This window comes from Bactrocera neohumeralis, chromosome 2, assembly GCF_024586455.1.
Source record: "Bactrocera neohumeralis isolate Rockhampton chromosome 2, APGP_CSIRO_Bneo_wtdbg2-racon-allhic-juicebox.fasta_v2, whole genome shotgun sequence".
NCBI classification, from domain to species: Eukaryota; Metazoa; Arthropoda; class Insecta; order Diptera; family Tephritidae; genus Bactrocera; species Bactrocera neohumeralis.
In genome coordinates this window covers 33,062,656-33,123,603 of record NC_065919.1, presented here as the reverse complement: position 1 = coordinate 33,123,603, position 60,948 = coordinate 33,062,656, and the positions used below count along the sequence as shown (strand labels likewise).

General features: G+C 35.2%; 2 protein-coding genes across 2 annotated transcripts; both read left to right on the top strand.

Annotated features, from left to right (window-relative positions):
• The first annotated feature begins 3,780 nt into the window (after positions 1-3,780).
• On the top strand, positions 3,781-18,201 carry LOC126763417 (intraflagellar transport protein 88 homolog). The gene is made up of 8 exons (XM_050480915.1): positions 3,781-3,998; positions 4,327-4,526; positions 4,745-4,982; positions 5,060-5,831; positions 5,918-6,117; positions 7,539-8,463; positions 9,058-9,180; positions 17,923-18,201. The coding sequence occupies exons 1-8, from the start codon at positions 3,900-3,902 to the stop codon at positions 18,042-18,044; spliced, it is 2,679 nt and encodes an 892-aa protein (XP_050336872.1). The 5' UTR covers positions 3,781-3,899; the 3' UTR covers positions 18,045-18,201.
• A 7,504-nt stretch (positions 18,202-25,705) lies between these two features.
• On the top strand, positions 25,706-34,914 carry LOC126763683 (uncharacterized). Its single transcript, XM_050481420.1, has 3 exons — positions 25,706-26,087; positions 26,148-27,976; positions 32,240-34,914. The coding sequence occupies exons 2-3, from the start codon at positions 27,169-27,171 to the stop codon at positions 33,436-33,438; spliced, it is 2,007 nt and encodes a 668-aa protein (XP_050337377.1). The 5' UTR covers positions 25,706-26,087; positions 26,148-27,168; the 3' UTR covers positions 33,439-34,914.
• The last annotated feature ends 26,034 nt before the right edge of the window (positions 34,915-60,948 follow it).

Below are 60,948 nucleotides of genomic sequence, written 5' to 3'. Positions count from 1 at the left end.
TTGTCATCTTGTTGCTATACTTTCTACCAGCTCTCGCTGGAGTAGATATTGGCCAGCTCAATAAATTTGTAGCTGGGTCTAGGCGCTTTATAGATATACGAAGGTCTTTTTGATCCGTACTTTGGAGTTGTGGGCATCACAACAGACAAGTGTTTCTAACCGTGGGATTATGTACTGTGATACAGTCTCAAGTCTCTAAATTTGAGATTTTAAGTTAGAGACAATTTTTGAGACTTGAGATGATTTTGCTATTCTGTAAGTGATAGTCACAAAATCTATTACATTTCATTATCCATTATTTTTACACTTATGCCCGGTTTCACAGTCCATACTTAGGTTGTGCCTAAATAAAATCTTAGCTAAGTATTGTTGCAAACTGAGTGGTCGTTTGCGTTTCACAGTCAATGCTCAATTTCTATAAAATTTTAATATGATATATGGCAACGTTATGGGCAACATATGTTTTACAAATGACATTCATAAAAATATGTTTGAAATATTTAAATTATAACAGACAATACATAAATTTGCGAGGAAAATTATATCAAAAATTGATGAAAACAACAAAAGAACCACAAATTTCATCACTAGCGAGTCGGAGCACCTATGGGAACTGAAGGAAAAGTATAAGCTGTTATTGAGTGCAAACGAACGGACACTTGCCCTACGCTACGAAAGATGTCGCTGAAAATTCAAAGCAAATTCAAAACAAAAATCAGCTGTTATTTAAGCACTGCTTAAGTCTCCCCTTTTCAGTACTTAAGCATTACATAAGTATGAACTGTAAAACAATATTTTCCTGTTTTATCTTAAGTACAACATAAGTATGGACTGTGAAACCGGGCATTAAAAATATGTCGATAACAAATATTAAATTTTCAATAACATAGTCAAAAAACATAATAATATTTACGAAATTTATGTAAAATTTATTTATTTTTAACCTTTGTGTTTGAGTTGCTTACAAAATATAAAAAACGACAATCGATTAATATCTATTATGATCTCTATTCAGTATATTCAAAATGGCAGACAAGGGTTCTTTTTAGTTTTGTGACCTGCTAATCATCAGGTCTTAAATTTGAGGCAACATTTTGAGACTAAAGCTAGAGACTGTTTAGTGAATAGTAACTAGTCACAAATTGAGATTTTACCTCAAAATTCCTCAAATAGAGACTAGAGACTGGTTGCAGAATCCCGCTATAACAGTGTAATTGGATTTTTTGTGGTCTCACGCATATCAGCCTATCTAATCTACACCCGATCGGCGCTCATCGGTATAACCTTTCCTTTGACATTAAAGTTCACAAAATTTTTATACTCTCGCAACAAAGTTGCTAAGGAGAGTATTATTGTTTTGTTCACATAACGGTTGTTTGTAAGTCCTAAAACTAAAAGAGTCAGATATAGGGTTATATATACCAAAGTGATCAGGGTGACGAGTAGAGTTGAAATCCGTCTGTCCGTCCGTCCGTCCGTGCAAGCTGTAACTTGAGTAAAAATTGAGATATCATGATGAAACTTGGTACACGTATTTCTTGGCACCATAAGAAGGTTAAGTTCGAAGATGGGCAAAATCGGCCCACTGCCACGCCCACAAAATGGCGGAAACCGAAAACCTATAAAGTGTCATAACTATGCCATAAATAAAGATATTAAAGTGAAATTTGGCACAAAGGATCACATTAGGGAGGGGCATATTTGGACGTAATTTGTTTGGAAAAGTGGGCGTGACCCCGCCCCCTACTAAGTTTTTTGTACATATCTCGGAAACTACTATAGCTATGTCAACCAACCTCTATAGAGAAGTTTCCTTCAGGCATTTCCATATACAGTTCAAAAATGGAATAAATCGGATAATAACCACGCCCACCTCCCATACAAAGGTTATGTTGAAAATCACGAAAAGTGCGTTAACCGACTAACAAAAAACATCAGAAACACCAAATTTTACGGAAGAAATGGCAGAAGGAAGCTGCACACGGGCTTTTTTTAAAAATTGAAAATGGGCCTGGCGCCGCCCACTTATGGACCAAAAACCATATCTCAGGAACTACTCAACCGATTTCAATGAAATTCGGTACATAATATTTTCTTAACACCCTGATGATATGTACGAAATATGGGTGAAATCGGTTCACAACCACGCCTTCTTCCAATATAACGCTATTTTGAATTCCATCTGATGCCTTCTCTGTATAATACATATGTATATACATTAGGAAATGAAAATACAATTCAATGCTCAAAGTACACAAATTGATCTAATCTAATTAATTTTACAGCAAAATAAAACAAAAAGTAAATTATTATCACTTTATCATGCGAGAGTATGAAATGTTCGGTGACACCCGAACTTAGTCCTTCCTTACTTGTTGAATGATACTTTTTATTTTGAATTTGTGAGGGATAGTAAAAATTATGAAATGAAAATTGAATAACAAAATTTATCAAAAACAGAGATTTAAAAATAGTAGTAAAATACCTTCAGTTGACTAAACTCTATATTAAACAAGTAAGAAAGGGCTATGTTCGGGGGCAACCGAACATTTACAATATACTCTTGCAACTTGCAAGATCTAAAGCCAGGGAAATACCTTAAGATGTAAAACGTCAACCAGAGGATCGGAATGTAAGGAATTTTTTATATACATACTTATACTCTATACTTGTATAACACATACTCTGACCTACAAATTCGGCATAAGATTTGTTAGAAAAAGTACCTCTCCGGCTCTCATAAAGCCTTCTCATACCATCTTGAAAGTAAAATTTAACGTCTCTGCGGTAATTAGTTATGGATTTATTGCACTTTTAGTAATTTTGAATAGTACCGTTACATGGGAAGTGAGCGGGGTTATCCTCCGATTTCATCCATTTTCACACTGTCGGTAGAAGTTCTTATAAGATTTGTACTCAGGTTGTTGTAGCTTTAGTGTTTTTGGAGATATGTACATTAAATATATTGGAGGACGTGGCCACGCTCACTTTTAAAAATTGTTACTCATAGGTGCCCTTTGCTATTGGGATGCCCTGTGCCAAATTACAATTTTAAATATTAATTTAGTGTTTAGTTATGGCATTTTATATGTTTTCGGTTAACGTCGATTTGTGGGCGTGGCAGTGGTCCCCTTACGCCCATTTACGGACGGACAGACAGACAGTCAACCGGATTTCAACTTTTCTAGTCATCCTGATCATTTATATATGTATATATAACCCTATATCTACATATCTCGATTAGTTTTAGGTCATACGTACAACCGTTAGGTGAACAAAAATATTATAGTTTTCAGTAACATGTTACAAGAGTATAAAAACAGTTTAGGCAATCTTCTGAAATGATTACACATAAATTTCACTTATCAATATTAATAAAATTGCAGCTGTTGCTTGGTACTACTGATGACATGGCAACGTTACGGCTATGTTAAGGGTTCGCCAATCATAGCTTAACTACACTCGTGGCCATGCAAACCTTACCACTCAAAACCTTTAAGTATTGTGCATATTTGACTACATTTTATAGCGGTAAAAACAATAAAATTGGCCCGTTTTTTACAAGTATAAGCAAAGTAAAAATAATTTGAGTTTTACTTATTAAACGAAATAAATTGAAAACTTTAATTATAATTAGATAATATAATTTAGTTTACTTATGCTTACTAAAAACATGAAAAAAGAGTCCGAAAAAAAATTAAGAAAGTATAGTAGTAAGGTTTGCGTGGACGCGAGTGTATGAGTTGTGGCAGTAGTTGCTATGGTATTTTGTTGGTAATGTAAACATTTAAGTAAATTTAATCAAATATAAATACGGCGCTTGTATAAAAGGTTTAAACATATAACCCAGTTTTATAATTTACATTTCCAAACACCATTAATTTGAGTAGTCATCAGGTATGAGTGTTTCGGTAGAGAGTGCGTCCAGTCAACGTTCTAATGCACAAGCTTCAACGCTTACCTCAGCCGCGCGGCCTCCTACGTCGCTGCTCTTCTCAGTAAGTAATATGAGAACTTTATCGGTGATATCTGAAAGTCTTATTTTATTATAACATTGCATTTCTAAATTGCATCGTCTATATCCAGTTTTTGAATGTTCTCCGAACATACTACTATTTATATCATGTTACTGCTATTGTAATTTAAAATTATATTTATTATTGTTTGTAAATGCTAATAATTTTCGACACTTTTCGAAAAGAAGTACTCTAAATTATACTTATACATACTATCAATGATATATTCCCTTTGCCGCTTTATGATAAACAAATTTTTGTAAATAATCTTATATTAAATAATATTTTATTCATATACAAATGTATATAGCGTGGAAATTTAGTTAGTAGCCGGATGAGCAATGACAGATCGACGACAGCACGTCCGTCTACAGCTGTACGGGGAGTTGGTTATGGTGCAAACTCAGCTGGTTCCACAGGACAACGATTCGACGAACTATTTTTAGAAAAGGCCAAGCAGCAAACGCTGTCCTCTACAAATGCAACTGTAGACACTAAAAAGGAAGTCAAGTTAGTATGCCAAATAGTAAGGACTCATTTAAGCGTATAATTCAATAAATTATATAAATTTATAGTATACACAGATCTTCTTTATCGTTTAAATATATTAAATAAATAAATACTTGTATTTAAATTATAAATACAATTTTGAAATTACATGAACATGAATATTAAGAAGAATATTAATAAAGTATATACATTTTTTCATGCATACAATATGTTTTTAGTCCACAGGTTAAGTTTAAGCACCTAGAATCAAAGATCACAAAATTGCTCGAAGCTTCAATTGTGTCATCAACAAAAAATGCATTGGTTAATAACGGCACATCTACAGCCGAATTAAAATCAACATTATCAGAAGCGCTAAATAAGGCCAAAGAAGCTTTTTCACTGGATCGTACTTTGCATCAATTTCGAGCACAATATGGAGAAAATATTTTCCACAATTTCGACCTTACTTATGCGGTAAGACATTTTAACCCATTTCTCACAAACATTTTTGTTAAACTGATAAGAGCGATTAATGCATATTTGTGTAATAGGTTTTCTTTAACCTGGCCGAACAGTATGAACGCAATGACATGCACATTGAGGCTCTTAACACCTACAGTATCATGACAAAGAATAAAATGTTTCCACACGTGAATCAGCTGAAGTTAAATATGGGAAATATATACTATAAAATGGGAATATATCCAAAGGCAATTAAAATGTACCGGATGGCTCTCGACTCAGTGCCGAATAACTTAAAACAACTTCGACTTAAAATAACTCAGAATATTGGTATCCTATTTGTACGCATGGGGCAATACATTGATGCGGCGTCCAGCTTTGAATTCATAATGACTGAACGCGCTGATATTCGCAGTGGTATACACTCTATTCTATGCTATTATGCCATGGGAGATGTTGAAAAGATTAAGAGTACATTTCGTAACTTATGCGACATTCAACCGATTGAAAGCGAAAATGATCTGGAAATAGAGAACAACATTGTCAAAATTCAACAACATGCCACTGTCGCTTTGGGTGCAGATGCTGATGAGCAGGAGAGTAATTCATCTCCTTTCCAGCAAGACGTCATTCCCTCTATTGAGAAAGTTATGAATGAAACAGCAAGTGCGAATATGGAGCTTGATGTTAATGACAAAACTAAAAAAAATTCTGATGCGATCAGAAAGCGTTATGTTACTAAAGCTCTCAAGTGTGACGAGCTGGCTGGTTACGTCAAACAGCGACGCAATAATGACAAACGGGGCATTACCATGATTGTAGATTTAATATCACCGATTATCGAGGAGACTTATAACGATGGCAAGTGCCGTTATTTAATCAATTTATATAGTTTCTACCTCTTGACCCAAGGTTTTTACTTTATTTTATTTTTTTTTTATTATTAGGCTATAACTGGTGCATTGAAGTTATAAAAACCTCAAGTTTGTCTTGGCTTGCGAACGAACTGGAATTAAATAAAGCCTTGGTTTACTTGCGCCAAAACGAAGTCAGTCAGGCAATTGAAACCTTGCAAATGCATGACAAAAACTCGGAAGAATCAATGACTGCCAGTGCACTGATAAACCTTTCCTTTATTTATATCAATGTAAGACCTTTATTGATTTTTATAATTTACTTGGCTTGCAGGGAAAAATATTTTGTATATTGGACAATAAGCGTGCCACACACATGGCCAATGGCACCATATGAGAGATTTTAGTCGCGCCTACTTCCTGAGTCGGTGTCACTCCCATAATACAAGGTGGTCAGCACAACTCCGTCCAATATCGATATTTTCACAAATATTGGATAGTCGAAAAAGTCCTTTCGTATCTTTTGGATAGATGTCATAACGGGTTTTTCAATAGTTACGCTACAAAAGTAGACAAATAGGGACAGCAAACCACGCCATATTTTTTCCCGCTCTTTCAACATTTCTCTTTAGTAAGATTTGCCATTTCATCATGGAAAGATATACGATTCAACAACGAGTCTAAATTATTAAAATTTACTACCGGAATTCGGAGTCAGTGGCCTCAATTTTAAGAGCGGGAATCAATGAAATTATTTATTCCTACGAAAGTACATTCGTAAGTACTCCATGAGTATTCATTGCATCCCGAAAAAGTTACGGTTTGGTGATAACCGAATATTTTTGACCTGAATTGGATGATATGGAGTTGGACAATATGTGGCTCGAACAGGACGGCGCCACAAGTCACACAGCAAATGTCACAATCGATTTATTGAAAACCAAGTTTGGTGTTATCTCACGAAAAGGCCCAGTCAATTGGCCGCTTCGGTCGTGCGATTTGACCCCGTTAGACTATTTCCTGTGGAACTACGTCAAGTCTTTGGTCTATGCCAACAAGCCAGCGACGATTGATGACCTTCGTACGAATATCGAACGTGAAAATGCAACAATATCTGCCGATTTACCCTTGCAAAATTTCATTGATATCCCAAACCGTTTTTGTTTTATTTAAAAAAACTTTTGTAGAGCTTGTAGAGTTGGAAAGGTGAGATTTTAAGCTTTATTTAACCAAAAAAAATTTAATTCGGGAAAGTTGAAAAAAATTTAGAGCTGTTCAAAATGAGTGAAAATAATGAAGAAATTCGCTATATTTTGAAATTTTTGTATAAGAATTCCACGCAAGCCACCAATGAAATTTGTGAAGTTTACGGAAACGATGCTGTATCAGTTCGCTTCCGTTCTAAATATTTCGATTTACACTGATGGAAAATGGCAAAAAGTAGTCGACCACAATGGTCCATATTTGTTTATTTATTTATTATTATAAATGTAAAAAAAAAATAAATTGAAGTTTGATTAGAAATACGAAAAGACTTTTTCGACCGACTACCCAATACAATATTGTACATATTCACAAATAGCTAATACATATGTACATACATTGTCTAAACAATTCAAGTAGTTACGACTTTTTTCATAATTTTTTATAATTAACTAATACTTAAAGTATCATCATTCTAAATTTACGCCATTTTCTTTAACGTATATTATAGCTGAGCAATTTTGATATGGCAGCTCATTGCATAAACCAACTAAATGAATTTGGAGTTTTACAAAATAATGCCATGGCACTTGTTAATGCCAGCATTATCGATTATGAGCGTAGGGATTATGATGCAGCACGAAAAAAGATAGAACGCGCTCTCCAAATCCAGCCGGACAACTTTGAAGCTAACTATAATCTTGGTTTGATTGGATTGCAAGAGAATAATTTGGAACTAGCTGAGGAACAATTTGAAAATTTGAAAAGCGTTATGATGGTACCACATTCAGTCCAACATAGCCATGTTTATTTTCAGTTGGCCAAATTGCAAGAGAAATTGCATACTAATTCATTGCCAAGCACCAGTTTTCGCCATATTACAACACAAGCGGCCTTACAGTCCTACCTACAGGTGTTGGGCATCTCCGCAGCTGATACCGATTCACGGCTATTCGACAAAGTAGGATCAATTTACGAACAAGTACAAGATCACCAGGAAGCTAATCAATACTACAACGAAGCATATCGCATTAACCCAAGTGATATAAATACCGCCAGCTCCATTGGTTCCTACTATATCAAATTGCAGGCTATAGAAAAAGCCATATATTACTATGAGCGCGCAGTACTGGCGAATCCTAACGATCCGAATCTAATGCTACGGGTAGCCAGCTGTTTTCGTAATTCATACTTGCCTTCTAAACAATATTTGGGTATCTTTCAAAAGATCTATAACCGTTTTCCGGACAATCTGACATGTGTCCGCGCATTGGTACAAGTCACAAAATCACTTGGCTTAACGGATTTAAATGAAAAATACTCCCTTGAATATGCACGTTTACATAAAGTAAGGACGGAGCGCCAAAACGACCAGCGCTACCAACAGCAAAGACTTTCCTCAGCAACATCCAGCAGGGGAAATAGTCGATTTAGAGGTAATCTGCTTTTAACATATACATATGTACATCCTTTTTTAATAAATTATTAAGGTTTTAAAAAATAAAATACTTCTTGTATTCGAATGACTGTAAATTTTTTCTCAGTATTTTTGTTTTATGAAGTAAATTTTAATCAACCCTCATTAAATAAAACCTTAGCAACTGAACTAAATTATTTACCATGAAATTAGGCAACAGTTATTGAATTCGAAATTATATTTTTAATTCCTGAGAAATACTATATATTTGTTACTATAGGCAAAAACTAAGTATTTTTCTTTAAATCCCAACTAAACAGAAAACCATTAGACAGAAAGATTTTCAAATATATATCTTTTTTTACTAATTCGATTTTCAAACGAAATCTAAAAATATCAGCATATGTTATAACAAGACCGCCGACTGTATTTTTCCTTACAAGGAATTTCTTCTATTCTTATTTTCGTAAATAACAACTGCATTTGGATTTCACTGCGTAAGATTTAAGCTTGTCTTCGGACTTTTAAATTTTATTTTAAAATTTGATCATACGTTTTTTTATAATCCCTTTCTTTGTTTGGTGCTTAATTTTTAATAAACCGTTCATTGTAGAGTCGAAGAATAATAAAGAAGATGCTTCATTGAGAAGATGTGTGGAAAATGTTGAAGCTAAAACCTTAACGTCTGGATTCAACGGAGATCAATATTTGCAAAATTTAAACTCAAATATGACAGGTATTTATAAAATGTTTGTTTAATTTAAATATTCTTAGTATCGAAAAAGAAAAACAGTCGCTAATAAGATAAGATTCAAAACCTTGCACAATTATGTTGCCGGCGATTGTTAGATATGTTCTTTACTGTGACACAGTTTCTTAGCTTTGATAATGGCTATACACATTTTTATAGCCCTGACAGAAGAGCAAAATTAATACGGATTAAGCAACGCTAATGCGCATAGACAGCTGATAGTGAAATTTGTTTATTTATTAAAAAAAGAAGTGAAATAAAAGTGTGCGAAAAAGTTAAGAATATTGGAAAAATGAATAGCAAACTGTGCGTTGTTTATTTTCTGCCATCTAAAAATATTAAAATTTGTTTTTGCTAATATACTTGTGAACGAGGTGTGTTCAAAAAGTATCGCGACAGTTTGCTGACAGTTTTCTTCGATTGCAGGGGCGTGGTGCATCATGAGTTCTTGCCACAGGGAAGAACGGTCAATAAGGAATATTACCTGTAAGTTATGCGCAATTTGCGCGAAGCAATCCGCCAGAAACGCCCGGACGCCTGGCTTTTGCACCACGATAACGCCCCTGCTCACACATCGTTGTTTGTGCGCGACTTTTTGGCCAAAAACAACACACTAATGATGCCACAGCCACCGTATTCCCCAGATCTGGTCCCTTGTGATTTTTCTTGTTCCCTAAACTGAAGAGGCCCATGAAAGGACGACGTTACGCTTCTCTTGACGAGATAAAGACGGCATCGAAGGAGAAGCTGAAGAAGATAAAAAAAAATGATTTTTTGAAGTGCTTCGAAGATTGGAAAAACCGTTGGCTCAAGTGTATAATATCTCATGGGGATTACTTTGAAGGGGACAAAATAGATATTCATGAATAAATAAATAATTTTTGAAAAAACACAAAATTCGCGATTATTTTTGAACACACCTCGTACGTCTGAAGCTGTAAACACAAACAAGGCGGCAGATTTCAAGTGATATTTAGAGCTGTTCGGTCATTTTTGAGCAGTATTGCCTACTTAAATTTGGTAAATTCAGCCAAATGCACGAAATTCTTGTGCATTACAAACTTGCATTAATATGGGTCAAATGCGCAAATAAATGTAACTTAAGCCCGCTCATGCATATTAGCGCTGTCGTCTGCCAGGGCTATTATCTTGCAGATTTATTACTTGGCAAATTCTGAATAGAAGCAAATATTCAAGCGATGTCTTCCTAATAAAGTCAATCGGAGCAAATTGAGCTCGAATAAATTCAAAGGCGGCTCCGCATTATCCTAGGTGCCAAAATTATTCACGCAGATATGTGTTCAAGATTGAGATATTGTATAGGGTATAATTCCCCACCTAAGTTTGCATACGCTACGCCTATGGGACAAATATCGCCTGATTGTAGCGTTATTTCTTCTTTCCTTTGTTATTTTCAGTCAGCTATTGACATATAGGCATACATATGTATGTACATACATATGCTAGCGACGCTGAATGCTGCCTACTGTACATATGCACATCGCTAGCGTATGTTCTATTCCCGAAATCATAATTAGTTTACATACATATATACATATTAAGTATAAGCGCATCTATTCGCACCTACATAAATTGCATTACCTATTGATGTGCAGTTATTATTATTGCATTTTTTGTACATGTGCCTACTGCACAAGCAGGCATATAATTGCCGCTCCTTGCGGATTTAAATCTGTGCTAACAATAAAGTCGTGACGACAGGTCATACCAACGCAGTTCCTTTTGTTTCATTATAATCTGATATGTGCTCTTTTTATTTACTCCAAATGTTCGATTTCAAAAATTATTAGTTCGGCTTCAATTATCAAAGGTGTTAAAAAAAAGAAGAATTTGGACAATATTTATTATTGTGAACGGGAACTAATTAACGATGATATGTATATGTATTTACATATATTAGAGCGTTACGTTTTTTATGGTAATTATGATAGGTTTAAATAAAAAAAGTATATAAGTTTATTAAATTAAGTATAAGTACAAAAATTTCTTTAAGACCTTTATTTTTGTCCTTTTTTCTAAATCGATTATGTCGCGGAAACAAAATTCTTTTATGACATGAGCGTCAAGACATTAGACATTTTTTGTTTGAATTTCAATTTCCTACAACTTTTCCTTCGTAAACTTTTTTTTTTATATGAACGATCGTCCTTCAAGGGCGGAACCTGCTTTAGAAGTTTCAAAAAATCGATTTTTTTTGCTTAAATCTCTTTAAAAATTGCAATGGTAAACAAAAATCCACTTTTTTTTGTGACATGAACAGAACGAAGAGTTTATTATGTAAAAACTGCACCAATGCAGAAAATAGCTACAGATTTCTTTTATCATCTATAGTTTTTTTTGCTATGATGATTTTTGTTAAAAATAGAACAGCGGTAGATGTACTGTTGTTATATTATTTTATTAACCAAAGAGTAGTTTAAAATGTTATTGTCGATGTTTTTCGGCGATATTTTGTTTTTGGAGTATCCCTTAACAATGTCCAGCAGTAATCGAAAAGCAAACTGGCACTTCACTTGCCTTGGTACCGTTTCTCCATAGAAGAAATGTTCGTCACTTACGGTTCCTAAATTTTCGAGGAAAAAATCGAGATGGGATTCCAGAAAGTAATACTTAAATGACATGTTACAACCCATTTTCTATAGGCAGTAAGTTGTTCAGTCACAAGATCTTTGTAATTGTCAGCTTTCACATTTCCAAGAAAATTTTTAACAGCGCTTCTAAAGGCACTCCGGGCTCGTATTTCAGTTTCATTGAGCATTTCGTCAAATGTTTTATCTTTTATTAGTTCTCTTATTTGCGGACCCACAAATATGCCCTCCTTAATTTTTGCTTCACTGACTCTTGCAAATTGTTGTTTCAGATACAAGAACCCTCTTCAATTTCTATCCATTACCTTAACAAAATTCTTCATTTAACCCAATTTAATATGCAAAGGTGGTAGTAATACATTTTTGGGATCAATTAGAGGTTCACTGGTAACGGTTTTTGTCCCGAACTGAGTGCCTGGCGTACAGGTCACTGCTTCTGTACATAATGACAGTCTATCGCACTGCTGTCCCATTCGCAAAGGAAGCAAAAATATTTCGTATATCCTAGATGCATTCCAAGAAGGGCTATTACTTGTAGGTCTCCACATATTGCCCAACCATACCCATGATAACGGATTTGCTCTAAAAGAACTCTCATATCCTCATATGATTCCTTCAATTGAACCACATGAGCTAAGGGCACAAATGTATATTTGTTACCGTTATGAACCAATACCGCCTTTAAACTAACTTTTGGGGAATCAATGAATAGACGCCAATCACGTGGATCATGTTTGGAGAAGGTTCCAACCTTTTAGTCTGGATGCTAAAAGTTCGGACTGCGATTTTGAAAGGTTTAGATCTCGAACTAAATCATTAAGTTCACCCTGTGAAATTAGATGGGGCACTGTTGAACATCCTGGTAAATCAAATTAAGGATCGGTTGTCATTTCCTTGGCGGTTGCAAAGGACATTTTACGATTTGAACCTTTTAACTAAGCTGTTAACAATGTTACACAAGTTTTACAACAGATATGAGGGGACCATGCTTTGTAAAAGTAAAAATACGTCTTTGCGATTTAAAAGTTAGTTCTTCGCACACATAACAAAAACTGTTGGCACTATTTACGCACTGTAATTTCAAAAACGTAAAAGAATGGGAACTCAAAAACGTTTTGCTAACCAAGCCTAGAACACCTAACCGATTCGAACACTTTTAGTCTACTGATAAATTTTGTAAAATAAAATGATCGTAAAATACGCTGTTTACTTCAAACAAGCAGGCAGAAGCGGTCTAAACCGGAGAAATCCCTGATCGTATGAAAATATGAGATGATGCAATATAATGAAATTTTATGTATTGTAAAATCTAAAGCCGCAGGTTACAGAATATCTGTGGGTGATAGAAAAATTATGTTTTCAGATTTGACTTCAGGTATCAAACTGCATTAGAAACACTTGTTTAAATGAGTTAAGCTTCTCCCCACACAATGTTACATGTCACAAATTATGTGTCTACCAGTGTTATCTAAGGATATCTCTCCAAAGTTATAGATGAGAATTCGAAATACAATAAAGCAGATGTGTCCCAAGAATAAGGTGACATTGTATTTACTTTGAAAATTCTTTATTTATTCTTCCAAATCAATTTCATTCCCTTCAAAGTAATCCCCTCCCGATGCAATGCACTTATGCCAACGGATTTTCCAATCTTCGAAAAACTGGTTGTAGTCACTTTCCGGGATGGCCTTCAGTTCCGTCTTCGCTGCGGCTCCTCTATCGTATAAAAACGGTGTCCCCGGAGCGGTCTTTTCAGCTTGGTGAACAGCCAGAAGTCGCACGGCGCCAGATCAGGTGAATACGGTGGTTGCGGAACGATATGGGTTGAGTTTTTGGCGAAATTATCACGAACTACGAAGGTAGTTGTCTTTCCACAATTCCGGCCTTTTTATGCGGATAGCGTTACGCAAACGACGCATAACGTTCAAATAATATTCCTTGTTGACTGTTTGACCGGTTGGAAGGAATTCATAATGCACAACATCACGATAATCGAAGATCTCTTTTGGCACGATATTCGCTCGATTGATCGGTTGTTTCGGGGTCGTAAGCATCGATCCAAGTCTCATCGCCAGTTATAATGCGTTTCATGACACCCTGGTAGTCGGAAAGCATCGTTTCACACACTTCAACGCGACGCCTTTTTTCCAAAAAATTCAATGTTTTCGTTACCAGTCGAGATTTGACGCGCTTGAGGCCCAAAACATCCTTCAAAATGGTATTGGCTGGACCTTTCGATATGCCAACTTCATCAGCAAGGTCTCTCATTGTTAATCGACGGTTGAACGTGAGCTTCGTCGGTTGAGGTTGATGGTCGCCCTGAACGCTCTTCGTAAACATTTTTTTTAGACATAGCCTCATCACCAAAGGCTTTCTGCACCATTCTCAACGTATCCGCAGCAGAAAATTGATTCCGTAAACAAAATTTAATGCAAATTCTTTCCTCAACAAATTTCGACATCGCAAAAAACGAAAAACACTAATGAATATTTTGACATGAAATTTGGCATAAATGTGACTGACAGTACTACCAACCTAAAAATAATTCTCCATATCCTTCTACGCGCGCAGTTTAAATTCAAATGTCACCTTATTTTTTGGGCACAGTAGTATGTATGAGCGCTTGGGTAGAAAGCGAAAACTTTGACGCGCAATTTCTCCGTTTTTCATTTCTACGATTTTTCTTAATTGGCGAGCAGAATAGAAAACTAAAAAACTAAACGTCGTGTGAAATTGGAAGCAAAGTTTATTATATTAAATTATCGTGTATTTAAACTGAAAAAAAAAACAAAGAAAAGTCAAGTTTGAACATATTTTTAAACAACATAAATACAATTTTTTTGGTCAAAAACAACTTTTTTTAAATTTTAAAAAAATTGTAGAATTTTACACTTTTTTTGGGATTTTCTAAGTTTAGCTAGAAGATAAGTTATTAACAAATATGAATCTCGTTGAATTTTTTTTTTCTGAAATTGCGACCTGCATCCTACCCGCCGTCCGGCAAATGCACATGCGTGATGCATCGGGCAATTCTTCTCAAAGGCAAAATATAAAGGGTTTCGTATCCAAAATTTGTGGATGATGTTTGAATATACATATAACTATAAACTTTGATAATTTCGCTTTAATCAATTATTTCTTTCCCTCCCAAAAAAGTCCTCAAAAAATTAATTTTTTTGAACCCTCTAAAGCAGGCTCCCCCCTTAATAAAGCGCACCTATATTGTAACAAATGAATTCTCTCCGTGAAACTTTTTACCCGTCATTTGACTGTTTAATGACTGTTCTCTTGTCCTTCATGATTTCCATTTTTCGCTACTTCGTTCCATCATGTTTTAACAGCTTAATGATATTGTACAGTCCAAGGTATTTTGATTTCAGCTCTTGCCCAGATCCATATTGTGTACATTTATTTGCTACCAATACGTTTATGTTGTACTCGACTTCAGCGGAGAATGTTAACAAATAGAGAAGCCCCAAATGTTAAATCAAATCTTTTTGAGTACTAATTTGTAGTTTTCACATGAGGGAACATCGAAAAAAATGTCTCCTAAACATCGCATATAAGGTTCTATCGATCGTATTGTGAGAAAGATTAAAGCCCACCGTTAAGAAACTGATTGGACCTTATCAGTGTGGCTTTAGGACTGGAAAATCAACAACCGACCCAATATTCACCATGCGTTGGGTTACCATATTCCCTGATTTGTCAGGGAATTTCCTGATTTTGACCTTCGGTACTGATTCAGTGATTTTCGTGAAAATTCCCTGATTTTCGTGAAAAATGCACTGATTCCCTAGTTTCCTCCTGAATCGACGATTTTTTTTTAATTATTTTTATTTTTTTGAGCGAGTGGGTGAAAAAAGTAAGCATCACAGCATTTTAGTCTACTTGGGCGCAAATTTAAAGCGCGCCACGCGTAGGATGCATTTACATGAATCATATCTTTCATGGTTGCGTTCCAAAACTCGACCGAGTTCAACCCGCTCAGGTTTTTCTCGGTTCATATTGGCGGTTCAGTATTTGTTGTCTATCCCTGGTCGCAACGCAAATTGCGAGCGTATTTTATCCTTAATCAGTACCCAGTGGAGTATCGAGCGTAACCGACTCTCAGTTGAGATGCCTAAATTTGGTATCCCCGCAAAACTATTACGGCTGTGTAAGCAGACGTTGTGCAATACCAAAAGCTCCGTCAAAATCAAGGTTTCAGACAAGGCGACTCACTATCATGCGACTTCAATCTGCTGCTGGAGAAAATAATTCGAGCTGCAGAACTTATTCGAGCAAGTACAATCTTCTATAAGAGTGTACAGCTGCTGGCGTACGCCGATGATATTGATATCATTGGCCTCAACACCCACGCATAGAACTTCTAGACTGGATAAGGAAGCAAAGCAAATGAGTCTGGTAGTGAACGAGGGCAAGTCGAAATATCTCTTGTCATCAAACAAACAGTCGTCGCACTCGCGACTTGGCTCTCACGTCATTGTTAACAGTCATAACTTTGAAGTCTTAGATAATTTCGTGTATCTTGGCCAGTATCAACACCACCAACAATGTCAGTCTGGAAATCCATCCCAGAATTACTCTTGTCAACAGGTAAGCTACTTCGGACTGAGTAGGTAATTGAGAACTAAAGTCCTCTCTCGACGAACAAAAACCAAACTCTATAAGACACTTATTATTCCCGTCTTCCTAACTGGTGGAGAGGCATGGACGATGACAACATCTGACGAGTCGACGTTACGAGTTTCGAGAGAAAGTTTCTGCGAAAGACTTATGGTTCTTTGCGCGTTGGCCACGGTGAATATCGCATTCGATGGAACAATGAGCTTATGAGATATACATACGACGACATTGACATATGTAGTTCAGCGAATTAAAAGACAACGGCTACGCTGGCTATGTCATGTTGTCGGAATGGTGGTGTCAGCTTATGATCAAAAATTATCCAAATCGAATCAAACATGTTCAAGCCCTCAACTCTTTTATCGAAAATATCGATAAATCTGTGAGATATATTATAGAAACAAAAAGAGAGAATATTTATTTGATAATAATATGCCAGTGTGTAAAATCAGAAAAAATTGCGAACTTCATATTATTTATGAAATTGAAAGAGATTTGAGATTTCCAAGCTTCACATTAGCTTTATGCTGTATATATCGAGCAATATGTAAGATATCGTTGCAAAATTAACGGAAATATTGGATATATTATAGTTTGTGCCGAAAATAGTATGTACATATGTATATAATATTGGAATATTAATGTCTCAAACCATAATATACTACATATAGGGGGTGTTCGAGTTTCAATCACTGCGGAGGTATAACAAGGCATCATATTCGACGTAAAAATTTTGAAGATAAGAATCAGCTAAGAGTTTGCAGAAAATAACAGTAACGCAATACAGGTGCAGTTATTTGCTATCTCGAACATCCCCATAATGATTTTTGTTATGCTGAATTTGCCGGTGAGTTATACATTTATTAAATTGCTTGAAAATGTGTTCATGAAAACACCTGAGCAATGTCAAAAGTGCATCAGCCCAGATGTTTACGGATCCCAATATACCCTCTATAATAATTTCCTACTTCTCACTTTTCTTTAAGCCATTTAAATTGGTCAAACTGTGGGATATTTTATTAAATTTAAGTGAACAAGCTTACTTAAAAATTATGTGGTTTAACGTTGAATACGAATGGAATTGGTTTAGACCTTGGTCCAATCGACATTTTTGTTGAAATAAAATTTTGTCATCACCTGAAGGTATACTTAATACATGCAAGTTGCATAAGTTTGGACTATTGGCAATGGAATTGCAAAATATCGCATGGTAATAGGGGTAACATCTTTGCACTAGATACTATGAAACTTGGTTGTCACTGTTTTGTTTCAGCCATAACGTCTTAGCCTAAACATTCATCTAACCGAACTACAAATTCAAACTCTTATTAATAAAATAAGTGGAACTGTGGTGATATTTATTTCATTAATTCCTGTTTATGAATAATATAGAATTTTATGTATTGTGAATTTTCTCTTACTATTTTAGCATATGCTTATTTAAATTTCTCAATTTAATTCAAGTCAATTAAATTTTTTATGCTTTCAGCAACACACCACTCTGATCCTTTGGGACCTCCCGCTGAAAGGCCCCGTACTGGAATGGCTGGTATATCCCAAGACCACGATTCAGATGACGAAATAAATACTGACAGTTTGCTGCCGATGTAAAACACGAGCTTCTGAGTCCTCTAATACTAATATGTTCAAAACATGCTTAGCACATTTGGAACATGATTAAAACTAGAAAAAAGTTATCTTAGATGTTGACCTACAAAAGTTACATAAAAATAAAAGTTGCTAAAAGTGAAAACAAACATGCAAATTACTCGAATGGTTATTCAAGTTTAAGCAATATAAAAATAAGATTTCGTAGTTGACATTAACATCCAATTATGTATATACATAGGTTTATGAAGTATGCTTTTGTTATTTTATTTTTTTTACTCTCCACTTTCTAAATGGCACTTTATTATTCGCACAGTCCAGCAATTAAGACTATTTGACTTTTTGACCTTTTACAACTCTCGTGCAACTATTATTTTTGAAATTGTCTTTGGTTCATTTGCAATAACTGCTTAAGATCACCATATGATAAAGCATATAAGAATATACAGACAAACCTTAATCTATGGCAGACGCACCATCTGTTTCAGAAATCTTCTTTGGTTCATGCGCAATCACTTTGCTAAAGATCATCACGTAATAAATGCATACTTTTGCATTCTGCATTCATTTTTATATGCAGTGAATTTCCCCATAGGGATAGGCCTTATAACCGGACATCTCCCATAATCGGTCAATTTTCATAAAAGCAGTGTTTTCATTAATATTTTCATGCAAAAACCATTTCAATAACCGGACATGCGTACGATCCAATTACCGGACACGGACACTAGTTAGGTAAAATACAATTTGTAGTTCCCGTTTTTTTAATTCTTTTTATTTTTATATTATTTTATAAATTATTTGTACAATACTTAATATTCTACAAATAAATATCTAGCAGCACTGGCAGCAGAGGCCTTCGGTTGTCTGTTATGCTACATACATATGTATGTTTAATGTAATATTAAAACAGAAGTGAAGGGATAGATTAGTACTTAGGAAGTAGGGTTAGTGAGTTAATTAGAGTAGCTATAAATCTTTATATCTGTAGATCTGTTTCCTTAAGAAAATTATAAATCATATTCACATTTTTAGCGATGGGCTCATTCAGAAGCTGGAATGGATCGGCCGAATTAAAAATCTCATGTCTAATTGTTGCAGTTATAGGGCAAGCGGTTAATATGTGTTCTAACGTTGCGTTTTCGTCGCAGAATGGGCAGTTACCATGAGGGGCACGTTGCAATAAATAAGCGTGTGTAATTATGGTGAGTCCCAGACGTAAGCGGGTAAAGGGCCTGATGGCGCGTAAGGAGATGTCGGCAGTGTAGGTCGGCTTAAATCTGAACGGGTTGATTTTAGAATAGTGATGAATATATCCATTCCAATTATCTTTTGCTGCTTTTATTTGCTATCGGTGCATACGATATACTTTCCCCTGGTGTAATTTACATAAGTAACTGCTTCTAATAAAGCGACGACTTCGGCCGTAAATGAAGAACATATTGTGTGGAGAGTGCCGTGTCGAATCAAGTCACCATTTTCTTTTGTGACTGCGAATGTTGAGCTGTTTGCTGTTTTTGAGCCGTCGGTGTATATGAAGTTCCAACCGTAACTGGAGTATTTTGACTTCTCCGAAGCGAAGAGTTGCCTGTATTTTTCGCTTGAGGTCTTATCCTTCGGCAGTTGCAGGGTCTTAATAGCAAAGGACGAATTTTTTATCATCCATTGTGGACGAGTTTCGGGTCCAAGAGAACATTTATAGGAAGGTAACTCAAGTTGCCTGGCGAAGTTAACGCATCGCGCGATGGCTGACAAGCACTTAGGTTTCCGTTTCCTCGAGAGAGCATTGTGGACGTCTTTGGTGAGAATAGTGTTGGTCATGAACAGAATCTTTGGTAGTAAACGTCTGGTGCAGTCGATAGTCCTGTCTATTATAGTTGGCAGGCCAGTTTCAGCAAAGAGATTCTTTAGTGGTGTTGTTGGAAATGCTCTAATGCTTCTGCGCATGGTAAGGGGAGGAGCACATGGTAAGGGGAGGAGAGTATTTTCATTGTAGAAACCGGGCAGTTGCCGAAGATAGGTAGAGCGTAGTCGATCTTGGAAATCACTAGAGCCTTGGTGACGTTGATAAGCGTTAATGGATGAATTAAACTTTTTTCGACGTTAGATATTTGATTATATTTAGTCGCGTTAAGAGGCAGTCCTTAATATGCTTACAATGGGCCTTAAAGCTATATTTAGAGTCTAGTACTAGCCCTAAGATTTTAAGTTCATTTACCATACTAATATTAATATTGTTAGAATAGGTTAGTAAACCTGAGCATGTTCGTTTTTTACAAATGTGTAATGTTTTTGATTTTTCGTAAGAGATAGTAGTTCCTGATGTTAGGGACCATGTCGAAATTTCGGATAAGATATTCTCAAACAGATGGGCTGTATTGGTGAGGTTTGCATTCTTTGTGTAGAAAATTACATCGTCAGCATAAAGCTGGAACTCGATGCCGCGACGGTTGTAAGTGAGTTGAGTAATCTCTTCGAAAGCTATTATAAAAAGGAAGGCGGATAATAGAGACCCTTGCGGGGTTCCGTTGTCAAGTGAAGCTATGTAGGATAGGAAACCATTTATTTTTACTTTGCATTGCCTGTGACTGAGGAAGTTCTTGACAAATTTCTTGATTTTAGGGCCTAGTTTCCACTTATCTAATTGTCTCAGAACGATATGGACACCAACACGGTCGAATGCTTTCTGAAAATCAATTGCTAAAATTGAGACATGGCTTTTAGAAGAAAAAGCGCTTGATATTAAGTGATCTAAGTGCAAAAGAGCATCGATGGTGCCATAGTTCTTTCTGTATGCGGTTTGGTTGGGGCTTATGAGTTTTCTTTTGTTGCCATACCACATCAGCCGGTTAACTATAACTTTTTCAAGAAGTTTTCCCAAACAGGGTAAGAGCGATATCGGCCTATAGTTGTTGACATCAAACGCTGGCTTATTGGGCTTCAGGATAGGAACTATACACGAAGTTTTCCAGGCATGAGGATAGCATCCGCTTTCAAATATATTATTATAGAGGTTGAGTAAACGATGCTTAGCCTGGATAGGCAAGTTTTGAATGATTGGATAGGTAATTTTGTCAAAACCAGGGGTTTTGCCTATAACGGACGAAAGGGCGAATTCGAGTTCGGTTAGTAGAATTTCAGACTCTAGTTGCTTAGCGGGAGGCGATAAACGGTACAAAATAGGTGGTTCAATACTTATTCGTTGAGATTTTAGGTTGCGGAACGTGTCTGAGAAGCTTGCATCGGAAGAAGAGAGTGACAGGAAAAAATGGTTGGCAATATCTACGGGAGCCGTTAATGGACCGCTTTGTGTTTGAATGTAGGAAAATAGAGGCTGTTTAGGAGATCCGGTTAGCATTTTGATATCATCGCATATTTTCTTTGGGCTAGTGCGGGGGTTTATGGTCTCAGTGAGTTCTTCAAACTTTTTATTTTTATAATGTTTGGCAGAATGTCGGAATAACGCATTTGCCTTTTTGTAAAGGAGCAGGTTTTCAGCTGAGCGTGTTCGCTTGTATTCATACCATAAATTCTGCTTGGGGAGCCGTAGTCTGGACAAGTCAGCGTTCCACCAAGGAATATTTTTCCTACTTTTGTTGGGAAGCGTTCGAGGGATGGAAAAGTGAGAAGCGGTACGTATGATTCTCGAAATTAGGTGGGATAGAGCGCAAAAGAAGAATATTTAAAGATAACTGCACTGAAGCGGGTGAGAAAGTCAGACGAGATCCGCGAAAGAGAGCAAACATATGCACACTGCGGGGTTTAGTCGATGACGTTTTTAATTCTTCTTAATTTGTGGAGTTGGGCGATTGTTTTTTAAGAACAATACGTAAAATGATCACATCATTTGACTTACGTTGGCGGGTTCTGGTACGCGGTGACTCAACGGAAAATAACAGCATAATTGTCATGCATTCACTTCTGCCTGAGATTGGCTCGCATTTATTACTTCAGTAGAAATATAGCTCTGAGCTGCAACGAGAGTTCAAATTAATCACCGAGTTTCAACAGGAAATAGCTTATTATTTTGCGCTAAAAGCGGCGAATCGGCGAGTAGCGTTACTAAGTCATTCATTAGGAAAAGTTTGCTTAGCCTTATCATGGACAAGAACATTTCTGCAGTTATAAAATTTATATTTTGTTAACTTAAAAACCAGAGAACGTATATCATAATACGTTCTCTGATATACGTGCTCTGTTTCCACGATTCATTTAGCGATACATCAGAGAACATATAAATCATGCAGAGAACGTAAATATACGTTCTCTGTGGGATATGATATTTACTTAACAGATGTCTCTGTACTCAAAATTAAAATCGCAGCAAAGACAAACTCCTCAAGATAACATTTGCTTTTAAAATTGGTTCTGTCAGCAGATGACACTCTATACAGTAAACAAAAGGTCCTTGCCAAGAGAATGATAAGAATGTATTGTTGAACTGCAAAACACCAAATGAAATTAGACCAGAGTTTGCAATACATTAAACGTTCTGAAATTAGAATTTCTGAGCGTATTTTGTTTGAATGAGTTTATTATTCAAATTATTCTCTACTAAGCACATTAGTGATTTCTCCAATATTGATATTTCCGATTCAAAATAAACGAATTTTTGAACTTTTTTCTGGGTTTTATTAATAGTGAACAGAAGTACGCAATTTAATAATTAAATAAAAAAAGAACTTAATATAGTTTTTTAAATTAATATAATACGTTTGTCTGCTTATATATAAGTATACACAAATAAATTTCCAGAAACTAGAATTTTTCAAATATTAGAATCAAAAAAAGCAAAGTGGTTCTAATTTTGAAGCGTCGACTATATGACAAACTTCTTTGGTTTCGAAATTAATTCTACAGCAAATCACGTTGTGAACAGAAAGCTTGCAGACATTTTTAAGTTTAAGAATTTTCCAGTGATTATACATAGAAATATTTAAAAACAAGTTCTACCAATGACCAGTGGATTGCCCTTGGAGATAATGGGAATTGATTCCACACGCAAAAGTTCTCCGTAGAATGTGGAGTATTTTTTAATTTTTCTCTTTGGAGGATTAATTTGGGCGTCGTGGACTGAAATATATTTCAAAACAAGTTCCATCAATGGACCGTGGATTGCCTGTGTGGATTGTGGGAATTGATTCCACACGCAAAGATAAATTAATATTTATTAACATTCTCAGATCAAAGTAACTGGATTGATAAAATCTATTAATAAAATAAAAAAAAATAAATTTAAATTTCGTGAGTTTCAGAATTCGAACGTAAATGCTCGTCATCGCATCGCATTCGATGGAACTATGAGCTGTATAACATATACGACGACATTGAAGCAGAAGAAGAGGAAGACCTCTACTCCGTTGGAAAGACCAGGTGGAGAAGGACCTGGCTTCGATTGGAATTTCCAATTGGCGCCACCTTGCGAAAAGAAGAAACAACTGGAGCGCTGTTGTTAACTCAGCTATAATCGCGTAAGCGGTGTCTATGCCAGAAAAGAAGAACAATATGCTGAATATTACATTTTTTTTTGGATATGCTTTTCACGTTGACATAATTTTAAGAAACACATTTTTCTGGGATTTCTTTAAAAAATTATTGTGTATCAAACAATTTTTTTTAATAGACTCAGTATAGATGATTGTAGTTGAGGATGACAGCTTACAGCTCCATAGTGATTTAAGATGTACATAAGTATGCATATGAAATAAGGGTTTGGACTAGGATCAGTGGATTTTATTTTCTGTTATGCCTGATATATGTAAGCTCAACCGTTTTTATATGAATATCGTCTTTAATCCTAACTATGCGTTAGATTTTATATGTTAAATATGTACTCAAGTGACATCGAGGTGCGATAAATAAACATATGTAAGAAGAAGAAGAAGATTTTATTATAAGAAAAGTCGCCTAAGAACTCGATATTCATTGTTAGGAGATATTGCCAACAGCATGGTCTAGTTTTAAACAGTGTTATTCATTTAATGTCGGAAATTTGTGACATTATGTGCAAACTTAGCAAAATGGTTATATCGCAAAACAGCTGTTCATTTTTATATGCAATTTATTTTGCAACAAAATTGGATCTATGCGAGACTATTCCCTGTGGCATCCTTGGCAATTTGTCGCAAATCGCAATCAGCTGTTTACTCTTTTCTGGCGTTTGGGTTTCTTCAAACTTTAAGTACATTTAAATATAATAACTGAATAACAATACTAATGAATACTGCAATATTGCCACAGACCGCTCATTTAATCCAGTCTACTTGGACTACTATTATATAAATGCCACTTTAAATGAGTACCCTTAGTTTATTAATTTATCGTACAGGAGATGAGCTAACATTGATATTTTAAAATCACTGTGATTTTACATTGCTATTGCGATAGCAACTGTACTTCTGTACTTCTTAAAACGACTAAGGTATTTTTTTTGGCGTTTTTATTGTTCAAGTGGCCGTAGAGGAGAGAATGCCTATTTTGTTCATGCTTCTTAAAATTTGTTAACGATACAGATTTTATACTATAAATATTTGATTTAAAGTTATTACATTTGGCATATACTTATTTCATATAGCACTTCATACTTCTACTATACCTCACTTATTTTCCTTTACGTTACACTTAAAACTTTAAGCCGCATGTAGAATAATCGCATATAAGTATGTACGTATTTACGCAACCTGCTACTTTTCTGCTATTCAACTACAGCGATCAAAAGTTAACCTATTAAACTGTACTGTTAAAAAATCTCAATTTTTTGTGAACTGCTATCGCAATCGCAATTCATAAAATCGAACTGCTTACAAAAAATGATCGCAAATTGTGGTATACGATTTAATTTTTGGGATATAAAGTTTCTTCTGAAGGCGAGCAGTGCCATGGCTATTGCCTAATTTCTGAACTGAATCATAGATTTAGTAGTTTATGATATACATATGTATGTACATTAAAATATTAAACAGGTCAGGTCTTCCCTAATATGCTAAATTTTAGTTTCCCAATTTGCATTAAGATATCGTAATCTTCACTTAAGTTATCGCTTTTACTGGCTGACAGAAGGCGGACGAGGACAATTAAATAAAATTTTCTCGTCAAATTGATATGTTGTGGATACTATAAAATGTTGCAAATTTAATTAAAGTTTAATTAGCTAAGACATATTCCTTAGAGTTTAATATTTTCTCATTTTATTTGTTGCTTTTCCCACAGGGCTTTCATTTCCTTAGTCAAAGTGGCTTGTGTATGCATGCACTTTTTGTTATTACTTTATACCTGTTTTGCAATCAGCAGGTATGAAAACTGAGACGCAGTGAAACACTACTACTAAAGAAATTTAAATTACTCACATTTGAAGATCTGGCTTCTCATTCTCTCCAAACTCTACAAAAGCGAAAAGACAAGACGTAAAATGGCAAATACCCTTATTTACATGTAAACGTAGACCAAAGAATAAAGTAACTCATGAAACTCACCTCAGCAATACATTCAACGCGTCACCTTCTTATAACAGTATTTGTGTGCAGAGACTTATTTACCTGAGCAAATTCTCAGCCAAGGCAGTAATGCAGCAAACAATCAGAGGCCCAAGCCAATGATCGGAGGCAGAATGGAGGAGGAAAATACCACGTAGTCGGTACTTCAGGTATTGTATTCATTCGTAAAATACGCTATTCTCGAGTATACCCGCGTTGAGTGAACAACGTTGGCGGAATCAACGGATTAAGCTAACCTTAGATTAATCGTCGGTTTTGTTCATTACATATACACGTACTAACAAGTACACTCACTACATAGTTTGGTATGTGGTTCGTATAAACTGCCAATTTCGTGACATTCCGTTGTGAGTAAATCCACTGAGTTGTAAATTTTCGAACATTCAATTGAAATGAAAGTGGAGTTTTGAATTTTGAATTCAATTTACATACTTTTACCGAACGTGCTATTACCAACTAAAAAACCTTTGGACGATTGTGCTGAATCCACATTTTGTAAAGGCTGAAAACGGCGAATGTATACGTATTCCATAATTCCAGCTGCATATACTATGTATGTATGTATGTATGTATGTATATACACATCCATATAAATGTGAACTTGTATGTATAGTAGGGAGCAGTTTCTGCACTTTTGCCCATAATAATATTTGAGAAAAGAGGAAATTCTTGAACGACGCCATATTTAGTTTGCCACAACAATAAGAAACAAGACATCACACCTTACCATATAACCGCAACCTATATACATATGTACATAAATATAGTACATATCTCAATTGGAAAAATTTGGGGGCAAGTTGCTTTGAAACCGATCACGAAGGTTCTATAGTCCATAAACTGCCATAGTTAAAATACCTGAGCTACGAACAAATGAACGAACACATCAGCGAACATTTTAACTAAGGTCTTCAACTGTCAAACACAAAAATTAAGAACATCAAGTGATAATACTCAAATGTATACATACATATGTATGTATGTGGATGCATATAATTTGAAAAGTGCAAAACTAAGTTTCGAAATCCACCCGAAATGCTAGAGTCGAGTGTCCGAAATGTTATGAGTTGGCCAAGTTCTTACGTATGAGTGCGAAAATTAACAGTTTCACAAGACAAAAGTGAATATGTGTGCACTCAGCCACGTGTATGTGCTTTTGTGTTTGTGTGTGTCAATCTGAATAATAATAAAGAAATAATCTCATGAATGCTCGTCGCAGTGGTGGGGAGTTTTGGAGAAGTCCTATATAATTGTGCTTATAGAAAAAAGAAACAAAGTAATGAAAAATGTAAAAAAGTAAAAAACGAATAAAGGTAAAAGATGAAATGAAATAGCTGACTTCAAGAACCACTTAGAAACACGTCAAAACCAGAAAATCAACTTTGCTAACGTTATAACTTGACAAACTTAAGTATACTGAATTCACCTTGTCTACACATGTTTCCACGATTGTGTTTGTGTGTATAAATTTTGCTGACACTAATCTGTCTACCTTACATGCGTTAGCATAAGAGCTTTCTTTGTACCAGCGTATTGGTAGGTTTAGTCAAGTGTCACCAAAACTGAGTTTGAAAGTGGATTTCACGATTTTACAATAGAATAGGTATTTAGAGTTTATTATTGAGCACGTAAATATGGGTGATTCTACGCCAATTTGTCGCTGCCGAGTGCTCTATTTGGGTAGTGCAGTACCACGTCAGAGTAAAGACGGCTTGCAAGGGATCCAAGAGCCGTTGAGGAGCCTCTATCCCTCGGAGGGTGCTGTCGGCGCCAAAGGCATTGATTCGTGGTTAAGCGTTTGGTCGAATGGAATTTTACTGGAGAACGTCGATGAAAATTTGAAACAAATCACACGATTCTTTCCCATTGAGTCGTTGCATTATTGTGCAGCTGTGCGTCAAGTTTTAATACCGGAACGTGGAAACTCCAAGCCAGAGCCAAAATTTCTGCCACTAGACTCACCATTCGCACGAATGCCCCGCGCTCAACATCCGCCGATATTCGCTGCAATACTTCGACGAACCACTGGCATTAAAGTGCTCGAGTGTCACGTGTTCATTTGTAAACGTGAAGCTGCCGCAAATGCTCTAGTCAGATGTTGTTTTCACGCATATGCGGATAATTCTTATGCTCGACAATTGGAGACTGGTAGTTCTGGTGGTGGCGCTGGCGCCAGTGTTTACGGCACATTAAAGAGTGCAGTTGGTAGTAAATCGAATGGAGATTTAAGCGGTGTTGGACTTCCGAATAGCAATCATCACCATCATATGGGCGTGCCAACGAGCCAAGCTGGCTGGCGCTCTCGCTCCGGCAGTACAACTACCTTGAACAGTGTTGGGCGGCAATCCAATGGTCATGCTTTTAACGGAACGAGTGGTATCAGTCTGAATGGTGGCGGGAGTAATGGTAGTGCTGCAGAAGGATATACATCCGTAAAAAATTGTAAGTTTTATTTTTCTTATAACAACAACTATTATAATTATTATATTTACATCTTTTAAAATACTCCTTGCTTACGAAGCATTTACGAAAATCTCATGGACATTTCTCTCAATTAACCTACTGTCATGTTTTCATTTGAATTTCAAAAAGTATTTACAAAACCATTATATGTTTGTTGGAGCAAAAATTCACTCATATGTTAATTATGGTTAGCATTTTATTACAAATTGTGGACATACTAACTACGGACTGCAATACTGTGGAGTTTATTTCCCTAAATTTGTAATATTACATTAAGTATAGTAACGAAAAATAATGGAGTAAAATATCCAAACTTTTTATTTCTTCTTAAACATTATCTTATTATCAGGAAAAATCGTAACATTTTAAATCACCCTCTAACAAACTATTTGTTCTTTGCATAATTTGAAAAGTTATTTTCCAAGTAAATATTTGTGCAATAAAAAGGTAATCTACATAAAGCTTGGATCGAAGATATTTACACGGATAAACTTGTCATTCGATGTGATATAAAGTGGCTGTGGATGAATCCAAGTATATACATAAGTATTAGTAAGCTAAAAATAAATGAACAAACAAACTCTCACATCGAAGCTTGAGGTATTTACGCATAGGCATCTCAAAATATGAAAGCACTTTCCACTTATTTAAATATTGACAACATCAACATGCTCGATACCAACGTTATCTATTGGTTTTTAAATGAAAGCATTTCTTTTACTTTATGTGTAAAACTTAAGAGACAAACAACTGAAAGCAACAAATAAATGTTAATCGGGATGCAAATCAACTAAAAATACATGTGTAAATTTCGTATCATGCACAAGTGTGTATCAAACACATATCGCTATGTTTGCAGCTGTATTTGGTGGTTTATTTGTGTAAATGTAATGGTAATTGCTACATACTATTCTCAACAGAAAAAAAATTACGCTATCTGTGGTCGGGAAATGCAAGAGGAGTGGCGAAGTTGAATTTTTAAGGGTTAAAAACGATTTATCTCGATATCCAAAAAACTACGAGTCCTATAGGAAAAAGTTATATGAGAAAGTTGTAGGTAATGGTTACACATAACCTCAAAACTTATGTGAAGAATTCAAATATCCATGTTTTGGGGTTTGTACAAAAACAAATAACTTTCATGAAATTTGGTGTAAACTTATATTCTTAAGTCCCAAATTCTCAATAATTTAGTATTAATTAGAATACTATTTAAAGAAGGAAAGTTTCTTTCGACTTAAAATCAAAAAAAGTTCGTAATAGCAAACAATATTTTCATTTTGATAAGTAACCAAAGTAAGGGGAATTGTTATTGTATGCATTAAGTCGAAATATTTAAGTCTATCTCAAACAGGTATAAATTTGACGAAATTTCGTTTCACTAGTTCATTATTTCACTTTTTCGTTTGGCGATTGTATAGGAGTGTGTGTGGTTGTATGCAAATACGTGCTTACGTTTTAAATATACATAAGTACATTCTACTTTTTAGTTAGAAACAAAGTTACGTTGTATATGTAAAAATTTCACCAAATATAATTTATTTCCTGAAGTTTAATAAACAATACAACCGGTTACTCAATTGTATTCGCTGCTGTTTGTTGTGAATCAACGTTTATAGAAAACAAGGCTCAAAAACTTCAATTTTTGGGAGATCTTAAGAAATGTTAAAAGGAAACATATTTATATGTATTTCTGTGATTTATTGATATAAAAGCAATGCCAATCTGTATCTTATTATCCAAAAATTTTAAATTATGTTACTTTCCTCCGAAAATAAGTTATTTAAATTCGACTACTTCATAACATCTCAAAAGAACACAAACATATTAAAAAGACCATGGCAACCAACCATTTTGTACCAACCTCGTCATCAAACATCTGGTTGTCGTAACATTATAGTCTATGAAAGTTGAATTTTATCAAAGTTTCTATACGAGCATACGCATAATTAAAATTACCGCAATTTTTTAGACGCTACTATATACTAGTGAACAAACTTTTATACAAAACCCTCTTTCTAAAACGCTCATCAAACTATTTTACTGATCAACAATTTATTATTTGTCAAAATTACTTACGAATCGTTCCCCTACAAACAGCAATATACTAGACAATATTACCAACGGAGACAGTGTATTTCTTAATTATCCTGATAACTATTTCTGTCAATAAATGTACTTTTGGTAGTTTGCAGCTAACACAATTCACAAATTAATAATCAAATTTATACAGGCACCTTTTAAATGTTTGGTTTAACTAAATATACGTATCTTATGGATTTAATTCTAGTAGCGTCATCTATGGTCAGACTGGGAACTTCAATTGACCTGTTTGTAATTTATGATTTCTAACATATAAGTTATACATACATATGTATATTAACCCAAAAACTTATTTGCAGCTTCCGACAAGATGTAAGTTAATATTCTTATACTTATACTTATAACTACAACATTTGCTAATATTATATTATATTCTACCATACGAATACATACATATGTACATAAGTATACGGATACATATGACTCAATATTTTTCATTGAGGTTTAATGATTTTTTTTAAAATCCAACTGATGAGATCATACCTTTCTGAACACTCGATGAGACGGAATTTACTAATTTTTTAAATAGTGATATAAGTGAAGTAATTAAATTAATTGGTTTAAAAAAAACTATAATTTTTTTAATTAAATTGTATATGAAATAAAATTATAACATACCTAACACTGTTCCGAAAATTTTAACATATAATTACTTCCAAAAATGTTTCTATACAATTTTTTTTGCTCTTGAATTGCTTATATAAAATGTTTTCTTGGAAGACGAATTAATGGCCGCATTTCTGTAGAGTCTTAAATGATTATCGGGGGTTCCTTTGTGCCCAAAAATAATTTAAACGTTTACAGCTTATTTTTTAGCAATATATACATATGTAGCTCGAGAAAAGATATTTCTGATATCTTAAAATTAATCAATACAATGAAAAGCTGACATAACAATGATAATCTCGGACTAGACGAAATTTGTCCTCATACATAAATCACCAAAATAATACTATATCCTGAAAATCAAGTGAATCTTCCTTGGTTGATTTAAATCTTGGTATAAATGTCAAGGGATTAACAGCCCTGGGACTCAGAATAAACTGTTCTGGACTAATAAGAGAATATGTAATATCTTAAATTCGATACAAACTAACTACACCTTTTTTACACGGTTTCTATTTACACGGATTTGAAGTTAAACGGTTGAGAAAATTTTTTTTTTGTAAAAAACTTAGCACCATTGCTGAAGTGAACATACATAGTAGTAACTGGGAAATCCCCTTATTCGATAACTCTTACTTACACATTTTGTTCGCATGATATTTACATTGCTAAAATGGATATCTCCAGCGATGATACCGACTTTAGTCCAGTTCGTCGCAAACAACTGCGCTTGGTATCAAGTAGCGACGAATAATTATGTAGCTATGTAAATATTTTTCCCTTATTTCGATTCTAAATTTTCTCTTCTTAGTTCTGGATTAACAGATTTCTTTTGTTCTTTGCATGCTCTACCAATTTTTCACCTGTATCAATTATGTATATTAAGTTTTAATGCTCAATAAAATGGCATATGAACATACAATTCGTATGCATATCTGAAATTTTATAGTTCTTAACTTTTTTTACACGGTTTTTCTAAGTAAATATAGTTCTTTATTTCATCTTACACGGTTTTCAGATGACATGGAACGTATACCTCATTTTACTATAGGAAACGCATCTTTTTTACACGGATTTCTGAGGAACATATCTACCGTGTAAAAACAGAGTTGGGTGTATTTGTTAAACAACAATTCGTTTGTATTATTACATCCATGTATACATATTTACATAGCTTGTGTTGCGGAAACACGATTTCATGCACGCATGCACCGCATGGCGGATGCGCCGTATTGTTTATACCTGATGAAATCGAATTTTTTATAAAATATCTAAACCAATATTATGTGCATAGGACGAACTCTTATCTATGAATTTAAACTTCTTTACCAATATTTAGTGCTTATTAAAATTCATGTTATAATTATTATAATTATTTTACACTGTTTACAACCTCTGTATTATGTGTGTATCTGTATATTCCCTTGTGTTTTATGACATTATGAAATTAATATAATATTCTGAAAGTAATAATACTTAGTGTGTAAATTATAAAATTCCAAAAATAATGTTTTCTAATTGGTCTTTTTATAGTTTATGGAAGCAGTGCTGATTTAAACGTGACTGTTGATGATGGCGAGAATTCGATATATAATGGAGATGAGAATCACAAAGTCTGGAACGGTTCTCAAGATCAACTTGACGCCATTGCAATGGAGAGTCCATATGAAGTCTTCTCGGGCAACACTTCTACTCTGGGACGTCCTGTGAGAGCTCGTCAAATTAGCACACCTATTGATGTTCCGCCGCCACCCGAAAGAGAGGAAGTTAACAAAAAACGTAAGGAAAAAAAAAATTCCAAAACACCTGGCACTCAGAGTCTTTCGGGAACTCTTATACGTCCAAAGCCGATTCATCCTAGCACCTTACAGAAACCTGGAGTTTATGGAGGCGCTTCAGGAAGTGTGATTTATGGCCCACTCGTTGGTCCAGTAGGTTTTCCACCACCACATGGCTCACGAAATTATCACACAATCAGTCATCGAGGTTTTCATGGTGGCCCATCGGGGTCACAACCGCATTTTCATCACCCTAGCATGCCATCACAACCTCCACCACAAATGATGCATCCACCGCAAATGGGTATCCCAATGCAAATGCCCGTTATGATGTCACAACAATATGCCACACTTCAATCCTCACGATCTACAAAGAAAAATAAGAAAGATAAAAAGAACAGTGGCATACCAGTTGGACTGCCCATGGTACCACCGATTTATGCGTATCATCAAGGTATGGGCCCTCCACCACCACCTCAACCAGCTATTGCGCAATCATTGATCGGTGAGCCAAGACCACTAGCTATGTCCAATCGAAAGCTAGCAGTATCTATGGGAAATGGACTAGATGATGGACTAAACTCTGGTGCAGAATCGCCTGGTGGTACTGGCATTTATCGGAGAAAAGGTCACTTAAATGAAAGAGCGTTCAGTTATTCTATAAGACAGGAACATCGAAGCCGTAGTCATGGTTCGTTGGCTAGTCTACAATTTAATCCACCTGACATGAAGAAGGAACGAGAAATTGCACAAATGGTTGCCGGGCTCGACTTAAATGATGGACCCGAAAGGGAAATGTCGTCCATGACACTGCAGCGGAAACATATGATTGCCACAAATGACGTAGGATCCGGCATCCAAACGCAACAATCGATTTATGGGAATGGGGGTACAAATGCCTTGTATGGCAACAGCATGGGTCCAGCGGGTAACTTTGGCAAACCACGAAGATAAGTCAGCACGGCTGACTACTCGGTAGACCATGGCGCAGGCAATGAATATATGTATTTATTATGGTTAAATAAGGCATATAAACATGTAATTATAAAAACATATACATATATATTCAAGTACTTATACATATGTCTGTATTATATAAGACATAGTTTCTGCAAACACCCTAGGGTCAGAATTATAAAAATGTATGGAGAATATATATTAAATGAGGAGTTTAATCAGTCGATGTACCGCGATGAAAAAATCCATAAATTAAATTAACGGATAGAGATTTAGAGATGTTGTCAAAGCAGACAAGTACATACATATGTATCTACCAATGCTGACACATAATTATATAATATTATATGAATGCGTATATATGTACATTCAAACAACTGTATACAATCGAAATAATAAAAAGGTAAAACCAAAGAAGTACTGGGAAGAGAACTAAAGAACTCTTTTCCACTTGTCTGAAGAAAGCTACATAATTCGCAGTTATTAGATATAAAAATTAAAAAGAAGAAACTTAAACAAATTCCTATGTTAAATTAAAATTCTTCAAGTAATAAAATCACACACCACGCCCAAACTTCAGAAGCATCCGCTTCAACAATTCAGTAATCATCGAAGCATTGTGCATGACTGACTATGTAGTACTGAAGGAAGGAATATTTTGGAAACAATCACACGAACATACAATCATTTGTATGCAAGTAAGCTTGGATTTTGCTATTAAAAATTATTAAATCCCATTTTCAAGAATGTTAATTTACTATGGGAATACTATATGGCTTTGTAAATATTTACATGTAATTATGTATGTACATTCTATTTATGGACAAATTATGTATCTAATGGTTTAGCAAATAATTTTAATGTATAAGAAAATTTATATTTACATATACATACATATATTTGTATGATCCCAAACTTCTCTAACATTTTGTGCAGTCGTTTATCTTTGTTGAAGTGTGATTCATAGAAGATGAGAAAAATTCAAAGATAACCCAACTTAAGACACCATGTACCGTACGAGGAAACATGTGTACTACAAAATATATCATGACTATTAACTTTCTGAAAGCTTTTCAAAGCAAATAAGTAGAATTAGATAAAATTACGATGCTGGTCAATAGAATTGCTCAATATAATTTCGACGGATGTGAATGATTATACATATACATAAGTATGTATTGCATAAATATTTATTTGTTATGTACATATGAATAAGAAAAATGATTTTTCCTTTCGTCTCTATACAATGAAAATTGTGTGCCTTATTAGGTTTATATAATATATACTGTTATATGCATACATATTTACTTTAATGTATAATGTAATATGCAAAAATTTTTTTAATTTGGAATTTCCATAGAAAGTTAATATAAGTTTATATGTACGTTAAGGAAATCGCCAAAAAATTTAAACAAAAACTGTAAAAATCATTAACTCGAATACAAATAAAATATGAACGTAGTAGTACATAAATTATGTATCTTTTTTTCAAGTTAAATATGAGTGGAAGACAAGTACAGATGTAAAATGAGGGCATCAAAAAAAGATACACATCGGTAGGTAGGTATGAGTGCTGCCACTTTGTGCTCAATTAGCCATTCAAGGATTGGTGCCTAATGTGTTCCAAATAATCTGTGTCTGGTTTATGCTAGAACTGGACACTCACAGAGAAAGTGGAACTGTTTCCCTTGTTTGTAAGTATAAGCCTATACTTAACTAAATTGGAATACTAAAATTGAAAAAAGAGCAAATAAAGCGTGTATGTATGGTATACTACACCTCCAATTCTGACATATGGAGCGCTGGTTTGATGACCAGTTTAAAAGAAACACTATAATATCAGGAAACTAACAGGAGTGCAGAGAGCAGCCTGTGCAGAGGTTACCGGTGCTATTAGGTCATGTCCGACGGATGCACTCAGTACACTCCTGCAACTGCTGCCCATTGACGTCTTTATTCGGAGAGTAGCAGCATGTTCTGTTATAAGAATACAGGAGTTAGGAATAGGAAAGATTATGGACATAGGGTCATCCTGCTTAACATATGTAAGTAAATCAGACTATATTCCCCCATGTTAGATTTCAATAGCCACTTCGAGGTAAGGATACCCTCTAGACGGGAGTGGAGAAGAGGTTTGGTAGAAGAGGATGATGCAGTTTCTAGTTATACTGACGAGTCCAAAATGGACTGCGGAGTCTTCCAGTCGGAAGTATTAGGTATAGAGAGGGCCAGTGGTACTCTATTGAATAACTACGACAGAATACAGAAATCAACCAAATACACAGATAGCTGGCGTTGTCGACGCCAATTTCGGTGTAGTTAGAAATTGCATAAATGCTTAAAGCTCACTGGCGAAGCAACTCCACCCGTCCTTAATTTAAGTTCCCGGCCAAAGAAACATTTTCGGTAGTGAAAAAGTAGACGAGCTGTCCAAACCAGAATTTTCTTTAGATGAATCCGGAGCGGAGTTAATACCAAGTCCGCTGGGAATGCTCAACCCCCAGATATTTATCTTTGGTGGGAAGAGAAATTGTTGTATCACCGAGTGAGGGAAGATTAAATTGAGGTATTTTGAGTTTATTAGTGAAAGCTATCAGTTCCGATTTACCAGGGTTAATATCTAGTCTGTTGTTCGTGGCCCATAGGTGTAACCTTCGTTGGGCTCTTTCCATAATCTCACTGATTGAGGAAGGAAACGTCCCTGATACAATCAATAATCACCTAACGGGTTTATAATTTTTTATTGCACGTAATTTTATAAATTCAATTTACTGTTTGAACTTATTGTGGAGTTATAAAAAATCAGCGTCATGTTAAGAACTGCGATGCAACACGTTATAAATTAATGTAACTTTCATAGTTTTTGTAAACAAAACCTCCACTCCACTTTTAATCTAAGATATTTGTGAATAAAAATTTAAAATGTAATTTTTTTATCTGAATGAGTAAGTTTGCCGACCAGTGCTCTGGAGTATTGAAAATGATGACTTTGACTCAAGGTTATTATTACACTAGCTTTGCCCCGCGGTTTAATGTGGAAAAGAAATTGTGTATTAACAGCAGAATTAATGACTATTCACATTTTCAGAAGCAAAACAATTATAATATGAGCGTTGGAAAAATCAATTTACAAAATTTGATAACTGACAGAACGGCAGAGTTGTTTATGCTTATGTAACTGTTTTTTGGTGCGCGTCGTAGAGAGCTGGAAATCATTTTACTACTTCACTTTAGGCTACTTTAAAGTTTGTCTTTGAATTTTATTTATTGTGATAGAGAAAGCCAATTTTGAAGGAAATTGTGGGCGATTGAATCGGAAGGGTAAATTTGTGGGTATTATAGGGAATGGCCTGGACGATATTTTATATAACCTACTGCCGTTGCACAGTCATCATCAGTATGGCAGGCGCACCAACTTTGAGTTTCGAATTTTGGGAGGGGATGACTGGTCGAGGAAATTTGAGAGCTCTACAGAAAATATTGTTGTGTCGTTAGTTGTCATGACCGTAACTATTGAAATGTAGGTCCTCACCTCACTTGGAACTTGCTCTAATATTTATACTTTTGCAACCAGTTGCTACAGAGTATTATAGTTTTGTTTATCTAACGGTTGTTCGTATCACCTAAAACTAAGCGAGATATATATATATATAGGGTTATATCTACATATATAAATAATCAGGGTGACGAGAAAAGTTGAAATCTGGTTGACTGTCTCTCTGTCCGTCCGTCCGTCAGTGCATGCTTTAACTTCAATAAAAATTGAGATATCTTGGTGAAACTACAGGTTTTGTAGTACAAAATTATGAGTTCGTAGATGGGCGTAATCGGACCATTGCCACGCCCACAAATCGTGGTACGTGGGATTCAAAATCAGTGGTAAGTTCTTCCGTTCTTTGTGAGGCAGGTATACTGAAATCGGAGAGTCATTTTCCAACCATCGCAAACATTTTATCCTCAATAAATTTCAGCGCTTCGTTAAAAATTATGTAATTGCTGGCTAGTAATATTTCTTGACTTCCACATCATAGTGTCGTCCATCATTTCGTCCCAGTGGTCATCGTCTTCAAGTAACCCCAGCGTCCCACATGCTTATCGGAAAGTGGCATTCTCCTGTACCAATATGATTTTGAGCGCTTGTAAACTGGTGGGCTTTTGGATTCTAGTTAGCAACAACCGTACACAATAATACTCAAAGTGTGTTGGGTGTACGGTGTGAATTCTACCTAGATCATCTGAGGCTTTCACAATAGGTTTAAAGTCAAGAATGTTTGGGCACGGGTAGGTCTGGACAGATTGTGCATATTGAACAACATATTTAGCATAAAGTTTGCTTAAATAATGAAAACCACTATGGGTAGTATATGGCAGCATAAATATTACAGACCGATTTAACATATTTTAAGCAAAACTATAACAAATAAATAATATATATATTGGGTAGTCAAGTTGGCGCTGAAAGCGCGTAGTTCTAGTTTTATTCGTCACATCGGGTCATGCTATAACTTTTTGGAAAGCTCATTTCACGCGCTAACAAGTGTTTGATTGATTGTTGTTTTTTTTGAAGTCGTTCGTGAGTTATAGCGTCGCAAACATGGAGCAAAATAAAGAGAAAATACGGCATATTTTACAGTACTACTACGAGAAAGGCAAAAAATGCATCTCAAGCCGCCAATAAAATTTTTACAGTTTATGGACCCGATACAGTTTCCATTTCCACCGCACAACGATGGTTTCAACGTTTTTGTTCTGGTGTAGAGGTGGTTGAAGATGCGCCACGCTGTCGAAAATTGTCGTCGAAAGAGACCGGCTTAGTAGCAGCCGTAGCATCGGTCAAGAGCTGGGCATGAGTCATCAAAAATTCATTTCAATTTCAATAAAAAAAAATCAATAAAAATACCGCAAGACTTTTTTGACAACCCATTATAATATATAAAATCAACCCGAAATATAAAGTTCTTATATTGGATATGTGAGGACTAAGATACTTTTGAACCGGTGTTATAAATTTCTTTTGTAATCCATTTTTGTTGTGACGATATTTTATTACCTGGTAAAACTAATCATACTTTCAATACGATATCTTACATATTGACCAATGTGGTAGTTATAAAGTCAGCCATAGCCTCTCGGATCTATATTTGTATATTTGGTATCGGGGACTTGAAAAGTTTTTTTGTCATAAAGTGGTATTCCTTAAAACTGCTATTAAGCTATTTATGGAAAGTTGTACTCCTTTTTCACTAACTTTTTCAACATAACATATGAATACAAATCAATGTAACACATAAAATTTCGTTGAAATTCGTCATTCGTTCTTCAGATATAAGTTTTAGCATAAATGTGAATGGTGGCAAGCTCATTGTCCAATTTTTACATCGCTATCTTTGAAACTTTCAAGTATCATCTGACTTATTTATTTATCGAGGTTTTGCACTTTTACCCGTTTTAAAGATATCCATTTTATAGGGAGTGGTTATCAAACGTTTGACTCATTCGTTACACCTCATATGGTTTATGAGATATGCGCATAAAATCTATCTACGATTACAATAAGTAATAAGGACAGGGTGGCGCAAAAGTTATCCTCCTATCAGAAGATGTTATAAATTTTGCTATTGACCTCTAATGTCAGTTCTGCTTTGACATTTGTGTAGTACACTGCGTTCCACAACCGATATGCTGAAGGACGCATTTTACGGGCGCCTAATCTCCCGTTTTGGCGATTTGCACTGGCCAGCAAGATCGCCTGATTTGAACGCCCCAGACTTTTTTTGTGGGGCTTTTTGAAATCGCGGGTTTATGTCAACAAGCCTCAGACTCTTTCAGCTCTTAAAGACAATATCCGTCAAGAATGTGAGGACCTATCGCCGGAAGTTCTGGCCAAAGTGATGGAAAATGCCATAAAAAGGGTTCAAATCACAATCAACTGTGGCGGCGGCCATTTCCATGATATCATATTCTCGACTTGATGTTAAAAAAAGACCAAATAAAAATAATCTACAAGCAGAATCAAAGTTTTTAATTTTTTAAAAAAGTTTTTCATTTTCCAAAAAACATCGGAAGGTTATTTTTGCGCCACACTGCACTTATAGCGCAAACTTGTACTAATTTTTTATTACCAAATTGGTTTTTTTGTTAAGTGTACACCAATAGTAGTATTCACTGTTATTATTATTAAAACTCTTCAAGTAATCTTAAATTTACTTAGCTACTAAGTACTGCCAACTAGTTTATTCACCATGTGGTTGTTCGTTAAGGTCGTTAAACAGCAAACTGTGCCGCGCCCAAAATTTTAAACCGCGGGTCTTGGAATGTTACCTACTTTTGAGTACAATTGCACATACATACTTACATATGTGTATAAAATATGTTATGTGCAAAACACATTCCAAAAATGCAAATATTTCATTAGCAATGTACCACTTATGTACTTATATGTACGTGTGTACATACATATGTATGGTAAAGTACGATCTCGATAAAGCAGACTATCTTAAGCCACTTATGATAAATTGGAAGTAACTGGAGCCCAAGATTTTCATACCCATGAGTACAGAAAAACTTTAGTTATTTTTCCCGATACCCAAAGGCTCAAATCGCTGTTATAATTATTTGAAATAAAATATCGTTTTATGATTTTGAAGTACATTTATATTGACCAAGAAAATTATGATTTCCACTTATAAAAAACGATTGAAAAGTAATAATTCCCAGTTGGTGTTGCTAATTGACAACGTTTGCTCATGAAAGTTAAACGACTGGCATGCAGCTTTGAAGTTGGTAAATATACGGTGATTTTGGTTCACTGCTAGTATTTGGAGGTTTAATAAGTTTTTTTTAAGTTTAACGAGAGCCGAATTTTAAATGTATTCAAAACAAACAATAAAATTAAGGTCAGGTTTTTGACGTTTATTTTCCATACAAATTAGTATGTTTAAAAAAGCTTTCAAAAAACGAAAGCTTTTTTGAATTGAAATAGGGTTCATATTGTACATATTACTTACAAAGTTCAATTTCATTTGAAAAGTGCAAGTTCCATTAACTGTACCCTGTAAAATTTCTTTCACTTTCATTCATAGATTCTTGGCAGATTGTTTTCCTAAACTAATTGGCATAATTATTTTGACATATGTACGTAGCTTACATTCAACTATTACACTTTTTTACTAAGTACCGTATTCAACGAAGCAAAAATGTTGATCAAAGTGAATTGCATATTATTAACATAAATACTTATGTAAAATATTTGGTCTATTCTCTTTTGTTATTTCATTCTGCTGGTAAGAATGACAGCAGACAATGATTTTCACAGCGGCACAAATATTTTGATATCGCTTTATTTAGTTATTCCTTGTCGAGTCCAAAGCAATATTGACGAAGTGTTTGATAAGTCTACCCAAATATTTGATAAAACAGTTCTTTTATGACTTAAAATGGTTAAAAAATCAGAGATGAATTTATCAACATGAATAGAAATTGTGACAAAATATAATTTGGGTATTCCCATAATAAATATTGCTAAGGAATATAAATTGTCAAATCGAACTATTTACTATTTATCAAATCAACACAAATAAAACATGTAAGGAAGGGCTAGAAACAACCGAACACTTTATACTCTTGAATCAAAGCCAGGGTCATACTTTATCGTGTATGTAAAATGTCAACCTGAAGATTGAAATCCAAGCAACTTTATATACATACATATATACTATATATAACTCATACACTGACAGCAACATAAGGATTGTTAGAAAAACGAAAACCATTATATGTATTATAGGGAAGTTGGGGTAGTATCGACCAGATTTTATCTATTTTTAGGTTTAGGAGATATGTATATACATTGAACTTATTAGAGGGTGGGGCCACACCCACTTTTTCAAAAAATTTTGCCCACAGGTGCCTCCGGCTACTGCGATCTTCTGTGCCAAATTAGAATTTTATATCTCAATTTAGTGCTTTATATGTTGGTTTTCGGTTAATTGCGTTTTGTGGGCGTGGCGATGGTCCGATTACGTCCATCTACTAACCCATAATTTTGAACTGAGACCTGCAGTTTCATCAAGATACCTTAATTTTTATTCAAGTTACAGCTTCTCGGGCGGACGAACGGACAGAGAGACAGTCAACCGGATTTCAACTTTTCTCGTTCACCTGTTCATTTATATACATATATATGTTCATATAGCCCTATATCTATCTCGCTTAGTTTTAGGTGGTACGTACAACCGTTAGGTGAACAAAACTATAATACTCTGTAGCAACTGGTTGCAATTTTACAGCTATGGATATCCAATGCTGATACGGGTCCATTTCACCATTTACCGTATACTAGCAATTGGCAATTGGCAATTGGAATGTTTTGTTATACGTAGGGTTAAGCCATGCGGACGACGTTTAATAGCAGAAACGACCTATCTTATGATAGCGCAATGTAAATGATCAGTCAACATCACTTCCACCGCCCGCTTTACCGTACGAGACCGTAGAATTTCCCACGATTTGGATTTCTCCCGTAGAAACGAGTCAGCAGATTGCTCTCTCACAACGCAGAGTTACCATCTCGATATACTGTAGTAATTACAAAAATTGTCTTCAATATGTTTGAAATTTCCTTAAACTAACTCAAAATCAGAGTAGAAAGCTATTATTTATAAATATATAAATTATTTTTAATAGTTTGTTTTCAGTTTTGATATTTTATATTATGAAAAATTTCAATTGAAAACTTAGATGTGTACAAAACTATATATGCGAAATGAAGCAATGACAACATTGTTCAAATGAAAACAGAAGAAGAAAAATGTTCTTTAACATTCTTTGATCTTCGTGCCGAAATATTGTAGTATGTATGTATGTACATATATACCATATGTACTCAAATGTTCCATATATGTACATACAGTTGTGTTCACGAAAATAGTAGTGCGACAGCACATAACACTCTAATCTTATTTCTGACATGTTCTATCTTGCAAATTGAACCTTGCTACAATACTTTCGTAGAACAGAATATTGTTAAAAAAAAAACACCAAAATGCCGTTATTTTTATTTTACATTGCTTTCTTTATGGTATATTTCAATTTTGCACCAAAAGTCTTGTTCATTAAAATAGTAGTGCTTGACGGGAATAGTTGAAAAAAATTTAAAAAATTTTTTTTTTGAATTTTAACTGACATCAGTAAGTGTATTAAAATAATATAGTAATTGTGTGATATAAATTTATTGAAATCGCTCTTTATTTCTTGTTTAGTCGGTTGAAAAAAAGCATTGCTTAATCAAAAATCGAGAGTTAATAGTTTAGTTAAGAGATGAAGGCAAGACATATAAAGAAATCGAAGAAATGATTGGTTGAACTGCTCCGATGATATTTAATGCTATTCATCATACTATTAAGTCGGAAACTGGTGGTGGTAAGCGCAAGACTTCATTTCTAGAGGACCGACGAGTTTTGCGATACAGCAAAGTGAAGCCTTCGGCGTTGTCAAAAATAATTAAACATGAATTGAATCTAATGGTCAGTGCTGTCACAGTTAGCCGAAGGCTAATAGAAGCCAATTTACATGCAAGGAGTCCGAGAAAAGTACCAATTTTGACGAGAAGCACGTCAATTGCAAGAATAAAAGGTTTCGAAAGACCATATGTATCGGCCCGCCTAAAAGTGGCACAATATTGTATTTACGGCTGAGATCAAAATTGTTTTGTTTAGTGGTATAGGCTCCAGGCAGTGTGTTCGTTGTCTCCCAAACACAGAATACCACGCAAGGTACACCACAAAGACAGTAAAGTATGTTGAGCTAAACACTATGCTGTGGGCTTATTTCTCGTATGCTGGCGATGTTCCAATCTCTTTGATCACTGGCATTATTGACCAAGCAGTGTGCATTAACACATTGAAAGATGTAATGCTACCGTATGCTAGTTGGAAAATGTCCTTAAAATGGACATTTCAGCAGGATAATGATCCTAAACATACGAGCAAACTAGCTAATCAGTGGCTTGCATCTGAAAACATCTACGTGATACCATGGTCAGCACAATCTCCGGACCTAAGCCCGATCGAAAACTTATGGGGCGATGTCAAGAGATGCGTAGCAACAGCAAAACCATCAAGAAGTACAGAGCTTTGGCAAGTGTTTAAGGAGGTATGGGCTCAAGTCTCTGTGAAGCGTTGTAGGGAGCTTATTGATTCCATCCTACGTCGATGCCTAGCCGTTATAAACAATAACGGATTTACAACAAAATATTAGACCTTAGGAAACATATTAAATATGAAATATTTACTGTTTCTTTCATATTCTTAGTTTTTTCGCCTTTTTTAATAGCCACTACTATTTTCTTGAACAGCATAATTTTTCAATTTTATTTTAATTTAATAACTGTATGTAAACTAACAAAATTTTTGGTAGATAAAACCGTAAATATATCATACATTAATTAAAAATTAGGTTTTTATAACTTTTTGATCGAATATTGTTCTTATCATGTGATTTGACTGTTAAATAGTTAGTAGTCACCGGCACTACTATTTTCGTGAACACAGCGTATGTACATATACATGCATGTACATTAGGGTGTGTCATTCTGAGGCAACCTTTTATTTCAACTGAAAAACAGGCTAAAAACTTTCGAAAATGTGAAAATCGATTATTTTACGAAAAAACTCGATTCTCGAGTAAAATCCGAATCGAGTTTACCATCCCAACTGGCAGCCAACGCGTGCACATATAATAACCTCCGCAGAATAACCACCACAAAAAAAAATGATTTTTTTCCATGTAATTTATATGGAAAACAGAAAATTTGACATAGGCACCTCTTAATATTAATATTAAGAGCTCATCTTTTGAGTGACTTTTTTCACATTTTCGAAAGTTTTTAGCCTGTTTATCAGTTGAAAAAAATGGTTGCCTCAGAATGACACACCCTAATGTACATACATACATACATATGAATATCTATATGAGCACTTTCCACATAACATACATTTGACTATCTTACGAGTAAACATATGTACATATGTATGTTTGTTAGTGCACACACAATTGTCTACCTAAGGAATGTTGTGCATGAATATTTTTATTATTTCATTCAATGAATTATTGCACCTGTGTATGCAGTTTCACATACATACGTATACTATATGCATATACATATGTATATACATCCATACACTCATACAAGTTTTCTTTCACACTGTTAAGCATATGTAGGTATGTTTGTAAGTCTGCAGACCTGTAATATATTCATTTATTTACCGTGGATCTAAATCTAAGATTTTTGCCAATGAAATGAATCAAACGCTCACACATACACATACATTGAAATATGAGTCTTGAGATTGAGGGATATTACTAAACATCAGCAGTAATTTACCACCATATGGTGAATTTACGACAATCCAGTTTTTTTAAACACTTGCTTATGCTCTGGCGCGTCGTGTATCTTCAGTATGTGGCAGTTAATATAGTTTTTTGTATCCGAATTGAATACTTGTATTGTTCGATCCGAACTTTGGAATGCGGACAATCTAGTCAGCACATGAATTTTTACGCCAGCCATACTGATTTAACATCAACAATACATTTTCTGTACTTATTGAAAGGGGCAGCAGGTAGGATGAAAAGGCAAGCTGATATCACTAAACACAACCTCTGCCAACACATTATTTTTTTTTTAATAAACAGAAAGAAAATAAAAGCGGTGAAATATTCTTACGTAGCATATATGTGAATAAAAATACCAGACAAATTTTATGCGATTTGAATCGAGAATCACATCAAGCGCACATAACGCACGTACATATGTACATACATATGTATAGTATGTAGATACTTTCACCCTAATTTTTTACAAATTCCTCAAACTGCGGAAAACATCCCGTCATACATGCATATGTATGTATGTATCTCCATTTAGTTATTTTGATAGCGAGATGTCCACACAGATGTAGATGCACTAGAAAACTACAAAAATATTTAAACTTCAAAGTAAAACGCGAACTTTTTATTCCCATACTTTGAATAGTATATGTGTATGTACATACTTACGCGCTTCAATGGTATGCTGATTGCATCTCTCTGGAGGATGGGAGGGTCGTTATTTTTTTGTTTATTATTAGCCATATTTAGGTTCGTTTCTCTGCTTGCTATCTTTGGCCGCTGTTCTCTTGTCAAATTTTACATGTGGAAGAAACAACTACATAAGTTTGGTAGTTCAATGGATACAAGAGAGTATACGGATGCCTTAAAGTGGTATAACCGCTATTTTCAATGTTAACAAGTTTTGTTTTACACATTTTAGACCAGTTTATAATTATAGTTGTTTATTGAAAATGTAAAGCTCAAAACTAAGGGCGTACTAAATTTTTTTAATGGCGAAAAGACGAATTTCTACATCCAAAATTATGAATGTCTTAGAAATGAAAAGAAAATGAATCACTTTATCCTGGAACAATAAAAATGCACTATCGCTACAACAAAAAATAACAACTGAAATAGTTATCTACTTGAAAACAACCGGCATCTCAATAGTATAAGTAGCATTAAGATTTATATAAACAAATCTAAACAAACAATATATTATATATAAACAAATAACAATAAGAAAACATACCAGTTAGTATAAATAGAAGTAAGACCCATGTTATAAGTTAGTCTTAAGAGTATTAATAACAAGAAAAAACGGTAACTTCGGTTGCACCGAAGCTAAATACCCTTCACAGGTGCATTTCTGTTAGTAACTATGTGTTCAGTTTGTATGGAAGCTATATGCTATAGTCAACCGATCTGATCAATTTCTTCGGAGATTACATTGTTGCTTTAGGAAATAATATACACAAAATTTCGTGAATATATCTTGTCAAATGTGAAAGTTATCCATACAAGAACTTGATTCCGATCGTTCAGTTTGTATGGCAGCTATATGCTATAGTCAACCGATCTGAACATTTTCTTCGGAGATTACATTGTTGCTTTAGAAAATAATATATACCAAATTTCGTGAATATATCTTGTCAAATGTGAAAGTTATCCATACAAGAACTTGATTCCGATCGTTCAGTTTGTATGGCAGCTATATGCTATAGTCAACCGATCTGAACATATTCTTCGGAGATTACATTGTTGCTTTAGAAAATAATATATACAAAATTTCGTGAATATATCTTGTCAAATGTGAAAGTTATCCATACAAGAACTTGATTCCGATCGTTCAGTTTGTATGGCAGCTATATGCTATAGTCAACCGATCTGAACATATTCTTCGAAGATTACATTGTTGCTTTAGAAAATAATATATACCAAATTTCGTGAATATATCTTGTCAAATGTGAAAGTTGTCCATACAAGAACTTGATTCCGATCGTTCAGTTTGTATGGCAGCTATATGCTATAGTCAACTGATCTGAACATTTTCTTCGGAGATTACATTGTTGCTTTAGGAAATAATATATACAAAATTTCGTGAATATATCTTGTCAAATATGAAAGTTGTCCATACAAGAACTTGATTCCGATCGTTCAGTTTGTATGGCAGCTATATGCTATAGTCAACCGATCTGAACATTTTCTTCGGAGATTACATTGTTGCTTTAGAAAATAATATATACCAAATTTCGTGAATATACCTTGTCAAATGTGAAAGTTGTCCATACAAGAACTTGATTCCGATCGTTCAGTTTGTATGGCAGCTATATGCTATAGTCAGCCGATCTGAACATTTTCTTCGGAGATTACATTGTTGCTTTAGAAAATAATATATACCAAATTTCGTGAATATATCTTATCAAATGTGAAAGTTGTCCATACAAGAACTTGATTCCGATCGTTCAAATTGTATGGCAGCTATATGCTATAGTCAACCGATCTGAACATTTTCTTCGGAGATTACATTGTTGCTTTAGAAAATAATATATACCAAATTTCGTGAATATACCTTGTCAAATGTGAAAGTTGTCCATACAAGAACTTGATTCCGATCGTTCAGTTTGTATGGCAGCTATATGCTATAGTCAACCGATCTGAACATTTTCTTCGGAGATTACATTGTTGCTTTAGGAAATAATATATACAAAATTTCGTGAATATATCTTGTCAAATATGAAAGTTGTCCATACAAGAACTTGATTCCGATCGTTCAGTTTGTATGGCAGCTATATGCTATAGTCAACCGATCTGAACATTTTCTTCGGAGATTACATTGTTGCTTTAGAAAATAATATATACAAAATTTCGTGAATATATCTTGTCAAATGTGAAAGTTGTCCATACAAGAACTTGATTCCGATCGTTCAGTTTGTATGGCAGCTATATGCTATAGTCAACCGATCTGAAAATTTTCTTCGGAGATTACATTGTTGCTTTAGAAAATAATATATACCAAATTTCGTGAATATATCTTGTCAAATGTGAAAGTTGTCTATACAAGAACTTGATTCCGATCGTTCAGTTTGTATGGCAGCTATATGCTATAGTCAACCGATCTGAACATTTTCTTCGGAGATTACATTGTTGCTTTAGAAAATAATATATACCAAATTTCGTGAATATGTCTTGTCAAATGTGAAAGTTGTCCATACAAGAACTTGATTCCGATCGTTCAGTTTGTATGGCAGCTATATGCTATAGTCAACTGATCTGAACATTTTCTTCGGAGATTACATTGTTGCTTTAGGAAATAATATATACAAAATTCCGTGAATATACCTTGTCAAATGTGAAAGTTGTCCATACAAGAACTTGATTCCGATCGTTCAGTTTGTATGGCAGCTATATGCTATAGTCAACTGATCTGAACATTTTCTTCGGAGATTACATTGTTGCTTTAGAAAATAATATATACCAAATTTCGTGAATATACCTTGTCAAATGTGAAAGTTGTCCATACAAGAACTTGATTCCGATCGTTCAGTTTGTATGGCAGCTATATGCTATAGTCAACCGATCTGAACATTTTCTTCGGAGATTACATTGTTGCTTTAGAAAATAATATATACCAAATTTCGTGAATATATCTTGTCATATGTGAAAGTTGTCTATACAAGAACTTGATTCCGATCGTTCAGTTTGTATGGCAGCTATATGCTATAGTCAACCGATCTGAACATTTTCTTCGGAGATTACATTGTTGCTTTAGAAAATAATATATACCAAATTTCGTGAATATACCTTGTCAAATGTGAAAGTTGTCTATACAAGAACTTGATTCCGATCGTTCAGTTTGTATGGCAGCTATATGCTATAGTCAACCGATCTGAACATTTTCTTCGGAGATTACATTGTTGCTTTAGAAAATAATATATACCAAATTTCGTGAATATATCTTGTCAAATGTGAAAGTTGTCCATACAAGAACTTGATTCCGATCGTTCAGTTTGTATGGCAGATATATGCTATAGTCAACTGATCTGAACATTTTCTTCGGAGATTACATTGTTGCTTTAGGAAATAATATATACAAAATTTCGTGAATATACCTTGTCAAATGTGAAAGTTGTCCATACAAGAACTTGATTCCGATCGTTCAGTTTGTATGGCAGCTATATGCTATAGTCAACTGATCTGAACATTTTCTTCGGAGATTACATTGTTGCTTTAGGAAATAATATATACAAAATTTCGTGAATATACCTTGTCAAATGTGAAAGTTGTCCATACAAGAACTTGATTCCGATCGTTCAGTTTGTATGGCAGCTATATGCTATAGTCAACCGATCTGAACATTTTCTTCGGAGATTACATTGTTGCTTTAGAAAATAATATATACCAAATTTCGTGAATATATCTTGTCAAATGTGAAAGTTGTCTATACAAGAACTTGATTCCGATCGTTCAGTTTGTATGGCAGCTATATGCTATAGTCAACCGATCTGAACATTTTCTTCGGAGATTACATTGTTGCTTTAGAAAATAATATATACCAAATTTCGTGAATATACCTTGTCAAATGTGAAAGTTGTCCATACAAGAACTTGATTCCGATCGTTCAGTTTGTATGGCAGCTATATGCTATAGTCAACTGATCTGAACATTTTCTTCGGAGATTACATTGTTGCTTTAGGAAATAATATATACAAAATTTCGTGAATATACCTTGTCAAATGTGAAAGTTGTCCATACAAGAACTTGATTCCGATCGTTCAGTTTGTATGGCAGCTATATGCTATAGTCAACCGATCTGAACATTTTCTTCGGAGATTACATTGTTGCTTTAGAAAATAATATATACAAAATTTCGTGAATATATCTTGTCAAATGTGAAAGTTGTCCATACAAGAACTTGATTCCGATCGTTCAGTTTGTATGGCAGCTATATGCTATAGTCAACCGATCTGAACAATTTTCTTCGGAGATTACATTGTTGCTTTAGAAAATAATATATACAAAATTTCGTGAATATACCTTGTCAAATGTGAAAGTTATCCATACAAGAACTTGATTCCGATCGTTCAGTTTGTATGGCAGCTATATGCTATAGTCAACCGATCTGAACATTTTCTTCGGAGATTACATTGTTGCTTTAGAAAATAATATATACCAAATTTCGTGAATATATCTTGTCAAATGTGAAAGTTGTCTATACAAGAACTTGATTCCGATCGTTCAGTTTGTATGGCAGCTATATGCTATAGTCAACCGATCTGAACATTTTCTTCGGAGATTACATTGTTGCTTTAGAAAATAATATATACCAAATTTCGTGAATATATCTTGTCAAATGTGAAAGTTGTCCATACAAGAACTTGATTCCGATCGTTCAGTTTGTATGACAGCTATATGCTATAGTCAACCGATCTGAACATTTTCTTCGGAGATTACATTGTTGCTTTAGAAAATAATATATACCAAATTTCGTGAATATATCTTGTCAAATGTGAAAGTTATCCATACAAGAACTTGATTCCGATCGTTCAGTTTGTATGGCAGCTATATGCTATAGTCAACTGATCTGAACATTTTCTTCGGAGATTACATTGTTGCTTTAGAAAATAATATATACCAAATTTCGTGAATATATCTTGTCAAATGTGAAAGTTGTCCATACAAGAACTTGATTCCGATCGTTCAGTTTGTATGGCAGCTATATGCTATAGTCAACCGATCTGAACATTTTCTTCGGAGATTACATTGTTGCTTTAGAAAATAATATATACCAAATTTCGTGAATATATCTTGTCAAATGTGAAAGTTATCCATACAAGAACTTGATTCCGGTCGTTCAGTTTGTATGGCAGCTATATGCTATAGTCAACCGATCTGAACATTTTCTTCGGAGATTACATTGTTGCTTTAGGAAATAATATATACCAAAATTCGTGAATATATCTTGTCAAATGTGAAAGTTGTCCATACAAGAACTTGATTCCGATCGTTCAGTTTGTATGGCAGCTATATGCTATAGTCAACCGATCTGAACATTTTCTTCGGAGATTACATTGTTGCTTTAGAAAATAATATATACAAAATTTCGTGAATATGTCTTGTCAAATGTGAAAGTTATCCATACAAGAACTTGATTCCGATCGTTCAGTTTGTATGGCAGCTATATGCTATAGTCAACCGATCTGAACATTTTCTTCGGAGATTACATTGTTGCTTTAGAAAATAATATATACTAAATTTCGTGAATATATCTTGTCAAATGTGAAAGTTGTCCATACAAGAACTTGATTCCGATCGTTCAGTTTGTATGGCAGCTATATGCTATAGTCAACCGATCTGAACATTTTCTTCGGAGATTACATTGTTGCTTTAGAAAATAATATATACCAAATTTCGTGAATATATCTTGTCAAATGTGAAAGTTATCCATACAAGAACTTGATTCCGATCGTTCAGTTTGTATGGCAGCTATATGCTATAGTCAACCGATCTGAACATTTTCTTCGGAGATTACATTGTTGCTTTAGAAAATAATATATACCAAATTTCGTGAATATATCTTGTCAAATGTGAAAGTTGTCCATACAAGAACTTGATTCCGATCGTTCAGTTTGTATGGCAGCTATATGCTATAGTCAACCGATCTGAACATTTTCTTCGGAGATTACATTGTTGCTTTAGAAAATAATATATACCAAATTTCGTGAATATATCTTGTCAAATGTGAAAGTTATCCATACAAGAACTTGATTCCGATCGTTCAGTTTGTATGGCAGCTATATGCTATAGTCAACTGATCTGAACATTTTCTTCGGAGATTACATTGTTGCTTTAGGAAATAATATATACAAAATCTCGTGAATATATCTTGTCAAATGTGAAAGTTGTCAATACAAGAACTTGATTCCGATCGTTCAGTTTGTATGGCAGCTATATGCTATAGTCAACCGATCTGAACATATTCTTCGGAGATTACATTGTTGCTTTAGAAAATAATATATACAAAATTTCGTGAATATATCTTGTCAAATGTGAAAGTTATCCATACAAGAACTTGATTCCGATCGTTCAGTTTGTATGGCAGCTATATGCTATAGTCAACCGATCTGAACATTTTCTTCGGAGATTACATTGTTGCTTTAGAAAATAATATATACCAAATTTCGTGAATATATCTTGTCAAATGTGAAAGTTGTCTATACAAGAACTTGATTCCGATCGTTCAGTTTGTATGGCAGCTATATGCTATAGTCAACCGATCTGAACATTTTCTTCGGAGATTACATTGTTGCTTTAGAAAATAATATATACCAAATTTCGTGAATATATCTTGTCAAATGTGAAAGTTGTCCATACAAGAACTTGATTCCGATCGTTCAGTTTGTATGGCAGCTATATGCTATAGTCAACCGATCTGAACATTTTCTTCGAAGATTACATTGTTGCTTTAGAAAATAATATATACCAAATTTCGTGAATATATCTTGTCAAATGTGAAAGTTATCCATACAAGAACTTGATTCCGATCGTTCAGTTTGTATGGCAGCTATATGTTATAGTGGTCCGATATCGGCCGTTCCGACAACTGAGCAGCTTCTTGAAGAGAAAATGACGTTTGCAAAATTTCAAAACGATATCTTAAAAACTGAGGGACTAGTTCGTATATATACAGACAAACAGACGGACAGACAGACGGACATGGCTAAATCGACTCAGCTCGACATACTGATCATTTATATATATACTTTATAGGGTCTCCGACGATTCCTTCTGGGTGTTACAAACTTCGTGACAAACTTAATATACCCTGTTCAGGGTATAAGAAGGGCACGTTTCGGTGTACCTCAAAAATATATCTCTTGACTTATTTTCACTTTATGTAAAATTTATGTACTTGTACTTGTACATACATATGTACATATACATATGTATCTAGAGTAACTTATTTCTGTAAGCGTTGATGATTTTGTTCACTTAACGGTTGTATGCTTCATCTAAAACTAAGCGAGGTATATACGGAGTTGTACATAAATATATACATATATACATATGTATTTTTTATTACATACCATCTATGAAAATTTCATAAAGCCTTACTTAAAAAGCCGAATATCTCGAAAAGTATTAATGATAGCGATTTTGCCCTCGGACCTTTTTTGTAGCATTTACATTTTTTCTATAGCTCTCCATAGCTCTTGTCATTTACGAGATAAATACAAAAAAAAATGCGTTTTTCGTGGAAAAATCAGGTTTAGAGTCCCGTACTATCTCGGCGGTGTGAGTTTCGACTTTGTGGCAATGGGCACTTTTGTAGAGTGTTTAATTCTGAGGAATATGTGTCTTAAGTCAAAGCGATGCCACAAAATGCCTCTGAGCTATTTAAAGATAAAAAATCACGATTTTCGTGTATTTTTAATGGAAAAGTTTTACATACCTTCGTCGAGTCCTTAATGTTAATATTAAGGTCTCAAATTTTCAGGGAAAAAAATTAATAGTTAAAAAAACACCCTAATGTACATATTATATATGAATGATCAGGCTGACGAGACGAGTTGAAATCAGGCTGACTGTCTGTCTGCCCGTTCGTCCGTGCAAGCTGTAACTTAAGTAAAAATTATGACATCTTGATGAAACTTTGTACAGAAGTTTCTTGGCAAAAGGTAAAATTAAGGTGGAGTTCGTAGATGGGCGTTATCGGACCACTGCCACGTCCACAAAGTGCTATTAAAGAAAAACGTTTAAAGAGCCATAACTAAGTACCAACATAAGATATATGTTAGAACTTTTATTTGGCACAAGGGATCTAAGTAGCAAAACGTACCTATGGACTAAATTTTTGGAAAAAATGGTCGTGGCCCCGCCTCTAATAGGTTTAATGAGCATATCTCCCAGACGACTTAAGCTACAATAGCCGAATTCACTCAGGATAATTCTCTTAAGTACCCTTACCAACTCTGTAAAAATAGTTGAAATCAGGAATATACAACGGTACTGTTAAACACTACTCAAAGTGCCATAAATCAATATCTAAATATGACAGAGACATACATTTTTAAACCCGAGATGGTATGAGAAGGTTTAATAGATAAAATCACATATCTCGAAATCTGATCGACCGAATTCGACTAAATTTGATACATCACATGCTTATGTAACAGTGCGAAAATGAACGAAATCCGACTGCAACCACGCCTATTTCTAATATAACACAATTTTAAATTCCATCTGAATGATAAACGGCTATACACAATCCGAATCAAAGCGAAGTTCTTCAACATATCGCTGATTTGTGCCCACGCCCCGGCGGCACGATGTCAAAATCGAGCTTGACGACTTTAACACCACGGTGGGCAAGGCAGGTATCTTTGGCACAACAGTCGGTAAATTCAGCCACCTCTAGGAAACATCCGCAAATTAGTTGAGGCTGATCGACTTCGCCGGGGCCCGAAATAAAGTTATCTGTAGTACTAGATTCCAGCATAAGAAAATAAATCAAGCTACCTGGCTGTCTCCGGATCGAAAAGCCACCAATCAGATCGATCATGTTGTGTTAGACGGAAGGCACGTCTCCATTGTTCAAGAGGTGCGTACGCTCCGAGATCCTAACATCGACTCGGACCACGCACGTCAACAATCACAAGGAAGATTCGACGTCTAGAAGCTGCAATCACAACAGACAGCCGAGCGATTTTCTACTCGACTTGCACTCCTGCTCTCTGAGAGCATTCGTCAACAACTCGGTATAAGGGAACTGTGGGACGGCATTTCAAGCCCCTTACATACAGCTGCAACCGAAACCATTGGTTTTCGGAAAAAGCAAAAGAACAGCTGCTACGATGAGGAGTGTCGTGTCGCAGTGAAGAGAAAACAGACTGTTTTTCTCGCAATGTTAAGATCGACCACAGCATGCCCGGGATGGGATAGATACCGAGAGTTGAAGAGAAAAGCGAGACGCATTTGCAAACAGAAAAAGAAAGTGGCCGAAATGCTTGAGTACGAAGAGTTTGAAAAGATGGCGACAGGGGTTATGCCCGAAAGTTCTACAAAAAATGCGGCGACTAACAGAATCTTTCAAGACCGAAACGTACTCTTATAGAACCCAAGGAGGTGATCTAGTAACCGATGCCCAGAGCATACTAAAATTATGGGGTGAACACTTCTCCAGCCTGCTGAATGGTAGTGAAAACATATCGACAGGACAAGGCGAACCATATTCTCCAATCGATGACGATGGAGCAAACGTTCCATTGCTCGACCATGAAGAAGTTCGGATAGCAATTACCTGTCTGAAGGACAGCAAAGCGGCGAGGGCCGATGGATTGCCGGCGGGGCTATTCAAACACGGCGGCGAAAAACTGATAAGGGGTATGCATAAGATTCTTTGTAAAATATGGTCGGACGATTGGAATTTAAGTATGCTCTGCCCAATCCATAAAACGAGAGACCCCACAACCTGTGTCAACTACCTTTGGACTAGTCTCCTAAATATCGCATATAAGGTTCTATCGAACGTATTAACCCACCGTCAACAACACTTATCAGTGTGGCTTTAGACCTGGAAAATCAAAAATCGACCACACCTTCACCATGCGCCAAATTTTGGAGAAGACCCATGAAAAGAGAATCGACACACCCCACCTTTTCGTCAATTTCAAAGCTGCTTTCGATAGCACGAAAAGAAGCTGCCTTTATACCGCGATGTCTGAATTTGGTATCTCCGCAAAACTAATACAGTTGTGTAAGCTGACGTTGAGCAATACCAAAAGCTTCTTTCGGATCGGGAAGGACCTCTTCGAGCAGTTTGATACCAAACGAGGTTTCAGACAAAGCGGCTTCCTATCGTGCGACTTCTTCAATCTGCTGCTGGAGAAAATAATCCGAGCTGCAGAACTTAATCGAGTAAGTACAATCTTCTATTAGAGTGTACAGCTGCTGGCGCACGCCGATAATATTGATATCATTAGCCTCAACACCCGCGCCGTTAGTCCAAGTTTCTGCAAGGCAAATGGGTCTGATGTAGAACGAGGGCAAGTCGAAATATCTCCTGTCATCAAACAAACAGTCATCACACTCGCGACATGGCTCTCACCTCACGGTTGGCAGTCATAACTTTGAAGTCGTAGATAATTTCGTCTATCTTGGAACCAGTATCAAATCCAACGCAGAATAACTCTTGCCAACAGGTGCAACTTCGGACTGAGTATGCAATTCAGAAGTAAAGTCTTCTCTCGGCGAACAAAAACCCAACTCTCTAAGTTAATCATTATTACCGTCCTGCTATATGGCGGACAGACATGGACGATGACAACATCTGATGACTTGACGATACGAGAGAAAGGTTCTGCGAAAGATTTATGGTCTTTTGCGCGTTGGCCACGGCGAATATCGCATTCGATGGAACGATGAGCTGTATGAGATATACGACGACGTTGACATAGTTCAGCGAGTTAAAAGACAGCGGCTACGCTGGCTAGGTCTTGTTATCCAAACGGACGAAAACACTCCAGCTCCGAAAGTATTCGACGCAGTACCCGCTTGGAATTTTCAAATGGCGCCAAGCAGCGAAAAGAAAGAACAACTGGCGCAATGTTGTAAACTCGGCTATAACCGAGTAAGTGGTGTCTAGGCCAATAAAGAAGAAGAAGGTTATAATTGTGAAGTATACTCGTATATTTATTTTTTTGCAATTGATTACTTACGTTGTCAAATCTTTTTATACTCTCGCATTATGTGGTACATAGCATACAAGTTTTGTTTACTTCAAAGTTGCCTGTAACATCAAAAACTAATAAAGATGAATACATAGTTATAAAACAATTTATTTTTGAACTTGCCGTCGAATATTTGAATCTCAGTGACTATAGCAAATTTTTTTTTTAAATTTTGGCTACTCTGTGAGTTACAGTACGATTTTAACAAGCAATTTATAATTGCATTCTACTATCATTTTTGCGTTCGAAGCTTGTACACATGTATATACTTAAATCAACTAACTCTTACCTCATTAACATTATAAAATATTTTTATTGGACACTTTTTGCCGAAGTATCGGCTAAAACCCCCAAAAAACAGTCTACTTAACACAAATCTATCATTGTAACTAGGGTCGCAAATAGTTCATGAAAAATAATTGTATTAGCAAGTGAATGAAATTGTTTTGTTCTAAGTTCGAGTGTAAGCGAACATTTTATGCTATTGCAACTTGCAAGGATCACGGCCGACAAAATACATTCAGGTGTTGGCAACTTCATTGTTTGACGAGATCGTGAATGAATTAAAACCAAAGCGAAAGTTATACTTAATCAGCCAAAATCGATTTTATCTGTTTCAGCCAATACCACATACTAATAACATGCCACATTGTAATTTGCGTTTCATTAAGGTACCTCACATACCATCACCAGTCTAAGTATATGGAGTAAGTTATATAGTGTTTGGGTTAAGTTTTCACCCGATTTTACAAATTTTAGGTCAAAAGATACATTGTACAAGGAGCGTTCCAAAGTAAACAGCGAATCTGGCGCCCCCTGGTGGCGCCATTTGGTGCGTTAGAATCTGCTATCTTTATCGATTGTCCAGTGAGAACTGACATTTCATCGATTGGAAGTGAAGTTATTGCGTTTTAAGTGCCAGTATGTTTGTGTTATCGGTGCGAAAATGAGCTTCGAACAAAGAGCCAACATTAAATTTTGTTTTAAAATTGGTAAAACTTTTACCGAAACGTTTCATTTGATGAAAAAAGTTTATGGCGATGATTGCCTATCCCGTAGCAGAGTGCACGAGTAGTTTCAACGCTTTCAAAGTGGTCGTGAGGACATAAATGACGATCAACATGTGGGCCAATCAAAATCCGTGATCACCGGAAATTCCATCGAAACTGTGCGTGAATTCATCAAATATCAGCCGAAATCATCATTGAAATTCATGGAAATGGAATTGAACATCTCCAAAACATCGATTTATCGCATTTTGAATGAACATACGAAAGGTATGTGCACGCTTTGTTCCGCAAAAATTGACTGACGATAAAAATTGCTCAGAATCCAACATCATCGATCGACGCTTGTGACTGATTATTTGACCAAAAATCACATTTTAACCATTAAGCACTCCCCGTATTCACCTTATATGGCACCGTGCGACTTCTTTCTTTTCGGAAAAATGCATTTGCTCATGAAAGGAAAGCGTTATGCAGACGTAGAGGCCATTCAAAAGCCTTGCAACGGCATACTGGCGGTCATACCTGCCAACGAGCTAAAAACTCGTTCGACATGCTTTTGGACCGTGCCAAGAGCTGTATTGAAGCAGAAGGAGACTATTTTGAATAAAATAAATTGATTTTGCCGAAAAACCCATTTTGTCTGTTTCTTTTTTTAAAAGTCCTGTTTACTTTGGAACACTCCTTGTAGAAGTAAAATATGATTTCTCTTTTTCCTTGATATAACTCACATCAGTCTCCGACTGTCACTCGACGCATACGGTTGTGCTATCAGTAATTTCGTTGTGTTAATCAATTTCGCTAGTGCAAGTTACATTTTCGCATTCCTTTTCGCACCTTATTTTTCAATAAGCCTGCTCTTATTTACTAACTCTTATTAATTAAATCAAATTGTAAAAACATGTCCCCTTGGGGGACCGCTCTAGAAAATAATAGGTTCGCCCTATTATCTTCTAGTCCTCAAGCAAAAAGAAAAAAAAAAGCCAACCCTATATCGAATGAAGAATTATTTCCTACTCTACCAACAACAATTAAAGACAGTCCTAAATATATAGTGGTAAGTTCAAGTGATGCAAATAAACCGTTGAATAAATTTTCCTGCTTCGCCGTTCACAAAGCCCTGAAACATATTAGCTCTGAAATAATAAAAATCAGTCAACTAAGGGACGGTAATTTGCTACTCCTAGTTAAAAATAGCACTATCGCAAAAAAATTCACTACAACAAAGCAACTCGTTGGGATATGCAGTGTAAAAATTGAGCTCCACAAAAATCTAAACTCATGCAAAGGTACTATTTACGCTCCGTGCCTAAACGATATTCCAGAGAACGAAATAATTGAAAACTTGAAAGAACAGGGTGTCATATCAATTTATAAATTTCCGAAATACATAAATAGCCAACCAACTCCAAGTGGTGTAGTCCTCCTAACTTTCGATCGCTACTCCCTACCGGAAAAAATTGATGTTTCATGGTATACAACAAAGGTAAGACCATACTATCCAAATCCTATGAGATGCAAAAACTGCCAGTTACTTGGTCACACTAAAAAACGCTGTAATAAGGTCCCTACTTGCGATACATGTGCATTACCAACCCACAATCCCTCACCCTGTACTCGCACTCTCTGTGCAAACTGTTCTGCTGATCACCCAGCTTCAAGTAAACTGTGTCCAAAGTTCACTCAAATTAAGAATATAATAACAATTCAAACAGACAATAAATGCTCTTTCCGCGAAGCAGTAAATATCCATAAAGCACAAACACCACCTGTTTTCAATTCTTCATCTCCTTCATTCGCTAACGTTATTAACAACCCGACAAACATAACTCCCACAAACAATCAACAAAACACTCAAACAAAAGAGCAAATCTCGCTCTCCTCTATTACTTCACCTACAACTTCCAACTCTAAAACAATCAGCACAAACAACGAAGAAAATGTAACAACCACTATAAATCAAACAAATTCAACTCATTCGTTTCCAACAACAAGTGCAGTCGAAGACTCAACTGTAACACCTTTTGACTACAACGCAACAAACTCACTCATTTCAAACTTGATCACCCAACTCAGTAACACTCCCGCCGCCCCATTACCCACACAACCCCCATCACAAAATAGACTATGAGAATTCTCCAGTGGAATTTGAAAGGTCTATTTAACAATTATCCAGATTTAAATATACTCATAAATGAATTCTCACCACACGTAATTGCATTACAAGAAACTCACCTCCCAGCAAATAAAACTGCATATACTCCTCACAAATACATTGGTTATTTCCATAATCTACCACAAAACAAATCAGCTAAACAAGGCATTGCCCTGTTTATCAAAAAACATATCAAACACAAACGTATCCCAGTCTTTTCCAACATTTCCGCCATTGCAATAGAAATTAACATCGGTTTCAAATTTTCCATAGTCACATGCTACATCCCTCCGAATCAAAAGTTTACTGCAGGAGAACTAATAGGTGTCATTAACGCTGTTCCTGCACCCACAATAATCATTGGAGATTTTAATGCTTGGAGCCCCCTATGGGGATCTACCTTCTCAAATGGAAGAGGCCAAATAATGGAAGATGTTATTTTCTCAAAAAACTTATTTGTTCTTAATGATAGATCACCAACTCACTTTTCCTCCCACAAAACTTTCACTCATATAGACATCGCTCTTTGTTCAGCTTCCATAGCCCATAAACTCTGTTCTTATACTCTAGAAGACCTTCACAATAGCGACCACTTTCCTATCATAACTACCCTCATCACACCGATGCAATACATAATTAAGCCGAGATCAAAATTCCTTACAGATAAAGCTGATTGGTTAAAATATTGCTCCCTGCTCAACACATCAACAAGTGTTGAAATAATATCAGAAAACATAAACGCAGAAGCATCAAAAATAAAAAGGATTATTCGATCCGCTGCACATATCTCCATTCCCCAAACTAGCACAAAAAAATTTTCCGCCAAACTACCGTATTGGTCCAATCTATTAACTGCCTTGAGAAATACAAAACAAGCTCTTTGGTCTAAATTCAAACAAAACGTAACAACTGAAAACTTAATTAGATACAAAAAAGCAAACTCTAACTTCAGAAGAGAACTAAAGTCTGCTAAACGCATAGCCCTTGAAAAACTAACAGCTAATATAAAACCCACTTCAAGCTCTAAAAAAATATGGAATGACATCAAATCTCTTTCAGGAGGACATAAACAAAATAAAATTGATTTTATTCAATCTCCCGTAGGTCCCATTTACGATCCGCAGCATATTGCTGAAAACTTTGCACAAACATGGTCAAACAACTCCAAAAATTTCAACTTTCATCCGAATTTTATAACACTTTCTAATCAAATCATTTCCCAAACATACCACAACCCATCCCCGTG

What these genes read in the sequence shown, in the direction of transcription:
- LOC126763417 (XM_050480915.1), top strand. Translation starts at nt 3,900, where the DNA reads ATGAGTGTTTCGGTAGAGAGTGCGTCCAGTCAACGTTCTAATGCACAA. An exon ending in ATTTCGACCTTACTTATGCG is followed by an intron (nt 4,983 to 5,059) that starts GTAAGACATTTT and finishes TTTGTGTAATAG; the next exon opens with GTTTTCTTTAACCTGGCCGA. An exon ending in TTTCCTTTATTTATATCAAT is followed by an intron (nt 6,118 to 7,538) that starts GTAAGACCTTTA and finishes CGTATATTATAG; the next exon opens with CTGAGCAATTTTGATATGGC.
- LOC126763683 (XM_050481420.1), top strand. Translation starts at nt 27,169, where the DNA reads ATGGGTGATTCTACGCCAATTTGTCGCTGCCGAGTGCTCTATTTGGGT. An exon ending in ATATACATCCGTAAAAAATT is followed by an intron (nt 27,977 to 32,239) that starts GTAAGTTTTATT and finishes GTCTTTTTATAG; the next exon opens with TTTATGGAAGCAGTGCTGAT.